Source organism: Pseudochaenichthys georgianus, chromosome 12, assembly GCF_902827115.2.
Source record: "Pseudochaenichthys georgianus chromosome 12, fPseGeo1.2, whole genome shotgun sequence".
Lineage (NCBI taxonomy): Eukaryota > Metazoa > Chordata > Actinopteri > Perciformes > Channichthyidae > Pseudochaenichthys > Pseudochaenichthys georgianus.
The window spans coordinates 18845631-18917443 of record NC_047514.1 but is presented as its reverse complement, the minus strand read 5'-3'; the positions used below and the strand labels follow the sequence as shown (position 1 = coordinate 18917443).

The window sequence follows — 71813 nt, the reverse complement described above, 5'->3', positions numbered from 1 at the left end:
ATTGGGCGGGGACCGAGGTCCGGAGACTCCACCTGCATATGAAGCCATCCTCATCAACTACTGCCGTATTGCGTCACCCCACCGGATACGAGTCACTAGTGTCCAAACTACTCACAGACTGGACCGGGCGCTGACATTGGCGCCCGGTGACGGCCCGGTGACGACGCTGATTGGCTGAAATTATGTTTCGGCATCATAGTTAGTTTACAGATAGCAACAGTCAGCTGCTAGTGGCTGCTGCTGCACTGGTTGAGGGCTCCTTTCTTACCGCCCAGACGAGAGAGGGTAATGACCATAGACTGTATATATAAAGGTAATGACACATGGGCAAGGCCAGGCAGGAAACATGTGACTTATCAGTAACTTTAGACATCGTCGTAACACAATTTTAAACGACATTTTATTGTAGATTATACATTTTACTGATACCAATTATATAATATTTACCTTGTTTATTAAAAATAAAATAAAAATATATATTTTTTAAATATATATTTTATTTGTTTTGTATGTGAGAAGAGGTGGGGCGGCGGCCCTAGCGCCCCTATGGGCCGTCCGCCACTGCCCACCACTGTATGGGTTAGCCCTACCATAGATTACCCAACACAAATGGTCAGAGAGCCTGTCAAGCCTGTCAAGTTTTGCTGTACTCAGCATTGAATCAAAACGCACCATAGCTTTAAATCTTAATCAGTTTGTGAGGCGTTTTGCTGATCAAGATGGTAATCGCCACATTCAGCTGTATTAGGCATGCCAACTTGATGCTCTGCTCACGGATTAGTCGATGAGAATAATAAATTATTAAGATGATGACCTTACGTGTGTATAATATTGTGCTTCTTTGTGGGGCTCTGCCCCCAAAAAACAGTTTCAAGTCCTGAGAAAGTCAAATAAGACGATGTGTAAAACTACACTGCCTAGCCAAAAAAAAGGTAACCACTTTGATTTAACTAGGCTAGTAGGTAAGGACATTCCACTGGATAATAACTGCAGTGATGTATATGTTTTAGCTGAATACACGTTTTTTAACCCTAACTGATGCAGTTAGTCACTTCTTTAATGTTTGTTCTTTCTGATGTAAAGTCAAGGTTGTAACTGTTTGCAATCAAGTTGTGGGGCGCTGAACTGTTCTTTTGATTCTTTTGATATATGATAGTAATTACTTGAGGGTGAGCAAGCATCTTGAGGAACATTCATCATTAACTCCTCCAAAAAATATAGTTTATTTAATAATAACACTGAATATGTGAATCATAACAGTGATTGACAGCTGATAGGAATAATATGATTGTTAATATTATCATATTCATACAGACACACATCGATGAGACAGTTAAGTAATCTACTTATTGCAGCAGTCTGCATAGATTTGGTACCCCTGGTATTGTTCAGTTAAAATTCATTAAACGATGTGTGCCACCTTATATTTATTTATATGTAAGGCTTTAATGATGTGCCATAATAATGTCACCTAATGTTATTGAGTTAAAATATTAATATTGTGGCTTTCCAAGTTAACATTGATTGATATGACTGCGATTAAATCAGCATATACTTCTGCCAGGGGATGCCACCCCTGAAATTCTCCTGCCACCCTCTTGCCACCCCATGAATATTTGTCTAGATCCGTCCCTGTGCAGCTCTGAATTTTTGTTCACTTTTCAACTGTCTTTGGGTCCATGTTGATACAGTGGGTGTTTCTTCTGAGGATGCAGGGACAGTGAGAGAACCCAACCAACACATTCTCACTCCCAACTCGACCTATGTTGACGTCAGGGTCCCTGTCGTCACTTTCCAACGCAAGGGGGGCCCTTTAGCGTCGAATTTCAACTTTCGGGGATGTCCATAGACTTCTATAGAGCTCCCTGAACGCATGTAGTAGACGAGTTGAGATCGTGGAGAAATGCTATCCGCAGATCCATTCTCACAGCGTTTATCAGCCTTTTACCTTACTCAATATCAAGCCACACTTATTGTTTTTACTTTTTTATTTTAATTATATAATGTCTGACTTTTGTTGCCGTCAGTTAGGGGGAGAGTAAGCGCTCAGAATACTGAAATCTGTATTGTTTCATCGTTTTTTTCTTCTAATTTTGTATTCTTTTCTAAACCACACTGTTATTTACTCAACAATAAGACACAATTATCGTGTTATTGTGTTTATTTATTTGTTTGATTGTATAATGTCAGACTTTTGGAGTCTGTCAGGACCGACAGTCGGAGCAGCTCATAGTAGTTGCTTTAGAGAATTTTACACCCGGAAGTAAGTATTCTCTCCGCTTTGCTTGGCAATCCCCGTGATTAGTCCTCAAGCTCTGTGATTGGATGTTTGAGTGGCAGTGCGCCGAGGGTTACGGCAAGCGTCAAACAGCACTTTGAAATGGGATGGAACCACGGCAGACTATCCAAAACTAGACTCGAACAGGTCATGCAGTGGTGTTTATTTTGTAAATCATTTAGTATAATCACACAAATTCTGTGTTTTATATAATTCTGCGTTCTTTATTTATTGAATGTTCAATACCTGACAAGGTCAGAGATGAAAAACTTGAGTCGCAGGTTCCTCAACAGTGCATTACAAGACATCTATCGATATGTGTGTACCTCCACCATTAAACTGTCATATTCTGCACATTTCTTATACTATCTACATACATCTTATAAGAGTATAATACATAAGTATAATATCAGTTCAAATAAGTGCTTCAACATAGTTCAGTCAGACAACTCACGTGTTTCTTTAACATGTTTATTAGAAGCAGCATATAGTTGAGTTTGGCGACTAGGCTCGGCCCTCATCACTCCACAGATATACATAGCACGATGAGTGATGATTAAATAACTAACCCCAGAGCCTACAGGTGGAAGCAGGGGTGGTGGTGGGGCAGGCAAGCAGCAGCGACGTAGAGGTAGCTGCAGCAATAGCAGCAGCAAGCAATGCATGGAGAGAGATCTGGCAGGTTAAATAGAGCGGTATATTAAGGAGACTCTGTTTGGTTGGTTGTAGAGTGGCAAGGGGCGTTATGTATGAATGCAGCATAAGTGCTCGAGTTGACTGCCTGAACTAGCTTGCAGGCTTCGCCCCATTTAACATTGCAGGAAAGTTGATTGTCCAGTCCCAAAACAAATTATGCAATATATTAGACGTTAAGTACTTTGTTAGGCTTAATATTTATCTGTAGATACCCCCAAAGCTTTTTTTCTTATTTAAAAGAAGACCTTAACCTAAAGTATTCTTTAATGTTTAAATAAAGCCTAATTAGTTTGTCTGTTTTGCACATCCTCCTATTAATATCTTTGGACGTCCTGCACTAAACTGTGTTATTGTAGAGATCACTACAGTATATTCTTGATATTTTCATCTATATTTCTATCATTGACCCCCTACTTTCCCCCTATTTTGTATGTATTCATAATATTTTTATGTTTTCATCAAATATAACATATCAACAAAAAAATGCAATAATGTGCTTTAACCACTAGGCGGGTTAAAAAAACTGTCAAGTTTACAGTGTTAACACAATAAAATATGCTGCTGTTTAGTTTAGTTTAGTTTATGATGGATGTATTTTGTTATCACACATATATTGTTTTTATATTTGTAACACCAAACCGACAGAAAAGATGGTCTTAACATGACCCAGTGGTCTAGTTAATAAAAAAATATATTATCAAACATAATAATAAAATGAACTCTTATTTTGAAAATACAGCTTCCTGTGTTCGAATGAGCTGCTCCGACTCTTCGGTCCTGACCTATGGTCCTGACCAAGAGGCAAACTCTGGGGCAGAGCCGGGACGCCAAATAAGGAAGTGCCACAAACTGCAGTTCATCTATTGGCAGATAGGTGATGGCTGCAGAAAGGATGAATTTCCATAGACCCCCATGTTAAAATGCCCAACTTTACAGCAGAAATAAACATGTTTCTGCCCCTGGATACAATAAAAGTATTCGGGAAATAGTTAGATTCCGCCTTAACGATTATTTATTGTTGAGTGAATTGTTTTATAACTGTTATGGAAATCTAGGACCCAACACGGCTGGGGAGTACAAGTCAAAGTGATCAAAACAAATAAATGGTGAATCGGACAGAGCTTGTCTTTTTGGTTATTTATTTGAAGCTTCAAATAACATAAGATACAATAATATATAGACACAGGTCTGACAGAGCATAGAATAGTCTGCCAGAGTGTGCGTAGTACAATGAAAAAGCAGAGGTTATATAGGAAATGAGTGGGAACGTGAGAAATCTGTCTTCACACGGTCACATTGTTATTAGACACCTGGCCTTGAGCGGTAGATAGCATAACGGTTCTCAGAGTAGGGAAGTTCTTGTGTGACTGTGTATGAGTCTCCCAGTAGCCAAAGCAGCTCTGTGGCCTTGAAGCGCCTGGGAATAAACCCAAAGTAGAGAAGAAGAAGAAGAAGAAGAAGAAGAAGAAGAAGAAGAAGAAGAAGAAGAAGAAGAAGAAGAAGAAGAAGAAGAAGAAGAAGAAGAAGAAAACAGCACATGACATTTACGAGAAGCATTTGGTTTAAGCATATAAGGAATAATAAAAATGTCCACTACATTCTCCCCTTTTGATCATACTTGATCAATACAAACAACAAATGACAGGATAGACTGATATAACACATCAATGAATACACTCCATCGCTGGTTTAAGTAAACACATCACAAATATATCATAGAAAACTGGCTGTTTTTGTGGAGGACAGACTCCAATATAATGTAAGCATAAGAGAGGAGATACACACATGATTATATTGTAGTGTCGGAATCAGACTCTTCTGATTCTAGCTGGTCTATCTCACTGTGGCGCAAAGGATTGTCGTGTAATGGAATAGCAGTATACTGAACGAAAGCTGAGGATACCATGCTGGAAACACACTTCTTCAGTATTGGGATAATCAAACAGGTACAACTGATTAATAGGCCAAAAATGATCACTTTCATGTCGGCTAACAGGTCGTTGAGATGCACCACGGTGTCAGTGATGTTCTTGGTGGCGTCGGGAATGTAAGTGCAAAAGGAGTCACCAATCACATGACACAGGCCACCCTTTGAGGCGAACAAAAGGTCAAGAGCAAATTGGTGCTGCATGAGCATGTTCCTAGAGGCTATTATGAATGGGGGCAATGCCTGGAAGCCTTGCGTCGTCTCGTAAGTGAGATTCTCTAGCCGGACGTGTAAGGTATCTATTTTATGGGCATTGTTTACTGTACCCCACCATGGGAACAGGCCACCCATGAATTTAGCTCCAGCGGACGTCAGATCTCTTTTTACCTTGTGGTGGTCGGGGTGTTGGAACTCTGGGTAATGATGTGTCGTGTACATTAAAGAGCTTACGAAATGCTTTTAGCACCTGTTAGTGGGCTTAGTATATGATAGAGATTGCATTTGTATTGTGGAATGTGCCATATGATTTTTTTTATTATTGATCTATTTTTAATAAATCACGATTATAACGGCATACAAAAGTTGTCAGTTAGTAACAATCGTTCGTTGCGCCGGAAACATCAACTTCGGCCATTTCCGGCGGTGACGTCATGAGTGGAACACAGCTGAGCTCAGTCCCGTTTGAATGCATTGAAGGGCCAAATATTACGACAAAGGATGCACAGCAATAAGACGCCAAGAATAATTGGCAAGCGATATGTTGTATGGGGATGTGGGGCCGTCTCAACATCTGGTTATGGGATGTTTTTGTGGCCAAAAAATGATCAAATGTTGCGTATATGGACAAAACAAGTGCGTCGTACGAGGCGGACGTTTGCTAGACCAGGTAACCCGGGGTCGATGAAACCGACGATGTGTGAGGCAGCACATCAAGAGATCGTGTTTCGAACAATCAACAATGCCCGCTAAGGAGAGAGAGTAAACGCTTTCTCGAAGGTTCGTTTTGCTTTCTTACAACGTTACGTTAACTCAACCTTACGTTTGCCATGAGGCTATGTTACTTCCCTTAAGAGCTAGCTGTCTTAGCTAACAACAGTTAGCAGCTAACGTTTTCTGCAGTTTGTGTTTCCACTGAAAAACGTGATGTAGTTATTTAAGGGTAAGTTAACTAAACGTTATCTTACAAGTAGAGAGAGTTAAGTTGTGTTTAAAATCGTCAATGTAATGCACGTTAAAGGTTTTGTGTTGAGCATGAAGTTAGCTTTACTGTAGCTCACCAAAGGTTAGCATGTTAAGCTGCACTTTCTGTGGCAGCTCGCTTAATACAAAGAGGGGTTTTGTGCTTCATTGTAAACTTTTCTTACAAATGTGTGTTAATCTACCTGAAATTTATTAGGAGATATAAATGATAACTTGGCCGCATTTCCAAATCTCCTCGCGTCCCTACACAAGCTGTTATCTTACATGAAAGGAATCCAGAGCATACACTTAACCGTTAAACAATAATCCACTTTAATGGTAATATACAATGCAATACAATCAAATACATTACCATACACAACCATATCGTATCATATGTGTAATGTCAGGAGTTTGGCCTACTCCTGGCTCCTGCCCACAGGCCGCCAGACCTCCAGTCCCAGCGGCACGAGAAGAGAGAGAGAGAACACAGCGGGGTTCCTGTCTAAATACCTCGCTGACCAAAGGAGGAGTTATCTGCGCCTCCCTTCCAGACCAGTGATTGGCTGCTTAAATTCCCCAATCCCAGTGGCTCAGCTTCATTATCACAGGGATCTGAGATGACTGTATGTTAACTCCACACCTTCCCCCTCTTCCTTTGTCCTCACAAAACCAAATGTTCACAGGCCCCAAAAACAGTTCACAGTTTTCTTACTCAAATCATTTTCAAGCTTCTTCACAGTTTGCATGAATACATACAAATATTTCCTTACAAATTGTAGGGACAGTTTTGTTCTACTCAACTATACAGACCATTGTCTGAGGGACTGATGAGCGTAGATCTCTGCCCGTCAGCATGCTGTTTGGTTCCGGATGCCACAGGTGGAGATAGTTCTGGCTGCAGTCTTGTTGTTGTTGTTTCAGCTCTGGTTCTCTGTCTGTTCGATGGAGAAGGAGGAGTCTCCTGTTGGGTTAGGTCTTTTGTCTGCTTGGAGGGTCGGGATCGTAGCCTTTTCTAACTCAGAGGGGGAGTCCAGGTCTCGGGACGCATTACCTATAAAAAAAATCTAGCACACTGAGGTTAAATAAATCCAACCCTTTCCACTCTGACTCTTTCTAATCATACTATCTGTCTTAATTGTTAAATGCCATCTAAACAACATAATTGATGTCTACTAATGATATTACAAAAACTCACTCTAAAAATTGTTTCATCCATTGCTACATATTTACCCAACATAACTCTTTCAGGAAACCATTTTCTCCTATACATTGAAAAACGTACATGTTTCCAGCATCACATATTCCACACACTACGAGAGAACATCTTCATATTTTCTCCAATATTTTAAGCTAGTTTCTATAGCAAGATTATCATGTGTGACATAATAATCAGATGTCTTGTTTGCTAACCAAGAATATTAAACTTTAAAATCTCTTTTGGCCAGTTGAAGTCCTGCTTACTTCATCTTTAAAATCTTCTTTAATTTGAAACCAAAAAAGGTCTTCCTTCTCCACCATGATCCTATCTCTATATCAAAGTCCAGACAAACTGATGATTTATCTTCAGAAACCATGAGGAATGACTCATAAAACACTATTCTCCCTTACTTCAGTTCTAAATCAAATGAGCCAGACAGGAAACCCCCTTTAACCACTTGCTTATCCTATTATTTTGATCAAAGTTGTGTTACAAGCAGGTTAGATCTGTAATGAATCAAAATCAATATTTAAAGACGCAATATAAGTTAAATATATTGTTAAGCTAATTACTGTTTTATTGTGAAGGCCTCTCTGGCGAACAGCGGCCTTTGGCTTTTATTTTGAAAGGCCGTTCCGGAACAGCGACAATCGTTCTAATGCATTAACTATAGTCGTGAAAGAGACAAGGAGGGGGAAGGCGTGTGGAAGCAAGCAATGAACTGAAAATGCCACCAATCCTGTTTTAACGTGATGGCGTACATTGAAAACCGAAGCGGGCATAAGCACCTCTGTCATAACTGACAAGCGTTCAAAAACCTTTCTGCTTATCCCTTATGCTACTACTTTTCGTTTTATTCATAACCTAAAAATCCAATTGTGATGAATAGCTTGCTTTTGTACCATTACATTTACCAACATAAAACAAGGTCTGTACTAATCAACAATGACAACCTACAGACAGCTCATTTATTTAAATATACGCAATATATTGACTTCGCTTTTATTGATCTGACTTAATTAACGTGCTTCCCCCCCTTTCAGCCACTAGATGGCAGCAGCAGAGCACAAATGAGCTTCACTCTTCTGAGCGAATGTCTGATTACCACAGACAATGCTCACACAGGTTATTCAGGTAAAAATCACACAGATTTATTCCCCGTACAGTTTGTCTAGCTTAGCTTGATAACGTGCTTCAACGTTATGTTTACGTCAGCCTTTCAAATTAATTTTTACAGACAAGGGAAACGAGAGCTGGTCTCGTCACAATGTATAGGTGACGTTAGCGCTCTCTCCCAAGGATTTAACATATAAAAGTCCGCTGACACTTTCGCTTATTTGGTCTTGGACTCTTATTTACCCCCAGTTTTAAACGGCGGCTCGATCTGAAAATATCGAGCGTCCAGGTTTCGTCGTGTAGGAATTACACCCACAGCCCACGAACTGCACCGCTTCCACGCCACTTCAGGAATAAACTACCTGAGATCCGCGCTAAACTGCTTTATTTCTCGTCACGCAGGACTCTCTGTACCTTGCGATCAACTTTCACGTGTTTTATATAACTTTCCTAACATGGCAAAAATATGCATTGTATATTCCATTCAAACTTCAAAAACACTCTGAAACGCCTACAGACAATCCTACAGTTTCGTTACCTCCTTTGTAGTGGCGCAGGGCCCTGCTGTTGTCCGAGGCGTCTAAAAGTGTTTGTTCCCGACCTAGTCTGGTCGCCTGAATCCTTCCACAGCTCATGTTTATTCGGCACGTCGAGATCACCATTTGTTAGGAGATATAAATGATAACTTGGCCGCATTTCCAAATCTCCTCGCGTCCCTACACAAGCTGTTATCTTACATGAAGGGAATCCAGAGCATACACTTAACCGTTAAACAATAATCCACTTTAATGGTAATATACAATGCAATACAATCAAATACATTACCATACACAACCATATCGTATCATATGTGTAATGTCAGGAGTTTGGCCTACTCCTGGCTCCTGCCCACAGACCGCCAGACCTCCAGTCCCAGCGGCACGAGAAGAGAGAGAGAGAACACAGCGGGGTTCCTGTCTAAATACCTCGCTGACCAAAGGAGGAGTTATCTGCGCCTCCCTTCCAGACCAGTGATTGGCTGCTTAAATTCCCCAATCCCAGTGGCTCAGCTTCATTATCACAGGGATCTGAGATGACTGTATGTTAACTCCACACCTTCCCCCTCTTCCTTTGTCCTCACAAAACCAAATGTTCACAGGCCCCAAAAACAGTTCACAGTTTTCTTACTCAAATCATTTTCAAGCTTCTTCACAGTTTGCATGAATACATACAAATATTTCCTTACAAATTGTAGGGACAGTTTTGTTCTACTCAACTATACAGACCATTGTTGAGGAGATGCAAAACATACTGTAAATGAGTTGGGTCTGACATATACTTTGATTAATGTTACTTTGCTGCTAAAAAATGAAACATTATCAGATGAGGACATCACCAAAGTGTGTGAGTCTGTCAGGGGATTTGATCTGTTCTTTGCATGTCGTACAGGGCCTGTACACACTGCTCTGGTATGAATTAAAAATATAATTGTAAAATGTATGTCTCTCGCTCTTGTCATCATTCAGGCTTTGCATTTGAACTCCTATGACTGGTTGCGGACTTGAAGGGAACGACTCCATGGCCTTCCTGACATCCAGGAAAAAGGTGAGATTCTAATCCATTTCAATGCCAACAGCCAGTCATTGTTTTTAACTTTTTTAATATGATTTTTTTGGGGAATTTCTGTTTTATTGGATAGTAGAGATCTACTGGAACCTAACACCAGAGAGAGAGAGAGGGAGGAGATGATATGCAGCAAAAGGCCGAGCCGGATGGTTGCTGCTCCGTGTGGAGCGTGTTCTATCAGGTAAAGCACTTTGGTACCCAGTTATTTATGGTATTGAGTTTGAATTTAGCCTTTGGAAGGTCATTTCCGACAGTGCATTGTAAAGACTGAAAAAACATTTATTTGTCTCAACATTCCTGTAATAATTTGTTTTTTTATTGTTGATATTGTTTTGTTCTTTATTTTTGTTGTGAGAATCACTTTGCAATTGTGTAAGTGCTATATACATAATTATACTAATATTATTGTTGTTACCATCATTACCATTATTTAAAAAAAAATCTTTATTTTCTTTATTTATCGCTGCAGAAAGGATCATGCCAGCCCACATCAAACACCTGATCAAGAACTTGTGAATCTTCAGGCAGAAAAGATGAAAACACCTGTTCAAAGTTCCAGTTTCCTGTACATCGAACCATGCCTGTCCTCTGTTCCACATGTCTTCAGTCAGTCCTGAGGCCTGTACTACGAAGCAGGATGTTCTCTTCGCGGCTAACTTCAGGGAAAACTCCGGCTTTCCGGTCCTACGAAGCTGGTTCTCTTTTTAGCGGGCTAGATCTCCATGGTAACTTATGCTGAACGGCTAAACTGCCCCGGAGCAGGTTAGGTTGCAGGCTAAGAGCTCAACTCAGGGAAAGCACTGCCTGCTGACCAATCAGAGCTCAGTGTGCGGAGTTTAAAGCGATCAAGTCATATTACAGGAGAAAGGAAATACCGAAAATCTGCCGTTGCAGGAAAGACGGCCGGCAAAAATCACCGACTGTGTGAACGTGAACATTAATAGAATATCACCTCCATCTTCAGAGCAATCTGACTATTATAACATTAGCGTTAAGAAAGCTTACTTAAATATCGGCCACAACATAAGTAACCGGATCAGAGTACATTAAGTACAGTCCGCGGCATATCACTTCATAATCATATATCTCCTTATCTGAGTCAGCTGAGCCGTATCTGGCCGTGCAACACTCACAGTGTCACATACTGTATGCAGAAGTATTATTTTAAGCAACACATAAGTTGAGGAAACACTCGAGACAAATGTAATTGAAGTCAGATCGTGTTTTAGACGGGGCAGTGATATCATAAACCTGTTAATGTACGCATTCAAACACTTTTTCTTTTGCCAGCTGTGTTCACCTTGCAGGTGCAGCTATGTGGCTTTTATCCTGGATAAAGTGTTTAAGTCATGGATGTTTAAACTTCTTCATTTTTGACTAGTATTAAAGTTCACTTTTCATTCAGGAAGTATGACGCTGCGCTGTCAGTACGCTTCTCCATGTTTGTGATTGGTCGAATGCTCCAGATACCACCGCTTTCATGTGAACGCGCACATAACTAGATAGGACACGGCTGGCTTGAGCGATCCACTTGATAACCCGCGTCGTAGGACCGTTTAGCGAGAGCGCGTATGTTTTGGATTAGGCCAACCGGCTAACTCAAACATATCCAGGTTAGGTTGAACCAGCTTCGTAGTACAGGCCTCTGGACCCTATGACTCGGACACTAGTTCTACCAAGGCTTATTAGAGGTAGGAGAGGAGTGGAGTTATCTTTGTATTTAGGCTGCAAGTCGACAAAGGTGATCAGATGCTAATAATGATCCGATTCATTTGATATTGATTGTCTGCCAATACCGAATCCTGATCCGATTCTTCTATTTCCCAGATAATACAGCTGCACCGTGTACACTAGCTCTATTTGTTTTTGCCATTGTAATTCACCATAAGCAATTGTTGACTGTAACGTCTACTCTATGCCAACCAACTGTAATTTGTAATGTATTATACTTTAACGGTTCTGGCAACCACAGCAGCCCAAATGTTAACGTAAATATTAAGTTTTCTTTTTACAGTGTACTTATATCTGTACATTTCTTTTCAGTTTGCTTCAAGAAGTGGCTTCAACAGACAGAAGTGCAGGCCAGATTGGGAAAGGCTGGACGCTACACAACGGGAAACATTATAGACATGAACAAGGAAAAACAACAAACACTTTCTTTGTTGCCTTGTTCTTATCATACATAGTGTTACGGTTTTTGTTACCATTTAAATATTGAATTCTATGTATTACTTTTATTTTAAATCAAATGCACCGGTTTTAGATAATATATTTATTTTGATGTGTAGGTTGATTTGCAGGTTGGTTGTTATTTGTATAATTATTGTATTGTTACTGTGTATTTTATTATATTAACTAGCTATTTATTAAATTAAAATACTATTATGAACACTATACAATGTCTTTATTTTGGTAGATACCAGAATACATGACACAATGAATCTTTGTAATATATTTATGTTCTCTTGTTTAAATAATCATACCAGTATTTAATGTATGCTGGTCACCTGGAATCCTGGTGAGCTCCCAGCAGGGTATATTTAATACTATTATTAAACATAAGCTGGTGATAGATGGATAAACCAGCCATCCTGGCCAGCTGAAGTGTCCAAAACCCCTCTCCAGCCAACCGTTCCAGCCTAATATATACTGGCTGGTCAATTTACAACAGCCTGACCAGCTATATGTATCTAAACTGGTTATTTCAGCAGAGTCATTATTATTTATTTACTATTTTTTGAGAATCTCTGAATTTTAGTCAAATGTATATACCAGTCTCTGTTCTGTTGCCTGAGCCAAGTTTGCCTGCTACATTACGATGTATTATTATTGATTTACTATTTATTGAGAATCTCTATGAATTAAAGTCAAATGTAAACCAGTCTGTGTTCTGTTGCCGCATCGGATCTCCGCCAAATGAGTCTTGTCTGTCACTCGATTCTGTCTCCAGAGTCCGACATCAGCCACAGAGGTAGTGTATTATTCAACAGGTGTTCTACTCGTGACGTGCGTGACGTCACTAACCGGCGAAAGCTGTTTTGTTCGGAGCGGTCGTGTAACATCGGAAGTGAGCATGGAAAGTTGTAATAAACCACGATTTATAAATACTGCGGACATATTGTCATGAATGACATGATTTCCCATTAATAATAGTATATATATTATCGTAATAAGAACAGTATTGTCCTTCATTTCGTAAGCTCTTTAAGGACGTGAGTACAGTGATTGCTGGATTCAAATCCACTAGAGTGCATGTACCTATCCAGAGGGGAGCCAGAACTTGATAGAGCTTGTCGCCGCACAACCAAACGTAATCTTGTGGCGCGCTAAACCCAGCATCACTGGGCTTTCAGGGGCAACAGATATGCGACAATATGAGATTTTGTAAGCACCGTAACTGCACGTGTTCCGTAGGATACGAGTACAACCAGTATTAGTTCCTAGGAAAAAATAAGGTGGTGTAAGAGACGTTTTGTGGTACACTCTCTGGATACAGAGGCTGTGTTTCATCCCTCTCAAATGACTAGGGTGCACATGGCTGACGGGTTGGTACTTTGCGTATGTGGTATCAAACGTGGATGCACGTAAAGAGGAGTTAGACCGATTACTGCATGGTGGGGCAAGCGGCCTAGCATAACGCCACTCGGTTACGCGGTCTTCACCCTTGATGGGCCTTGTCAGAGCCATAAACGCACAGAGGTGTTCAACCTGGGTCAGAGAGCGCGGACGAACTGGCACAGACATTGATGAGTCCTGGGGGAAAAGGGTGCATGCATAACATGACCCATTTTGTCCTGCGGCCTGCAAGAATGATCTCAGAGTGTGCCACCAGACGTTACCGGTGATCCCATTACTGGTCTGAACCACATCAATGTTGCTATGGTCGTTATCGCCTATGTATAGATTAAATGTAGATGTACCTATGGATGTCAACAGTGGCGTCAAAGGTTGCTTACGCTTTTCCGGGGTCTGAGTTTTGGGCGCGATGTCTATGTAAAATGTGCCACATGGGTCGGCGCCGGATACATACATACAGACAACAAAATAAAATAAATGTGGTTCGCCCTGCTTTCCCCATGTACCTCTTAGATACCTCGATTTTGGCTAACATGCTGTATGCTGAAATGGATACATAAAATATAGGACTAGTCCTAACACAACTATCATGGCAAGTATGCAGAGGAACCATTCTATGAGTGTCCAGGCTCTCAGTAGTATTCACATTGCTCATGGTTGCGTTGTCGTCTCTCCAGGCGAGCCCTCATCACGAGGGGGAAATGTTCCATGGTGTGTGTGAGTGTATTCTCTCGGTCGATTTCGTGACACGGACAGTCAGACTCCGCACACCGATAACACAAACGAGGAACCAGAGAGCATATGGAACCGCTCAGCTGGCACTCGCTCGTGACACCTTGTGTGTAGTGTGTTTTGGTGTATGTAGTGCAAGTGTGGTGCTGGTGGTGACTAGGACACGTCACTTGTTGTCATCTCTGTTGGTGACTTGGACACGTCACTTGTTGTCATCTGTTGGTGACTTGGACACGTCACTTGTTGTCATCTCTGTTGGTGACTTGGACACGTCACTTGTTGTCATCTCTGTTGGTGACTTGAACACGTCACTCGTTGTCGTCTGTTTCTATCATTTCTCCTTTCCTGTGACTATGACCTTGCAGTGGCTGGCGTGGACCCACGTAGCTCTCTCGGCGACCTTGACCGCTGTCTGGGTGACGAGAAGCACCTGGTAGGGACCTTGTCATCCTGAAATCCTTGATCAGCACGAAATCGCCGGGTTGAAGGCGGTGAAGCGGACCAGTGGCAGTCGCTAAAGTGGATGATAGGTTAACACAATATGACAACATAACATCCTCACACAAAGTTGTGGAGGGAAGAGGACATCCTGGAGCCTTGAGTCCAATCTGTGGAGGAGCCCCAAAAAGGATTTCAAATGGGCTGAGTTGACTCCGTGTTCTTTTCCGCATCCGCATGTACATCAGCACAATGGGCAGAGCTTGTGTCCATGACAGACCTGTGTCTGCACAGCATTTTGCTAGTTTGTTTTTTATTGTGCCGTTCTCTCTTTCCACCCCACCCCCACTCTGTGGGTGATAAGCACAATGCTTTCTGATGTCCATGCCCATGTATTCTCCTATCTGCGTAATGGCCTCATTAGCAAAATGTGAACCGTTGTCACTAGAAATGTTGTCTGGTAGTCCCCATCTAGGAATTATTTCCCTCAGTAGTGCCTTTGCCACAACATTTGCTGTCTGTGCTTTTACTGGGAAAGCTTCAACCCATTTGGACCACATGTCGACCACCACCAGACAGTGCTTCTTACCCTCTGATGGGCTAAGCTCAATGAAATCCAGCATTAGGTGCTCAAATGGCCTGGTGGGAGGTGGATGTGCTCCGGGTCCTGTAACCTTTACTGGTCTATCAGAATTTTGCATAATGCAGATTAGGCATGCTTCACAGTGCTTTTGAGCTGTTACTGTGAACCCTCTTGTGAACCACTCCTGATTAATAGACTCTAACATCCCTCCTTTTGACACCCATGTGTCAACTTAGCAAAATGAGGGAAAAATGTCTTGGAAGACAAGAATTTGGACCCACCCAGATGCTGGAGGTTGGGTCAAAAACAGCCCCAGCAGCCTTCCATTGAGCCTTCTCAACTGGCGTAGCTAGCTGCTGCATGGAAGTCAGTGATGACATTTTGTCAGTGAAGGAGGAGACAGGGATTTTAACAAATGAGTGTGCGTGAGGTGCGAGAGGAATCAGAGCAGCTGCCTTTGCGGCTGAGTCAGCAGACACATTTCCTAGGGAAACTGGGTCTGTACTGCTTGCGTGTGCGGCACATTTACAGACTGCAACCTCAGATGGGAGCAGAATGGCGTCTAGTAAGCCTGCAACCAGTACATGGTTAAGTAATGGTTTGCCATCAGATTTCAGAAATTGTCTACACTTCCAAATAGCCCCAAAATCGTGTACTACCCCGAAAGCATATCGTGAGTCAGTGTAAATAGTCACGGTTTTGCCTTCTGCAAACGTGCAGGCTTCAGTTAGTGCGATGAGCTCTGCTGCCTGTGCTGAGAGGTGACATGGAAGCGGTCCAGAACGGAGTACAGCAGAATCTGAAACAACAGAAAAACCCACCCGATTAGTGCCCCCTTGGTCGCGAGAGGCAGACCCATCAACATACAAAATGAGGTCAGCATTGGTCAGAGGAACGTCTTTTAAGTCCAAACAATAAAAACCTTGTCTGTCTTTTAAGTCCGGTCTAGGTGTGCACACATTGCCTGAAGTTCGTCAACCGTCTTCAGGCAATGTTCAAACTAAATGAAGTCTCTCCTTTTGAAACATCATGTGTTGAAATAAACACCTGCAGTTCAAAAATAAAAAGTGAATTGCCTAATATTTTTGTTGTGGAATCAATTAATTTCTTTCTTTAAAGGCAAAAACATGAAAAAGCTAAGAGAAAAACCCTATTGAATACAATATTATTTGGAGCAACTTAATTTATAAATGGTTGTCAACTTAAAAACATGTGTTCATGTTCAACATGTGGTAATTAAGTACATACAATTTAAGATTACATCTAAATTATACGGTAAAACAAGTTGGAACTTTTGGAGTAATCAACTTAAAAACTTGTAATGCTTTATGCTACCAATTATTAAGTAAGTGGTAATTGAAAACACCTCTGATTGTAGAGGAAAAGCCTTCTCCCCTTTCTCAAATAACTTTGTTGCTTTAACAACATTTCAATAGAAGTTGTCTTAACTCAATAACCATCGATGCAACCTATTGCCTTGATTTTCTTTGTTAAGCCAAGGCATTTGTTCTTAGAGTGTACGTAGACTGGGCCTCCCATATAACCTGGCTGAGCCGATATAAAAACCAATCAGCAAATAACTTTTCAATACATTATTGATTACTATTTTTGAGGTCCTTTTAGGTTGGCAGTGAACATAAGTCAGAGGTAAATGGTGTACTTTTCCTTCACTACATGTATGTAATACCTTTAGTTACTTCACAGATGTGGATGAATGATGTGAAATCTAATCAAGTGTTGAATCAGACTTTAGTTCCAGAGGAGTAAATCCACCAGCTACCCTGCAGTATACAACGTCATTCAGACTAGCTGCACCTTCACCAGCTTTGAGAACACTTTCATGATCAATCATTATAAAACACATCATATATATTATTCTGAAATGGACCAATCTGCACAACCACTACTTTTACTGTCTTTACTTTCACTATATTCTGATAATACTTTTCTACTTTTACTTGAGGAACATTTTGAATGCAGGACTGTTACTGTAACACTCTGGTACTTATTCCTTTACTCAAGTACAATATCTGAGTACTTATTCCACTTCTGGTAGTGTATTAGTCTGAATTGTAGCTACAAAATCACACAGAGCTGCATAAAAATAGACTCACAATGGTAACAAGTGGAAAATAATATGTACTAATGTGTACAATGATTTGTAGGTAATTTTGACTACTCAAAACACCTCACTTATACATCTTCAAAGTATTGGCTTTCAGAATATTAAACTTGTTTCGGCAAATTCAGATGATAAATACAACTTTGAAGCTTGTAACGGCATAATTACAAGCGGAGAACGGACTAATGTAACATCACAGCAAGCATAACAACAGCCGTGTGTTATGAACACATACGCAAGAATGACATCATCTGTCGCTTAGTGACAGGTTTTGGCAGAGCAGCCAATGATGCAATACGCTTATCTGAAAGCGCTTTCCCCTCTCCTGAAATGACATGACCCAAAAATGTAACTGTTCTTTGTACATATTGGACTTTTTTTTTTTTTTTACCATTTAGCCTTAACACAAACGTGTGAATGTGTAAGGTTTACCATTATATTCAAATGTGAAAAAAAATTGACTGTCTTTGTGTACCGGAACACTGAAAAAAATGCATTTGAGACATCTATGGCAGTAAATATGTTGCAGAGGCTGGAACTTGGAGTAATCAGATAAGGATTCCGGACGAGCGTGCATGCACAGCTGCATTTACATCGTAAATCCTGGACAAATCTCCACTCGTCAGGAGGTTTGTCTTTGATCTTTTTGACAGGAAACACTGGAATCGTTACACGGAATAATGACCCCTTGTTTAAGCAGAGAGGTAAACACTGGCCGAATGCCATCAACAGCTTCACGTTTCAATGGGTACGGGACGGAACGTGAACATTAACCCTACATCATATCTGTGAGCTGCCCAGAGTGAGTATGGCACATCTGAAAGCGCGGCAGGAAGCTCAGAGATATGAGAATTACCTCATCATCCAATGTTGCAGCAATGTTGTATTGAGCGCCGTATCATTTGATACACGTCACGTGACATAGAGTACATGACATATTCTGTGTGTGTAGGTGCCCAATCAGTGACTGACTCCCAATCTTTAACGATTGGACCCAAATCCCTCCATTTCTCAGTGGGCCCCCTGGCTAGTGAAATGTGTGGACCGCCCCTGGGATTTGACACAGCTGGTTGTGTCTTGTGTGTGTGTGTGAGTCTAACAGAGATAGCGCTACCCAGCGAATTCCAATACATTGTTTTAAACATGAGCTCATCATTCAAACATTGCAGAAAACTCTCATCATAGTATCTACATGCATCATCATCAACAACGTTAGCAGTACAATGCAAATGAGAAGCCTCCACACAGCAGGTGGAAAAACACGTTGATCAGTCAAACGCAACAACGCCTGAGAATCAGGATATGTCAGCAGCCCATTGATACACATTCACCAGTTATTTATCATCAAATGACAGTTTTTTGAACCATCGTAGGAGATGGCTGTCGGACTTTAAGACTCTCATTTGTGGAAAAATGAGGTCCAAGCCGAACCGGAGAATCAGATCTCTGCCCAGTAAATGTATTGGGCAAACAGATGATAAAATAACTGTTTTTTATTGATGTGGGAAATGGATGACTGTCATCACCGTTATCTTTACTCTGAAGTGGTACAGAAACTTCTCCTTTACAGTTACCCAGCACATGAATAAATCTATCACTAAATTTGCATTCAGGCAAATCTGCCCTTTTTTTTACCACAGAATGTGTAGCCCCAGAATCAACCAAAAATGTAACACCCATGATAGCTAAAGTCAGTGTGGGACATTTCTTAATGCAAACATTCACTGTCATATTTCAAATATGTACCCTTTTTAACCACAGACATGTTCTCAAATTCTTCTAATTTCTCAATAGCATGTATGATGCGTGTGTGTGTGTGTGTGTGTGTGTGTGTGTGTGTGTGTGTGTGTGTGTGTGTGTGTGTGTGTGTGTGTGTGTGTGTGTGTGTGTGTGTGTGTGTGTGTGTGTGTGTGTGTGTGTGTGTGTGTGTGTGTGTGTGTGTGTGTGTGTGTGTGTGTGTGTGTGTGTGTGTGTGTGTGTGTGTGTGTGTGTGTGTGTGTGTGTGTGTGTGTGTGTGCTTGTTAGCTTAGCTTGTTATATAGTTTATTAGCCAGCTAAGGACGTAACCAGTCTATGGACCAAGCCCGGTTCTATGGGGGTGCATAAGGGTGCATTGCACCCTCATTTGAAAAATGAAAAGTGAAAAAAAATAATAATAGTAGTAAATTACTACGTCAGGGCCCTCTAGGCCCTCTGTGAGGGCCTAAGATATTTAAAAAAATAATATTTGAAAACATAAAAAAAAAAATTTTAATTATTTTTTATATATTTTTTGTTACATTTTTAGTTTTACCAAAATAAGTTGATTTAATTGTATTTAAAATAGCATTTCCAAAGAAATAAATCCTTAAAATCTGCCTGTTCAGTTTCTGTTAGAATGTGAAGGGTTAAATGCCGTCTCTGCGAGTTACTGTGAAGACGGGAGAGCTTGGTCCCTCTTTACATTCACATAGGGCCAGCTATAGTAACTCAACGAGAGAGTAATGTAAAATGACAGTACAATTGACCAATCATATCTTCCCTCTAAATGGGCAGGCTTTATTTTCGCGGACTTTATGACAAGTTCCGCCCGCTGTGAGGTCTATGCAAGTGGTGCAGTGACGCGTCCTAAAACCCGGAAGTAAGCTGCGCTCGGATTCCCTCTACAGAAAGCAGTGGGATTTATCCATAGGATTTTGGAAAATAGCTTGAAATAAGGTCTGTGGAAAACGAACCTGTTAGATAAATGCACGTTTTGTTCAGCTGGATAATATCCACATGTCTACCCTACTTTTATTATTTTCGAATCATAAATCTAATCGATAGATTTATGATCGATAGATTTATGATTAGCATAAATTCGTTCATGATGCAGGGGGGGTCAGAGGGCCTAGCTATAAAAGTCACGGCTCGCCACTGGTAGTAAGAAGAAGAAGAAGAAGAAGAAGAAGAAGAAGAAGAAGAAGAAGAAGAAGAAGAAGAAGAAGAAGAAGAAAAAAAAAAAAAAATAGAGAAATAAATTGTAATTGTGGTTAAATAACATTGGCTGCATTTATTTGCTCAATTTAAACGGTAAGTAACGTTATTATGTCAGGTGCGCATGACCTCTGCCCCTGTGCGTTCGTCATCTGCAAGGTACGGTGTCCGGCAGGTGCAAACGCGGAACAATGGCCCAAAACGCAAACATTAGCAGGAAACACCTGCAAATAATGAAATGAAAAACAAACAAACCCTGAAAACAAATACAACAGAAAAACGCTGCATTTACAGAAATGATGCAAACTAAATACAACACACAAACCCCGAAAACAAACGCAACAAAAAAACGCTGCACGATATGCAAAATCCAAAGCACATACAAATCCCAAAACACATACAAAAAAAACATTCCGGAAGTGCTCCAGGCCTCTAGGGGGCGCGCTACGTGGAACAGATTGATGTATGACCAGACATAGAGAGAACGAACAAGAGTGATGGAAATTGAAGCCGGCCCGCCTCGCCCACAGAGGCGGAGCAGCCGTCTTCGTTACCCCAAACACCGCCACCCCTCGGCGGCCCGCAAGTGCCAGAGGAGCTCTGCAAAACAGAACCTGCCCAGGTATATTAAAAAAAGTACCCAACTCGCCTGTACAGTGGGGTAAGGCGCTCATTTTGCAGCTCATGGTTTCAAAACAGAGATTGGCTGGAATATTCATGTAAAAAAGATGCCATCTTCTGCTATGCATGTAGACATTTCGGTCTTAAAAGAGGAGTGATTTGTAAAATATCCATAAAGAAAAAGTAAATCTGTTTACAGTTGTGTTTCATATGGGTGTTGAGGTGTATCCATAGATCTCTTAATGTTGCTCTCAAAGTGCACCAGATTGATGCTTTTAACTTCAATATTTAAAAACAAATCTTCCCGGGGAGCATGCCCCCGGACCCCCCTAGAGGAGGTGAGGACCCCCCTAGAGGGTGTTGGGTCCACTCCCCACTTATAAAAAATAGCACTTTACCACTGCACCCTCTCTAATCTCAGATGCACCCTGAGTCATTTTGTTCTGGAACCGGGCCTGCTATGGACGTAACCCTTTATACATATATACGTATAGGCTAGCCTACTACAGTTTAGTTTATGATTCAGCCTTGGGTAAGACTTTTATAGTCTATGGCTACGCCCATAATGCTAAACGGGAGCAAATGTTAAAAGGGGACCCAATTATCCCAGTGGTGGCCACCGGAGCTAACGGAGCCGCAGGGGGCTAGCTCCAGCCGGCATCCCGGAGCTAGCCCCCTGCAGCTCCGTTAGCTCTGGGCGGCGGAGTCCGGCGTTATAGCGAGATCAAGGAATGCAGCGTAACGCGGACAACTCTGCAGAATCCTATGGGTGACGTCACGGACACTACGTCCATTTATATATACAGTCTATGGCCCTGACGGACTCCAAGAGTCCGACATTATCAGTGGTGACTGGTCATTAGGGGAAGGTGGGGCACAGACCCACCTAGTGTCAGCAGAAAGTATTACAAATAATGATTAAAACATTTTTTTTTTTTGATTTATCAAATATATTTTAAGATCATGTTTAATCATCTGATTCGTCTCTACATTGCTGTTTTAGTCTGTGTTCTACTAATTAGTGTTTAAAGTGTGTGCCTATTGAGCTGTTTAGAGCCATGTGGGACAGAACCCGATCCTGCCCCTCCCTCTCACTGTCTAAGTGAATGGTGACTGTAAAAACTACGCTGCGCATGCTCAGAGTATTTTCCTATTTAATGTGTGTGGCAAAAAAATAATGACCATAGGTGCACTGAGCTGCCATCCCCACCATACGTCATCTCACATAATTCAGAGCTGATTGGCTGTAAGTACGTGCACCGCGAAAAGTGTGGTGTGTGAAGAGGAGACGAGAGAGCTGCAGTGACGCGTCCTAAAACCTGGAAGTAAGCTGCGCATGGCTTCCCTCGACAAAAAAGCAATGAGATTTCTCTATAGGATTTTAGAAAATAGCTCGAAATAAGATCTGTGGGAAACCTACCTGTTAGATACACGTTTTGTTCAGCCGGATAATATCCACATGTCTACCCAACTTTTATGATGTTCGAATCATAAATCTATCGATTAGATTTATTATTCGACTTTTGAAACTACAAGAAGATAAGGAGGACTTTTACAAAAAAGTAATAGAGATTTTTGTCCAGAAGGATAAGCAACTGGACTTCATCTTCAAGTCAACCACCATTTTATTGAAAATGGGATCTTACTAAGAGAGAACAATTCAATATTTAAATGATAAAATTACATTTGTAAAATTAATCGAAGCATCAGACTAAAAAAGCTTTTGAAAATAATATTATATTTTGATTTAGGTCCAAATATTATTTGTAAACCTGAAGAGTCAGTGCCAGTGCCTCACCAGCCATGAACCTCACTGCACGTCACTGCAGAAGCTTATATATAGACATCTAAGTTTTTTGTGCCCCACCACTTTTGTACATATAAAAACGCCACTGGACATCATACAATCAAACAAATAAATAAACACAAGGATAATTGTGTCTTATTGTTGAGTAAATATCAGTGTGTGGTTTAGAAAAGAATACAAAATTATAAGGAAAAAACGATGAAACAATACAGATTTCAGTATTCTGAGCACCTGCTCTCCCCATAACTGACAGCAACAAAAGTCTGACATTATACAATTAAACTAAAGAAGTAATAAGTGTGGCTCGATATTGAGTAAGAAAAAGTTTGATAAACGCTGTGAGAATGGATCTGCGGAGCGCATTTCTCCGCGATCCCAACTCGTCTATTACCAACGTTCAGTGGTGTGAAAGCGCCTGGGACTCTCTGATAGTTGAATATTGACGCTAAAGGTCCCCCCACTGCGTTTGATAGTGACACCAAGGGATCCTGACATAGGGACCGAGTTGGGAGTGAGAATGTGTTGACCCAACAGGTTTCTCAGTGTCTGAAGATGTTGATGTAAAATAAATCATGGAATTTAGTTTAATTAAAAAAAGATATTCCATACATGGCTTTTCACTTTAAAGGTACCATGAACATAGCTAATACAGGGTCTTATCCGGGGTTAGTGACTTATCCGACCGGCCCACATCGTCCGACCGGCCCATCGGGATTCGTCCCGAATGTCCCGATGGCCAGTCCGCCACTGCATGATGATGATGATGATGATGATGATGATGATGATGATGATGATGATGATGATGATGATGATGATGATGATGATGATGATGATGATGATGATGGTGATAAAGAATGCGTCTAACGTTCCGCTGTTCATTAAAAAAACAGCGCATTGAACAAACCATCATGCTCTTACTTTGAAAACCATGCGGAAATGTCGTCATCAGCAGGCCATCACGTGGTTTCCGAAAATAACTCCGAAAATAACCGAGTGCCGAGAGTAGATTTTAACCGAGACCGACGGAAAGTTTGTCTCAAAACTCAGTGTGAGTAAAAAGACGATCCACAAGCAGAGATTTGAGATCCACAAGCAGAAATGTGAGATCCACAAGTGCATTTTTGGTCGACAAATACAAAATGGATTCACAAATGCCTGATCGAAAGTTGTAAATGTTAAAGAGATATTCAAAGATCTTTTCTTATTTGTAAAAATATTTTGCGTATTTGCGGATCCGTTTTACATTTGCAAATGTATTTATGAGTTTGCAAAACTTTTAAATACATTTTTGGATGGTGTTTTACATTTACAAATCATATATTTACACACAAATTATTTTTATGTTCACACAAATAATTATGAGACATATCTAAGCCCATAGCCACCTCACCACATCATAAGGAGTTTAACCGTGACACTTTTCGAAATCCCGTTTGTGTCCCCCCACTTTACAAATATGTTTATTATTTTACAGTCTCTGTGAGCGAGAGAGAGAGAGAGAGAGAGAGAGAGAGAGAGAGAGAAAAAACACACCTTTATCTATTTAATATAGCCTAGTTGTACAAAATAAAGTAAGAAATCATTCCAATGTTTACTATAGGACAGTAAAAAAAACAAAAAACAGTTTAAAAGGGGAGTGATTAGTAAAATATGCATACATAAAAAGAAAGACGGTACTGCAGTCACTTTACCGCACCGTTGTGACGAAAAGGGAGCTGAGCCAGAAGGCAAAGCTCTCTGTCTACCGGGCCATTTTCGTTCCTACCCTCACCTATGGTCATGAAGGATGGGTCATGACCGAAAGAATGAGATCGCGGATACAAGCGGTCGAGATGGGTTTTATCCGCAGGGTGGCTGGTGTCTCCCTTAGGGATAAGGTGAGAAGTTCGGTCATCCGGGAGGGACTCGGAGTTGAACCGCTCCTCCTTCGCGTCGAAAGGAGCCAGCTGTGGTGGTTCGGGCACCTAGTTAGGATGCCACCTGGGCGCCTCCCTGGGGAGGTGTTCCAGGCACGTCCAGCTGGGAAGAGACCAAGGGGTAGACCTAGGACCAGGTGGAGGGATTATATCTCTTCGCTGGCCTGGGTGCGTCTTGGGATCCCCCAGTCAGAGCTGGTTGATGTGGCCAGGGAAAGGAAAGTTTGGGGCTCTCTGCTGGAACTGCTACCCCCGCAACCCGACCACGGATAAGCGGGAGAAGATGGATGGATGGAAAAAGAAAGAATGCTAGGTAACATAAGATAAGAATAAACAAGTTTAAATGATGTGTTATTGGTTGTGATCATATTCTAAAGATGTTTGGATTATTGAAAAGTATACAGCTCCCTGTCATATGAGTGTTGTGAGCTGTATCCATAAATTCATTTTGTGCTCAAAGTGCACCAGAATGATGCATTTCACTTAAACATTTAAAAAGTTATTTTAGTAAACACTGAAAAGGGGTCCCACAGACCCAAACAGCACACAAAGGTTAAAGGTAAGCATATCATAATGTTAAAATATGCTAAATATATACACTGCAAAAACAAAAAAAAGAGGAGTACAAGTAGCTCACGACAGGTGGGGCTTGAAAAGGCTCACGACAGGTGGGGCTTGAAAAGGCCCACCTGTTCAAAGTGGGGAATGCCAGAAAAAGTTTGAGAACCACTGCACTACTGCCATCTTCTGGAGAAAATTCATTCTTACAGTGTCGAGTCCAGTTTTTATTATAAAGCTGTCCACCTTCACCATAATCTAGTATGTTTACTCCTGTTCAATAAACCATCCCTGTTTTATAGTTGGATATATTTAAAGGAGTTACAATTCTATAAACTGGACTTAATCTGGTTGTTTTAGATCAGGATCTCCAATGCAGATGTGAACCGAAAAAAGAGTAAAACAAATCTAATAGCATATTAATATATTTTGGCTACCTAAATAGAAGCAAAGAAAAAAGTTAAAGCAACAAAATGCCTGTTTATTTTCGGAATAATTAAAATTCTTAATAAGCTCAGACCTTTCTCCAAGTGCCAAATAAAAAATCTGTAATATTTAGCCTACTAATAGTTGTGTGCCTGTGCCTATAACAACGCAATTCATTGTGATGTTGAAAAGTATTAGACAGTGGCAATATCATCCAAGACCATAACTGCACAAAAGTCTTTCTTGTTTTCTTTCTCAAAATCTCTCACACTCTCTCACATCTGAATAACCAACACTGGTAGACCAAAACCACACTGAATGGAGGCCTGTTAATACTTGAGTTGGATGAAGTGTTTAGTCTGCAACCATCTGCAATTAATAATTACAGTTTATTCAGACAATTGAGATACAGCAGAGGTGGTCATGTTCCCAATGCCAAAATGTTACTCTTCCTGCCATTGTCACCGACACTATTCTTATAATAAAACAAATCTTAATTGTTCATAATCGTGGCGATGTCCCTTCACAGGTTGATTAAAACAAACTCTAGTAAATCAAACACATAATCATTATAACAACATTCACTGTGCTAATGGTGTTTACAAATTTAGCAAAGTCCCTGGAGGATATGTGATATTGTTTGATTTATGGATAATGGACTTGACATGAATAATCTGATATCACTCTCACATGTCTTTCTTTATTCCAAAGCCCCTGGATCAAAACACTAAATGCTGGCAAACAGTTATCAATAAACAATACTTTATTTACCCCCCTGTGGTATTTTAGTCATGAAAGTAGCTTAAAACTGTCTCAAGAATATTCACATGATGGACTGTATATGTTTATTTACGTCACATGTGAACAATCTTTGATGAACGTTTGAAATGTAATGATTCTTTTGACTTTTAATTATACGTTTTACCCATTTTGTTTTCATTGTTATGCGGTTTGTTATTGTGTCTGCAACATTGTTAATTATGATGCTGCCTTTTCTGGATATTATTAATCTCATTGAGAATTGCTCCTGGTAAAATTTTAATAATTTACTTTCTTTTTAATCATCTTTTTAGATTGCATGTACAGTATTATATCGTGTACGTTCTTTAATTAGCGTTTAATACAAAGAAAATACAAAATAAAGTGAGAAATGTACCGACAGGATATGGCGTTGGTGGTACTCCATAGTGGGCGTAGCTGTTGGAAGAACCAGCCAATAGACGACGAGCATTGCTTTCACAACATTCCTCCCGACTGATCCGCCTCCTCTCTCTGCCCTGACTTGCCCGTGTGTGTGGGGATATGACACGTAACTTGGTCCCTTTCAGAGACGTGACCACTGACCAGGCAGCAAACCTCCACCTGGGGCAGGGTGACTTTTCTGACCCCCTGTCCACATCCAAAATCCGTTTTATTCTGAAATTTTTTGCAGTATGGAGGCGAGAGACGCGACTGCAGGTGAGGTTGTTAGCAGACAGTCAGTGTGGCGGTCTGCAACCAATAATAACCAGTTAGATCGGCATTTAACCAACGAGAAGCTGTACTCTAAACCACAGTCGAGTTGGTCTGCAGATAAGAGATATACGTTTTGTGAATGCATGTTGGAATCTGGTCAATATTTTTGCACATCCTGTACAAAGCTACAAAGTTAAATTGCACACTACAGTTACATTTTAGACTACATATTATATTATTTTGCTCCTACTAAATATATATCACGGCCTACATATTAGTTATATTGTATACATGGGAGGCTGTGGACTCAGGTTCAAACCCCACTGCAGTCAGCATGTCGTTGTGTCCCTGGGCAAGACACTTCACCCCAAATTGCTCTTGTGGGGATTGCCCACAGTATTGAGTATGTAAGTCGCTTTGGATAAAAGCGTCTACCAAGTAACATCTAATGTAATGTATATGACTATTATATTGTAGCCTACATGTCACAGTTGTATTCAACATATTATTCATAGGATCTTTACAACATATTTGTACTGTAATCTATAATTTCCTTATCTATATATTCTTGACTTTTGCAGCATGTATTTCTATTCCTCTTAATATATTTGTTGTACCAAACACCAAGGCAAATTACTTGTAAATGAATAACCTACTGTTTAAAGCACGATGACTCAGTTGACATTGTGTTCAACACTCAATATCTTGCTCTTAGTCATACAAAGACCTCATCGTACCATGTTTGTGCTCCATTAAACCTCTAGGTTCGCTTGTAAGCAGTGATGGAGAGGAACAAACTGCAAAGGAGGATGCAGCTCCTACAAAAGATACACCGCAGACCAAAGGCAAGTTCGAGAAGATCTGTGGGTTCAGAAGAGAGGACCTGACGTCCTGGGACAGCCTGGTGACCCTCCTGAACCGCCCCTCTGACCCCGCATCCCTGGGCATCTTCCGCTGCTTGTTTGGTAAGTTAATGCTCAGACAAGACTGACTGCTACGTCATTTACACAGATATACAAAGTCAACATAATCCAAATATCTACCCATGAAATAAAACCAATGGATTTTACATAGCTGGTCAAAATGTGATTTTGTCAAACAAGAGAAATCTATACATCTCTAATAAATATTTTCACTTCACTTCACTAAAAGTTTAGAGGAAATTAAAACAAGAATTCTTCAGTCAAAATATCTTTAAAAAATATGGTTTTTCAACTACAAATCTAAACTTAGTAATATGTTGCACACTTTTTTAATGCAGGACAAACTTTTAACTAAACAAATACTACACATATCAAAATGTGGAAATGTTTGCCAGAGATACACATTTTTTAAAACTAATTTGATTGCTTAAAACATTCAGCACCATTTCTGGTTGGTATTGAATGACCCTTTTGCAACAGGGTTGAGATGGCTCCTGAATAAAGCTTGTTCCCTTCAACTTTATGTTTGTGTCATGCAGGTTTGCTGATGGTTATCGACATCACTCAGGAACGTGGCCTCAGTCACCTGGACTATAAGTTCATGGATGGAGCCCCCGTGTGCCGCTTCCCCCTCTTTAATTTCTTAAAGCCGCTGCCGCTGGATTGGATGTATCTGGTGTATGTGGTGATGTTCTTTGGTGTGTAACAATCCTTTTTATTATATTTATAAGCTTATGTCCAAAATGTTACAGGTTAAAAAGCTCACACATCAGTGTTTACTGGGGCTTAGTGAGGAAAACCCCCCTTCCTCCTCCTCATTCCAAGTGTAAGCGGATGCAATCATTTTACAGGAGGCGGGCTCTGTGGGGTGTCTGTCTGTGGGGAAGATGAAAGCACACATACAAGACCTGCAATTTTCCACTTTATTTTGCCACCAAGCCAACTAACTCATGCATTTTTTTAAACACAATACACAGACGCACATACTGACAATGGCGACCTATTGCACTCCCTCATGGCCAACATTTAAAAAGTACATTTCATTATATTTGACTACATTTAATTTCATGTGAATGTTAAGAAGCTTAATCGACATAGGTAGGAATGAGTGCTTATAGCGGTTCAGCCTGCTCTTGGGAAACCTGAATCTTCTACCAGAAGGTAGGAGCTGGAATTCTGGGTGGAGTATGTGGGTGGGATCAGACACAATTTTGTTTGCCTGTCTGATAATGGACTGCCGAATTTGGCCTCGGCATTGGTTTGCGCTGTCAGACAGATAACCTGAAGAGTCCCTAGTTAACGACAAATGCCTATATTTCCCATAATGCAACACTACAGCATCTTTTGGTTAGACCCCAATTGTCTGAAGAGTACCCACGTCTCTCTAACTCTAAATGCATGCTTCTGTTTGAACATTTCTGTTTCTGTGTCTCACCGAAGGCGCTTTGGGCATCATGCTCGGCTGTTTCTACCGTCTCTCCGGCCTCATGTTCATCTCGTCTTACTGGTACATCTTCTTTTTGGATAAAACGGCCTGGAACAATCACTCGTACCTCTACGGCCTCATCGGGTTTCAGCTCACACTCATGGAGGGCAACAGATACTGGTAAAATGATGTTTATGCGTCTGTCTCTTTGTTTGCTCCTGGAAATTCTGCTCCGTCTGTATGATTGAGCTCAACAGAACACCTTTGTCTGTTTCTGTCTGTAGGTCAATCGATGGATTGCGGAGGCCTTCTATAAGAAATGCTCAGGTGCCTCTGTGGAATTACACCATTTTGAGGACACAGGTTTGTGCACAAGTGACATACTTTTTGAATTATTCAACATGAGCATGGCCTTTGGTACAGGTGATCTAATGAAGTCAATGTTTTTTTGTTTATCAAAGATATTCATTGTATACTTCCTCGCTGGAATCAAAAAGTTGGATGCTGATTGGGTGGAGGGATACTCGATGTCATACCTGGCTCACCATTGGCTCTTTGATCCTTTCAAGTAGGTGGCAGCTCAGTCCTAAGATATGCAACCTATTTTGTTGATTTCCAATTAGTGTTGATGGGAAATGTAGTCAATTGATTAAATTAAGTCCTCAGTGTGCACTTTATTTATTTTCTGCCTTTCTTTGGCCTTATGCGCTGGCTCTCACAAATACGCCCTTATATCAGAATCAGCCAAAACACTGCCAAATGTATTCTCGTCCATAACATCCTCTGCCTTCATGTTTTGGGATGCCGATTTTGCTGTGGGAAATGTAGCTGCTTTGTAAGACAAGCAAAGGGAACACAGCTAACTAAAAAGCACTAAATACAGAAAGTAAAACAAATTTAGCAGCAGGAGAAATCAACAATTCAGCAGTAACTGAGAAATTGCTTTAACGATTACACTAAGCATCAACACTGAATGGACAACAACATTAAAAGGTGGCAAATGTTCCGTTTAAACCTTCAATGAGATGCTGCTGTATCTCAGTACTACTACTAACACTCTGAATTTGCTGTACGACACATTACTTTTCAGAGTAATTCTCCCCGTGGAGTTAATAAACCTGCTGGTGGTGCATGGAGGTGGTCTTATTCTGGATCTGTCCGCTGGTTACCTGCTGTTTTTTGATGCCACACGACCTTATGGAATTTTCTTCGTCTCCTACTTCCACTGTATGAATTCGCAGCTTTTCAGCATTGGTGAGTCTTCATTCAAACACCTGTTCTGTTGTAATGCATACTTTACATTTGTATGTTATAATTTAACTTCATTTTATGGAGTGTGTTAATCTTCCACAGGGATGTTTTCCTACACTATGCTCGCCACCAGTCCCATCTTCTGCTACCCTGACTGGCCGAGGAGATTCTTCGCACGTTTCCCAGCATTCCTCAGTGCAGTCCTGCCAATCACCTCCATGGACCCTCAGCCCAGCACCTCCTGTGTTTACAATGAGATCCAAAGCACTAGCACCGAGCGCCAGGAGACCCCGACTGTCCCAAAAGCTTCCAAAATGAGACTAAAGCACAAGCTTGGAGCCATTTTCACTATTCTCTACATTATGGAACAGTTCTTCCTGCCTTACTCCCACTTCATCACGCAGGTATCCAATCTTTTAAAACATTTGATATCCTAATATAGTTTTAAAGCTGACTTAATCCAACAAACCAATTAGTTAATGGTTGGATTATGTTCTCCAGGGCTTTTTCTACAGAGAGACATTCTTTCAAATAAGATTGTACTTTGCTGACAACAAAAGCCTTTTTAACTCACTCTCTGTCAGCGGACTGATAGTTGCTCAATCTGAGTCACCAATCATTGATCCACAGCAAACAACAGATGGTGTTATCAGCACAAAAAGTCAATACTTACAATCTAGTCTATATGAACGCATTAGTTTTTGTTGTTGTACAGCTTTATTAAAAACTGGTGAAAAGGGTGAGAAACCTTTTACAATGTTACCTTAGAGCGTGGAATTATCCTAATATTTTGTTGTGTTTTTTTTCTCTAGGGTTACAACAACTGGACCAATGGCCTGTACGGCTACTCATGGGACATGATGGTTCACTCCCGCAGCCATCAGCATGTTAAGATCACCTACAAAGATGGAAAAACTGGAGAAATTGGTTATCTTAACCCAGGGGTAAGTTACAAGAAAAAAATACCGTCAGACACAGTATGTAGGGAGTACACGCTGTCTTAATGGTATAAGAAAATCTCTCATTGTGTAGTATAGTACGCGTTAGTTTCGCTTGTCGTTTAAAAGTCATAGTACAGATTGTCAATTCAAATGTCATTACTACAATTATGTTTCACTGTAGTATATTGATGTAAATCACAGTGTTACGTCCCCAGCTCGTTTAGGGTAAAAGGGAAGCAACACGAAATCAGATATTCTTGGTAAGAGGTTGATTTTAATAATAAACTCAAATAAAAATGATGTAAACAAAAAGTACAGGCTCTTTAAACAAGAAGCTGTCTATTTATAATATAAGTACATAAACGAAGGCCACAGAGTATCACAGTCACAGAACAATGTGGGCACTTAAGGCGAAAATAGTGTGGCGTCTAGCACAAATTCAAGCCGTCACAAGTCACAGAACATACACAAACATTTGGGAGAGTAGAGTAGCGAGGCGTCCTGGCACAAATCCAGCGCCTCGAATGATAGCAGCGTCTCAGCTTAAGTAGTCATCAAGCGTCGTCTAGACCTCTTCCGGTGGGAGGAGCTAAACAACGTCACGCCAACGCGGTAACCATAGTACCTAAAGGCAGTCATATATACACACACACACATATATATATATACACACACAGAATGCTCCCAGGTCGGTTAATGCAGAAGGCAAGGTGACAGCCGTCACAACAGTATTGTAAAAGGAGATGAAAAAGAAGAGTTTGGTGCATCATAAAAAGATGCAACAATTAGCCTGCCCCCACAGACTGGATCAGAAACAATCTTGACTTGATGTTCGATGAATAATACAGAAAACAGAGCTCCACTGTTATATCTCTCGTATATGGTATGCTCTATTGTTCTCCAATTGTTTACGAGTTTGAATTGCACCTTTTTTATGACAGTTGTCATGTTGGTTGGCATGTCTAATTCTGGTGTTTGGCTCTATGCTCTATGCATTTCAGTGCAGCTAGTTTTGATAATATGTGATGATAGTTCCTGATTTCTAGCCTCGTTATATACATTTCCTTGGAGACTATTAATTATTTTTCAAATGCAATTTTGCAGATGTGGTTTGTCTACTCCCCTTATTGACTGTCAATGCCACAGCAGTCACCGCAGGCCTGCCGATTTACAACTGTGCATATTGTTGTATTTGGCCCTTTAGTGATCCATAAATATCTAATACCAAAATGTACTGCAATTTACCAATGCATTAGAAGTCGCTCACAATGAGGTGTCACTAAGGAGATTTACTCAAGTGCTGAACTTAATTGTATGCTACTTTGTACTTCTACTACACTACAATTCAGAGGTAAATCGGGTACTTTTACTCCACTTAATTTATTTAGTACTTTTAGTTACTTTACAGATATGGATTAATGATGTGAAATATAATTCAGCACCTGAAGTATTAATACAGAGTCATTAAAACTAGCTGCACCTTTACCAGCTTTGATAAACACTTAAATGCATCAATAATTATAATCAACACGGAATATATTATTCTGAAATGGTTCAATTTGCATAATAAGTTATTTAACTTTTTGTACTTTAAGCATATTTTGATGTCAATACTTTTGTACTTTTACTTGAGCAACATTATGATTGCAGGACTTTTACTTGTAACAGAGTATTCCTACACTCTGGTACTTTTACTTTAGTACAACAAGATCTGAGTATTTCTCCCACGTATTCTCGCAATGAGGTGTGCACGATACACGATTTCAATGGGCTCTTATTGAAGTAGGTAACGCAACAAATACCTCAGAAAGCCGCTGCACGCCGTCAGTTGGACCGGTCTGCAGATGAGCGTCAGCCAGTGACACAAAAATGCAAAGAAATCCCACGACAAATCTGCCGCAGTGCAAATATCACATCCTTGCTAGTTCTTTGACTTATGTTTTGACTGGACTTGGCCCACAAACCAGAAACGGCTCAGGTTGTACCGGTACTAGTTTTATACAACGCGTTGCCTTTTGCGGCAGCTCGGTTGAATAATTAGCATTTTAAGACTTTACATTCTATATAGTGATTTTTTTTCTTTATTTCTGTTTAGCCGGCTTCTTATAAAAACTATGTTCTGCAGGTTTTCACACAAAGCCGTCGCTGGAAAGATCACGGAGACATGCTGAAGCAGTATGGGACGTGCCTCAATGAGTTCCTGCCCCGCTATAACATCTCTGAACCAGAAATCTACTTTGACATCTGGGTGTCCATCAATGAACGCTTCCAGCAAAGGTAGGAGAGCCTCCTGCTTGAGAGAAGATGCTATAAATGTGATAACTTTAGGTGTTTAAAATAAATCATGTTATAATAAAAGTTAAGGTGTGGGTTTTCAAATCTGATCCGGACATTTCTCTTAGGATTTTTGATCCTCGTGTGGACGTGGTGAAAGCCGATTGGTCTCCTTTCCGACCGAACGCGTGGCTGATGCCTCTCCTGGTGGACCTCTCACCTTGGAGGACTAAGTTTCAGGAGATCGAGGGAAGTTTGGACAATCAGACTGACATTGTTTTTATTGCTGATTTCCCAGGTGAAAAATCTCTCCTTTTCCTCTCTTTTATTTAAAGATAATGTATAATTTTGCTTTTGGTTTGTTGTTTCTTTTACACCTAATAATTGTTTGTGCTTCACAGGTTGTCTTTGTTGTAACCAGTGGTGAAAAGTTCATTTACTCAAATACGTACTTTTATGCTACTTTATTCTTCTATTCCAATACATGCAAAGGGGAAATTTCTTTTTCATTTAATCCACTAAATGTTTTTTACAGCTTTAATGACTTTTTTAGATTAAGATTTTGCATCAAAAACATATACTAAACCTTTAACATAATGCATCTCCAAGGATTAAACCAGTTTATTAATTGTTTGAGGTACAAAAAGAGAAAAATGCTACTTGATGCAACAATATAAACCATCTAATAATGAATATTTAATTATACACCACACATGGAGGCCATTTGTCTGAATAATTAATAATTGTACTTTTGATACTTTCATTCATTTAGCTGAAAATACTTCTGTTCTTTTATTCAGGTGAGGTTATAAGTGTAGGACTTTTACGTGTAAAGGAGTATTTTGAAAAAATGTATTGGTACTTTTATTTAAGTAATGGTTCTGAAAACTTCCTTTACCCCTGGTGCTAAATTACAGTATTTTACTTCTGTAGGTCTCAACTTAGAAAACTTTGTAAGTGAGGATCTGGGCAACACCAGCATTCATGTGCTGCAGGGCAAAGTGAACGTGGAGGTAGTAGAGGAGAAGAAGAACTACACCCTCACACCTGGAGAGCAGATAAAGGTAAAGCAACACACTATCATCACCTTCATAATTATACTGTTAACACACTCAATACTTAACATTGTGTGTGTGTGTGTGTGTGTGTGTGTGTGTGTGTGTGTGTGTGTGTGTGTGTGTGTGTGTGTGTGTGTGTGTGTGTGTGTGTGTGTGTGTGTGTGTGTGTGTGTGTGTGTGTGTGTGTGTGTGTGTGTGTGTGTGTGTGTGTGTGTGTGTGTGTGTGTGTGTGTGTGTGTGTGTGTGTGTGTGTGTGTGTAGGTACCTGCTGGGGCTTACCATAAGGTGTACACAGTGTCTGAGGGCCCGTCCTGCTACATGTACATCTACGTCAACACCACAGAGGCAGCACTACAGAAGAACTTCACCAAACTGTTCGAGCTTCAGGAGCGAGTCCGCAACGGGACAGGTACACATGGCCAGTGGCGGCGCCAGAGATTTTCTTTTGGGGGTGCTGTGGGGTAGCTTGACGTTTCATAGAGGGTGCTCAAACATTTAGGGTTTCCAATGTATGTACCTGTCGCTACAGTGGAATTGTCTACTGCAACATTCCCCACACGCACATACACAGTGTACCCGTGACTCTTACAATGAAGGCTCGATAATCAGTTCAGGGCATATAGGTGTAAGCAGGGGTATAGTGCTATTTTCGGTGATGTGTGGACCTAACATCCTCTAGGGGGGTCCGGGGGCATGCTCCCCCGGAAAGATTGTTTTTTAAATATTGAAGTTCAATGCATCAATCTGGTGCACTTTGAGAGCAAAATTAAGAGATCTCATGTCTCAACACCCATGTGAAACAGAACTGTAAACATATGTTCTATTTCTTTATGGATATTTTACAAATTACTCCCCTTTTAAACAGTATACTTGTTTTACTGTCATATTGTATTTCTTAGCCTACCTGTTTTTCATGTATTCTCTTATTTTTCTATACCTATAATGATCATATACACGTGTGCCTCGGAAATACTTGTTTACATTAATCGTGACCAAACCGTTTGAGACCCACTGAAATAACTTAGACTAAAGTTAGCTATCTAAACACTCAGAGAGTCCTTTACCTCCTTTAGGGCGACTGTGGCTGCGAGGGAGTGCGGTCGTCTTTCAACCAGAAGGTTGTGGGTTCGATCCCAGCCCATGCAGTCAACATGTCGATGTATCCTTGAGCAAGATACTTAACCCTGAGTTGCTCCCGATGGCATGGCCAACAGTGTGTGAATGTGTATGCATGTTAGTGCATGTCCTAACATACACTGCTCAGTATGAATGGGTGAACGACATGTAGTATGTAAAGCACTTTGAGGGGTCTTAAAGACTGGATAAAGCGCTATATAAGTACAGTCCATTTACCATTTACCTCACGGAGTCTCTCAGTCCGACAGGAGAGGACTTTCCCTTGACCTTGTTGTGGAAACAGCTCCTTATATCCATTAAGGCCCTGACACACCTACCCGATTTTGGGAGTCAGAGGCAGTCGGGAATTTGCGGCGCCCTACTCAGGTTGGTGTGTCCCGCTCCGTTGTTGCTTTAAGGCACATTTTCACACCTCCCGCGGCCGATTCGGCCGAAGAAATCACTCTGATTGTCTGTTGCCTCTTTTGAATGACGAATACACACTACCGCTGCCTGCTGGTAAGGACAGTTATTGCCACTCGTCGACTGAAGTCTTTGCGGTGTGTTCGTAGGCGGGCGGCGTAGGCGTCAGACCCGTGCAGGACTCTGCTTTAGAGTAGCTAGCTAGCACCAGATGTTAACAACAACGATCTCCGGTACCGGTGCGCTCTCTCTCTCGCTCGCGCACGCACACAAAATGGCTCGTGCCACACACACAGAGCCAAGCTTGAATGAAACACAGAGACCCAGAAGTAGGCTACTTGTACTGTGCTGTAGCATATTATTTTCAAATCAACAATTTTTCTAATTATGAATTTCACACATAAAAAAAAAAGCACATACATTTCTTGGGGGTGCTATGGCTATCCTAGGGGGAGCTGCAGCACCCCCTAGCGCCCCCCTGGCACCGCCTATGCAAATGGAAGCAATACAAGATAGCACTGTATAGTGAAGTATATAAATATATTGATACAATAATACGCATTGCTGGATTAAAACAAAAATAAATTTGGTGGAGGTTAAACCACCATCTCTTCACCAGAAATGGATACAATAAATGAAAAGGATCACCAATAAGTTGAGAAAGGAAGATTTGGAATATAAAAGGAACTTTTTAAAAGAAGTATTTCACGGCCCCCTTACCTCCCCCTTTACATTATTAGTACAGCTTTTTTAATCTAAACTATATTCAAAATAGACTCAAAGGTACACCATCTGAACATGTGATAACATCTCCATCTACATCCAAATGTAAAGGAACATGTCCTGAAGAGCGAATTACAATCATGCAATGCTGACTTTATATCTTCCCACAGAAACCGAGCCCCTCCCTCCTGAGCTGCAGCCTCTCATCACTGCAGATGATGAGGGGTCAGAGGTCAACGCCACGGACCCCATCGTGCAGCTGTTCCTGAAGAGGCAGCGCCGCATGAAGGAGGTGAAGAAGCGCAGGGAGGCCGGAGCAGTGGAGCGGCTGCAGCGCTTTGCAGTGAAGAAGTACTACACCATCCGGAGGGGGTGAGTGTCCTCCTCTGACTGGACAGAAACATTCTGCCACAATCACTCACTCAACACATGTAGCATGATAGAAATATTGACATTTTTGTATGATCATGTATCAGAATAAAGTGCTTAATTTATCTGATGATAGAAAAGTCTAACCAGGGACAGCGGTCGCAAATAAGCCCTAGCAAAAAAAAAGTACATCTGTTGGAACTATTACATTTTTAGTTAAACATTTACTTAGATGCTTTTTTGTATATACACATTTTATCATTGTGTAGTGTAATTACTAAGTGAATTTTGGAATGTGTTCATGCATTTGTTTTGAAGGCAGCATCAGGCACAGGCATTTGGGTATTTTTTAGAGACAGGTGGAGGAGTGATTAGGCACCAAAAAAAAGATTATTTATTTTACCAGGGAAAGCAAGGATGTAAAGACATTATTTGTTGTATATTTGATTGGCGAAACCTAAAGAAAACAAACAGGAAAAACAAGATTCCTGCCGCAAAATGGACTTAATCCTGTGTAAGATTTGGCAGCAGTTTCATTTTGAGTTGGTTAATTGTTAGAGTTGCTGCTACAAAATCTGTGTCAAGTGATTGTGGCCTGTTACAATGTGTTTGCGTATGAAAAATAAACGAATAAATAAATTCTTGTCTTTTCACATAAAATTAGACGACCACAAACTACATTTCTCTGTAATGGTGTCTCATTATCTCCGTCCCCCACTTAAGCCTCCTGATGACAGCCATCGCTCTGAGGAACCTGGCGGTGGGCCTCCCTCCTCTGGAGCAGCTGACCAGAGAAGTGGCCTTCGCCAACATGAAGGCGCCCCAGGCCGAGGGGAACCAGGACGACCCGCTGAAAGATGAAGTCGGTCATGGAGAACTTTAAAGGCTGGGATGGACGAACTGTTTTGAATGGCTGGATCACACAACAGAGTGTGTGATTACTACCGGACGGTTACTGGGACGTCGCTGCCCGGAAATCAAAGTGAATTTGATATGCTTCTGAAATATTTCGCATTTCCGATCATTTCGTATTGTAAAGGCAGTATTTTATTATAGCATTTGTTTACACAGTGGACGTTTCTTTTTTCGCTGCAGCAAAACCAAAACGCTGATTATTAACAGATAACGTGCAAGATTACATTTCCTGTTTAATTTTGTTTAAGAATTTTTATAATTGCAATTATGGCTGGGTGACATGACCAACAATAACAATTGACAATTCATTTAAAATGCTTTAGTGCAATATATGAGCTGCTGGAGGATCACAATGTAAATAAGATGAGCTATTAAGCATGTTACTGAACGTGGGACAGATTTACGAACGATAACAGGATCAGTTTAGTCTATAACTCCTCCCGTTATTTCTGAGATCTTATTTAAATAACTCTGGCAGATTCATAATTAAAGTATGCAGTAGGATACGCAGAGGTTTACTCTGTTTTGAGGGAATATATTTGTTTGCTAACCCTGTAATGTGAAAATACAATTGTTGCTTATCAATCAGCAGCCTTTTCTAGTCATTTTTCTAATAAAGACTTTGTGGCAATACATTGAATGTTTCTTTCTTAATGAGTCAGTCTGATACACAGGTTTTGTGGAAATAATTATTTTTTATTGGTGTCAGTATTTTACATGTCGAGCATCTTAAAGTGCTACAGTAATTCCAGTGTTCACTGTAGGTTGACATTATGGCATAAATGACACTTTTCACAGAGCACAAATAATACAATGTTACACAATATAAATACATATATAAATCCACAGGATGGATCTCTAGGAAATTATTTGTTAAAACATAAAATCATGTTCTGTTTAGTTGAGGTTAATGCTCATTCCATTCAGTATAAATATGTAGTCATTACTGTGCTGTAGTGGAGGTCCAGTCACATCACAAAGTGTCATCGATAACTACACAAAAAGCGACGTGCAACATATTGTTTCACAAAAGCAAGACTCGTTTCAAGTGTCCAGATGGTTTGTACATCACAAGAAAGTATATCAAGACAATCTGTATTTATTTTAATATTGCACAGTGTTTTACTGGTTTAAGTCCTTTAAATCACCACCTCATTTTAAAAATGCTTTCCCTTTGCATGATGGGTAACTCTAATCACCACAAGTGTTAAACTGGCCATATATATATATATATATATATATATATATAGTGTAAGTTCAACATTAAACTGAACATGACTGTTTTAGTGTCACATACTGGCCTTTTGCAAATGTGTCTGCAGCTAGTTTATGTTTGGGAACAATACAACTAATGAAAAACAGGCTCTACAAGAAGCATTTAGATTGAAAATAGTTTTGTTTATATTATTTGCACACACTGGAACCAATGTAAATGTTGTATTTAGGTTTGGCATGTGCTGTAGGACATCAACAAACTGCTTACACCCTGTTATTTGTTCAAAGAGGCTCAGGTCAAATGTTTTTATTTTCTAAAACATATAAGCGCAGAAGGATGCACACATTTGAAATGAAGAACCACCCTTAAGTCTCTCCTTATCTTCTCCTAGAGGGGGGGAGCTCCACCAATTGAACACACCGAGGTCTGTTCACAGGTCTAGCGGAGTAATACTGCAGAAGTGAAAAACGTTGTTTACGGCAATTAGTTGCTCCAGAGCTGTGGCCAATCTGAAAAATCAGATTGTCAGAGCTCACAGATCTCTGATTATCTAGAGGAAACATAAGCTGAAGCTACCTGAATCTACGATCAAAGAGCCAATGGTTGCTTTGCATTGTGGGTAATGTAGGTGCCAGGAAGGGAAGAAGAAATCGTGAAATAAAGAAGATATTTCTCTGGTTCTGCTGCTTTGATTATTTCTCATTATTCTGACAATGCATAGGAGTGAAGTGCTAACAGGCTGTGCCACATATTTCTGTCTGTTGTGGTTACATCACCTCACTGAGCTGCTCCTCTACTATTACCACCGTCACACTACAGTTCTGATGTTTACTAAACGAGGTCCACATCACAACTCCAAGTATTTCCACCCTAACATGTGGCACATAGCTGTCAGCTCCCACACAAACACACTCAGGCTGCTGCCCTGCTCTCACTCATTTGGCGGCTCAGAACGAAGTCAGAAACCACAGCCATGGTTCTCTGAAGGGAGTGGCACCTCTCTGCTGGCAGGCCGTGATCCAGCTCCACACTCCAGCCTGTGTTTGTGCTCACAGCCTCCTCTCTGTCTGGAAAACTAACCTTTAGTCCAGCTGGCATCTCCGTTCCCAGAGTTTCAACTTCTATTTATGTGCTGAAAACACTCTTTGATCCGCCTCTTATCTCTATGTTCAGTTTATCCTATTTTTTCTCAATACTTTGTGAAGAAATAATTCAAATATGAGGTACATTTTATGCTATAATCGGATGCCTAATTCCCCTTTTAATTAGTTTCACTTATAGTTACAATTATATCTGACTAAAAGTGTTTGCTTGTATTATTTTCTCAGGATTCCAAATCCATTCAAGTATTGGTCAGTATTGCTTTTCTTTATTTCATGGTGACCGGTGTTAGTGTTTTATCTATAAAAGAAATGCATGGATTTTTAGTTTATGTTTTGAAAATGCGGCTCAGTTTATGTTGTAACATGTAACGTCCCTCCTGATGAGCTCCTGCTGTTCTCAGATCAGCTCTGCAGCTCTACCTGGGTTGAAGATCTGGATAGAAAACTCCATGCACCACACCTTCAATCACCACATTCGAAAATGCATCTGAAAGGAAAGAATAGGAGAAAAGTAAAACGTGTAAAAAAGGTAAGAGCATGCAAGTAAGAAGCTCATGTCCACTTGTTACTAAAAAGATTAGTTTGACAGTAAATTAATCCACCACAAACTGTCTATTGCAAAATGTCCTGAAAAAACTAAATGCATTCCCTAAATATCTAAATTCAATTATATAATTATTGTATAGTTCCAAACATTATTTACTGTGCAGAGGTTTTAAAAAACATATATAAAAGTATCGAAAAACTGATTTCTATGCCAGAGAAGAGAATTATAACAATTGTAAACAGAACTGGCGATCTTTAAACAACCAACATGTTATATATAAACTCACAAACTTATAGATTTGGTGAATACAATTATAATGAATAATTAATGTATAAAGTAATTAACAAGATGTTTCCAGACTGCATTAAGAAAGTGTTTCAAAGCAGGGTGAGACAGTAAAAGGAATTTGCATATTTAAGCGTTATTCATGTAAACACTTTTATTTTAATAAGATGATCAAATCTGTATACGGATCTTAGTTTGGCTTTTTTTTATATGCTTCTATTTTATTGAGTTTATTTCATTGCATTGTAAACATTCAAAGTGCATTGTATTAATACAATTATCTAAAAAGGGCAGGTCTATGAATATTTGGTTTGTAACTATTTCAAAATTATTAATATTTGTTATAATTTGTATTTATTTGAGTTCTATAACTTGATGACAACCTAGATTAACAATGTTATAAGAATGATAAAGCAGAGGTATATAAGGATAGCAGCCTGAACTCACCGTGAGCAGACGGCAGCAGGTAGGGGTCTCTCAGAAACAGCAGGACTGGCTGATGTGAAAGTTTACTGAAAAACAAAGAAAAGAGAAGTCAGAGGGTTTGTGGGCCGCTACAAGCAGCAGACAAACACGATGACAGGCAGGTGGTTTCAGTGTCATGCTGGGTGAAGTTCAACAGCAGAGCAAATAGTGACTCTGATCTGCGGCTACAAACAATATATTAGATACGGCTCACCTTGATTCCTCTGATTCTGTATCAAATGACCTGAGAGAAGAAAAATAAAAGCTAAGCCAAACAGCCTTCCAGTGGTATGGTAACAAACTCTTACACAGTTTTAAAAAAGGAATACAAATGGTCTTTCATTCCACAGCTTCAACTCACCCACAGCTTTCTGTTTTTGGCACTGAAGGAAAATGTCGGATATTCAGGAAATCCAGGAATACCTTTGGAAGGACTCCATTTTCCATAATTATAGACTGAGAAAAGAGAAAAAACAAAAGCACATGAACAGCTGTAAACAACCAAAGCAACCTGAATGACCTTTTGAAGAAAACAATTTGAATTTATTTTAACCTCCCTACATCTATAATGTTTTTTACTTTTAAATTCAGATAGACTACATCTGTATTAGGATTTTGACTTTACAGAGACACCAAGTGAAATGTTACTTATACAAAATATAAATCCTCCACACTAGACTCTCCGACACCTACAGTACACAAACATAATACCACAGTATACTTAATTAAATAACAAGGATTTTAAAAATAATCAGCTTTATTTGTATACAAAATATGTATTACAGCTGGAATCTGCTGCATTACATCCATGCTTTAACAGCACACATATTTTCAGGAAAAAAAACACCTTAATGGGAATCATTTGAAGAAGTTACCTTTTACATCAATCTTATTATTCCCTAACAGGCTCCGTTGTGGTGTCGTATTTCTATAACCATGCTGATTAGACCTCAATCATGTCACATGTGTCATCATCATGTGTCCTGTACAGTAGAGCAGGTACTTTCATTTCTTAAACTCTTGTTAAAATGTCTTGTTTCTTTATTTTCAGTAGAGCCATAGGGGTGGAGGTGTTTACCTGCAGGTAGAGCTCCAGACCGAGCCTCCGCTGCTCCAGGACTTTAGGAACCCAGTTTCTGACATGTTTGGAGGGCATCTCAGGCGGCTTTATGCTCTTCTTTAGCTGGAGGGTCACAAAAAGAAAGAGAATTATAATTGACATATTTTGGCGTTTCCTGAGATGTGTGGGGAAAAAATGCATGGTTTATGTTTTCCCTTCATTAATGTCCCTCTCCACGTCCTTTAGCTTTTGTCACACTGACTTATAATAACAAATTGTCGATTAGTCTCCCTCTCATAACTATTGAATGAAATCAATAGTAATCAAATTCAGACTTCCATAAAGTGGCTGCTTATCACATTTGCAGTAGATATGGGTCCATTGATCCAATTTGTTAGGAGAATATTTCTAATTATAGCAACGTTTGCAGTTTGGAAGGGTATTAATATTCAGGTTTTTTCAGTCTGTTGAAAGGTAAGAGCATGTAAGTAAGAAGGGCATTTCCTTACAGCATGCCCAATATCAGGAAGCAGCTAAATGGAAACCAGCCATAATTCATTTGACTATTTACCACTATGCTTTTGAACGTTTCACATGTTAACAGTGGGCTGCACTGAAATCGAACAACATGTCGACTAATGGCCAGACAGGAAGAGGAACTTGTCTGTAAAGCTATAACCTCAATCAAAGTGCTATGGTGAATGGTTAACCACCAGAAAGCATTCATCATGTATTCATTTGCTGCTGTGATTTACTGATCCTGCGTAGTGTACAGAATTTAACACCAGTAAATAAGCATGTTCTCTGCAGACTAATGTATTACATCTTTTAGTTTTAATGGGTTATGTATATCAGGTTGTGTGTATTTCATTTATTGGTTTTTCAAAAAACTATCCCAGCAATTAAAGATGGAAGATCATAAAGCCAGAATTGTCATATTAAAATTGCAGATAAAAGAAAAAAAAATCACAATTCATGAACTGACTAGTCCTTTTGACAAGTTAAGTTATGCTATACATATATTATTTATTTATTTAATCGTTTATTTGGCTGGGACAATGCACAGTAATGAACACTTAAAACATTCAAGTGTGTCAAGCGTAACAGTGCCAGATTTAGCTTTGAGCTCATTTCCATCCGCAGTCCCTCACATAAATCATTTAAGAAAATTACATTTTACAAACATAGCAATTATTAAAACAATATGTATTCAATTATATATTAAATGTGTTATTGCAAAAAAAAAAGCATCAAATGTGGTGGTTAGTATGTCAATCATAAATATGTATTCGCCCATTAAAGACTAAGGTTAAAGACTTGAACATTTCATTTGAATTTGATAAGAAAGGAGGACTTTGTTGACACTTCAAACCAATACATATTCAGTAACTTTGGGGATGCACTGAACTCACCATTTTATGCAACGTGTGGAATTCACTGTAGCGTTTCTCGACAGCATGTTGTCTGCCGTTCATCAGCACGTCAATTCTGAAGACCTGAAAGAAAGAAAAAAGTTACTACTCTCTGCAAAAGTCTGAGTTGTGTTGGTGAGTCAGTTGAGAGAATCCTGAATAATCAACAGAGCTCATCAGACCAAAATGGCCCCACCCTGCGCTGCCAGTGTGTGTGCGCGCGTGTGTGAGTGTAGAGCTGTCAGTAACTGTGGTGTCAGTGTGTTACCAAGAGGAAACATCTGTCTGTTTTAAAAAATGTGATCTGACAGAATAGCTGAAACATCCATAACAGTCTTCTACTTCCTCCCTGGCTCTTCTTGTCAGCATTATATAAATGAGGAAATCCAGTCTGAAATGACGGCAGACAATGGTGTTACCTTAATTCTGTATTTGACCGACACAAACTGCATCTCCTACGACTGAGAGCCAATGAATCCGAATAATGAACCAATCAGAGACTTTTCAATAACATGATGTCTTCACTTGGGAAAAACAGCAATAATAAGGTTAAAGAAGTCCCAAAAGCTCAAATTATTCAGTGTGTGCTTCTTATAACTCTTGTTTTCTCATTGAAAAAGACATTCAGTCATTTTGTTCACACTGTTAACACAGGAAGCGGCCTTTAAACTGCTGACACTGTATTTTAACTGCACTGCCAAAAGCACTGGTTCGCAACTGGTCAGGCCTCGGGACCCACTTTTTTCCTTTGTCAATAAATCGCGGCCCAACATTTTGAACCACTCAAATCTATTCAACAAAAAATCGTGCTATAATATATACGCTTTTCAGCATACAATATTAATTAAAGTGAAGTAGAGTGCATATATCCTTTATATCCCTTCACAGAACAAAATATGCTTTAAAACCCAACCCCAGAAGGATGGTCTGGGGGACCCACTTTTCGGTCGCGACCCACCAGTTGAGAACCACTGGTCTAAAGCAATGTCTCTCACACCTTGGGACAAACTACACAAATAAAAATGTATGTAAATTAAGATGGACCTTTATTAATCCCTGTGGGGAAATTCAGGAGTTTGAGCAGCAACAGAGTAAGTGCGAAATTACAGATTCACAAAATATTAATAAAATGTAAGATAAAATAAAATTATATACAGGTAAGTAGCTGTTAAAACAATAAATGAATTAAATGAACATATATATTTGAATCAATAATATTATTTTAAAGAGTGCCTTTACACTATATTTTGAGGGTTTGCTGTGCAATGAATTGAGGTCTGCTGCTTTACTTATCAGTCTGTATTTATGTCAGACAGCTGGAGATCCTGGGTGTGTTTGGATAAACTAAGACACACATTCCTGCCAAAACGTCTCTAAAATCAGCAGGTTAAGTGTTCTCTGTGTAATAATCCCAATTTGAATTGATTTGTACTCTGACATGTTTACAGTGTAACAAGGCGAGTTCAATGCGTTGCAGCAAAACAGACAGGAAAGCTAAAGCGACATTTACTTTTTAGGTTGATTATAAAACAGACGATTAATAATTATTTCGAGGGAAGAGAAATAACATGCGAGTACAAATGAAAAGTGATGACAGCAGCAGGGCAGACACACACACACACACACACACACACACACACACACACAGAGAGAGAGAGAGAGAGAGAGAGAGAGAGAGAGAGAGAGAGAGAGAGAGAGAGAGAGAGAGAGAGAGAGAGAGAGAGAGGGAGGTTATTTGTTAAGCAGCTTACCGTGTATCCTTTCTCGATCGAGTTGTTTTCGGAACGAAACGAAGGGATCGACACTCTCACTGGATGCATTTTAACTTGAGAAATTAACAGTTTTCCACGTAATTTTTTTTGATCGTATGGCACACACACACATGCACACGCTCACGCTCCCGCTGGTGGTGGACTCCAGTTTTTTCAGCAGCCAGAGGAAAATCCAAGGATTCAAACGACATGGTGCCTCAGAGGCGCCCCCTGTTGGCCCGGAGGACACTGATTCTGATTTTATTTTTTATTATTTCTTGTTTTTAATCATACAGTCTATGTTTTTAATTTAATATTGTTCAATACACATTATGTGAGCGAATGAGGGCCACATTTTGTTTTTGTATCTTACCAAAAGTGTTTTTTTTAGGTTTTTTTTCAAATACTTCTTAGCTAAAACCACTGTATGATAAAACTCAGAACCAAAAAAAAAACATACAAGGAATTTGCTTTGGTGTATTTTGCTGCAATGATAAACACAACATAAGGACGTTTTAAGAGATCAAAAATAGAGCAGTTATCAAAAGAAAATATATTTAAAAAGACTTAAGACAAATACTTACAGAGAATATAAATATATATATATATATATATATTAAAACGTAATTTGGAGTGGTTTTCTTTTTAATACTGGTAATAGTTTTTAAATATTTTACAATAGCTATGTTCCTCTAACTGTTTTTATGTATGCAGTATGCACCATTATACACCAAAATAACTCCTTGTGTGTATAAATACTTGTTATTTAATTAAAATGCTGATATGTTTATCACTTTAATGTTGCAGCTTTTAAAGGTAGAGCTAAATCTAACTGCATGTTACAATGTTTCATGGGCTTTGTGAACTTGTAATGATTTATTGGATTTATTCAAATGTAATCTGAAACTTTTGTAGTTTCCAGCTTTTTTAGGCTATTTTGGGTGTCAAAATGTGTGATTAAGAAAATAAGAAACAAAGATAAGACAGGGAAATAACTTCAGACTGTTGAGTCCACAACAACTATATAGTGTCACAAAGTTGTATTCAACTCAGTTTCAACAAAAGCTTTGGAGTAAAGAGTTTCATCCATTGCATATAAATATACAAATACATTTTCCTTTACAGTTCATTTCAAAATAGTGATATATAATTCATGTTGAATTATCAACAAGGCTAAACTGGTTAACATTTTTAACTTGCTAAGCTTCTAAATATCATGGATTTAATTCCTTAACGATTTTACAAGTGGTATAAAATGCAGAGAATACAGTACAATGCAAAAGAAGTAAGACATTTAAACATGTTTAGAGAAATAGGAGATAAGAATAGACATATCAGTGTGGAGAGAAAAAACGTTTTACTGGCACCATGACGTAGGATAGTCCTTATTTCAAAAATGTTGAGTATTTAAAAAATATAAAATGTATTATTAAGATGTGTTTTGTGTTGTTTTATATGCAGTCCTCTGCATTGTCAATTACAGTACATCTCGCTGAGTTGCTATGAAGGACTCTTAATACCTGAGAAAAAAAGAATAAAATCATGATGAGGATTGATGGAGGAGGATACAATGCTTTTATACTTTCACCTGGCTGCTATATCGATAAACTGTTACTGCTACTGGATGGGTATTTTGTAAATCGTGTAATTTCTAGCTTTATCTTTTAATATGTTTATGCAGGCATCTTCGGTGATATTAAGCTATCTTTGGCTCTCAAATGTACATTTCCCCTCTGTTGGACAAATAAAGGTATTCTCATTCTGCTGAAGAAATATCAAAACCATAAATGTTACTTAGGGTTTGCTACTCACGATGACAGGCGACATCCTGAGACGTGGGCGTAGTTGCCGGTGTACTGGACAGCACAGCGCACAACGTTGTTGCTGTAGTCTGACTCTGGGACATGATAGTTGGGATTTACATTGATCTGTTGCAAGAAGTAACACAGCAACAAAGGTAAATAAACAACAAAGACTCCAATCAAATATTCAAGGGTTCAGGTGATTCCACACAAGTGTAACTGCTCAAATGGGTCAGATGTCTCGCGAGGCAGATAAATGTCATCTGGTATTTCTGACAAACCTTCAGGATATAGTCTCCAGCCTTCACATCTGTGATGTCGATCCACTGGCAGTCGATGTCTGCGTTGTAGGTATCATAACATCCTGGGCTCAGACCCTGCATGTTGGACAGCATCCACGTAAAACACGTTTGAACAAACTTTTTAAACAATGTGAGGGCTGTGTGTATATAGAACGGTAACTGTAACAAAGATTCTATTGTTTTAAAAGAGTACAACATCTACGTTTTATGATAAAAATAAATAATAAATTAATAGTGAAGTCAGCTTGGCAAAACGTTAAAAGAGAATGGAAGAATAAGTAATGTGCCAGTAACAGGAAATCATTGAAATATTACTGGCTCATGCAAAAAGGAAATATTAAAATGGTTCTTTACAGGACAGCTGCCTCAAGGTCATTTGTTTTTCTAAGTTCAAGTCTGCTTTACAGAGATTTGTGAACCAAAACCATCAATGAGAAGGCATCATCCTCTAATTTGGAATGAACCGACACTAAATGGAAATGTGAATGTGCAACATGGCATCAAAATAATTTAAAGTTATTTCCTATAGCTATACATCTTGTGAAGTGGATTTTGTTTTGCAACTTTCATAATTCAAGTAATAGGCCTTTTTCCAGAAGATATTTTGATATGTCAGAGAAGGTACCGTAGTAAATAATCAAATAAATGTAATCTGAAGTCCTGCAGCTGCTTCAGTTCCACCGTCCTGTTATTGTGAGGGCTGGCTCACTGTCCTGGCTTACTGCGACACATGTTTCATTCATGTGGTGTCGGAACAATCGTAAATATCAGTTCCCAACTGGGACAATGTATGTGAACGTGACATCAAGTCAGAACAACAACTCCAAAAGTTGGTCCTGCCAAGTTTGCGTCACCAGACAAAAGCAAATGTTGGGTTGATAGTAAGAAATGTTTTGTTAATTCCCATGATGTTGCATATCTATTTTGCTCACATGTTTTTTAGTATGGTATTAGCAGGGTCGGCGTCATGGGGGGTCATTCACGGGCCATGCCCCCCCCAAATGAGTCACTGTGCCCCCCCAACGCAGGGTGGGCAAGCCTTGCCACTTTGCCGTTTTTTTTTTTTTGTAATCATATAGGCCTAAGTGAAAACGTTTCCACTAAAGGTTTTTTGTGTGAAATACATCAGAAATAAAGAATACAAATATAAAACACAGCCTGAGGTGTGCTCACTGCTGCTCTCTGATTGGTGTGTTGCTTGACCAATGACCCCCGACCTTTGTTTTGTTATCATTACGTGGCTGTGTGTTTAGATGAAAGCTGGTGGCAATCTGTTCATCTGTTACACTGATTATACAGTAAAGCCATCGAAAATAATATGATATACAGTACAAGTAGCCTACTTCTGGGTCTCTGTGTTTCATTCAAGCTCTGCTCTCTGTGTGTGGCACGATCGCATTTTGTGAGTGCGCGAGAGGTAACGTGGAATGTTGTTGTTAGCATCTGGTTAGCTAGCTATGCTAACGGATATAAAGGGCTGTTTCTACACCAAGGTGGAGGAGAGTCCTCTCCTGTCAGACTGAGAGGATCTTATAACGTCAGCTCAGTGAGGTAAGGACTCTCTCAGTGTTTAGATAGTTCACTTTAGTGTAAGTTATCTCAGTGGGTCTCAAATGGTTTGGTCACCATTTATGTCAACAAGTATTTGCGAGGAACACATTTATATGATCATTAGCTTATAGTTATTAAAAAAAATAAGAGAATAAATGAAAAACGGGTATGAAATCCTATAGGACAGTAACACAAGAATACAGTTTAAAAGGGGAGTGATTAGTAAAATATCCATAAAGTTCTGTTTCATATGGATGCTGAGAGATGTAGGCTATCCATAGATCTCTTCATTTTGCTCTCAAAGTGCACCAGATTGATGCATTTAAGTTCAATATTTTAAAAATAATCTTCCCGGGGGAGCATGCCCCCAGACCCTCCTAGAGGAGGTTAGGTCCACCCCCACCTAAAACATGTTCACATGGATAGGATACTATACATTTGCACACTTTTTATATGGTGGCCTATGTCCATATGTTTCTGTTTTGGTGGTTGTGCCACAACCGTGCATGTATGCACAAGTCATAGGTGCACTAGAAAATAGCACGACACCCCTGCAATGTGTGTGAAAGACAATAGACTTTACAGCATGTTTTTTGAAATTGAAGTTGCGTTGGTGTTTGTGTGTTGGTTGTTGGCGGCAGTGTGTGCCCCCCCTTGGTAAATGATTTCCCCCCCCATTCGATTTGTTCTAGAGTCGACCCTGGGTATTAGGTTGTTACTGTAGGTTCCTTTCCACATAGAGATCGTTTTGTATTAGCCTTAACACTGATAAGAAGTAAGGTAATGCAATATTTTTTGTGGTTAAAAAAAATTCTACAATACAACATAAAAGAGCACACCGAAGTCGGTAGAATGTCTTCCCAACTTTTGCTGGACCATGTAGGTTACTATTGTTTGTATCATTAGAAATGTATATAATCGCTTTTCGTACGATGAAAAGTCAAAATATATGCTAATCTGATGTACAACAGTTTTTTGGTCATTGGGGTCCTTTCAATCCTGTTGTAATAATAATCAAACAACGCAGTGAAAGGTATACATGTGTAGCCATTAAAATAAATGCTTCTCCAGGGGTGTTTATAAAGACTTCAACCATGGCAATAACTCTTGGTTAGTTACATGTTAGATTGTCTATGTGTGCACGATGACTGTAATTCATGATTATATTGTTCTTGCTCGACAGGAGCTAACTGGCTCCATACATGCCATATCATGTTCCATGGGAAAGGAACCCACTGACCCTGTTCATAAAAAAGTCAAGTAATACTTTGCTAATAAAGAAACATTTCAGTTTAAAAGTCTGCAACATTTAAAAAAAAATGTTGCAGGAATGTTTTTGACCTGGCTATGTGAGGTGCAGGCAAATCTCCTGTAGTAGCCGTAGTCACAGGAAGTGTCCTCCAGGCAGAAGCTAGCCTTGTGGCCCTCAGCCACCGATTGTTGGGTGGAGGCGTCCAGCAGTTCGTAGTGGCTGAACTCGTCCATGCTGTGGAAGTGCCTGTGGATCAGCAGGGTTCATTTTTAATGTAAAGCGAAGGAGGTCCACATCAATCTGGGACTTGTTAGTCGAGACCCACCAGAGAATGTTCATGAGCGCAGTTACACCACAGTGAATCTGAGTTTACTTCCACTTCATTATGTTAAAGACAGTTTGTTTTATGATAACATAACAGTCTGAATCTTAGCACAAGTTTACTTTCAAAACACTGACAAGTAATATATACAGTCCACATCAGCAGTGTGTTGGATCTCTGCCAAATGCACTCCTTTTCGGGAATCAGCGCAGTGGACCGATTGTTGCACAACATAACTATGGGCTGAGGTAGTTTCTGAGGAATCAAGGAAAACTAGGCAGCTTTCCATAAGCTCAATAAGAAAAGCAGCGGTTCCCCTTTCTGGCTCATTATCCTCATCGCACTACTTTATTTTACAACATCTGGCTTTGCAGCTGTAAATTAAGTGAATTGAAGGTCATATGAAGTGCATCTTTTAAAAGGTGTGTTTTACTGCCTTCATGCTGAGATTGCATTAATACAAAATGACACCTATAATAAAATCTCTGATATAAAAAGTGATAAGCCTATAAAAAAAGCTTACAAAAACTATAAGACAGCCAAAAGTAACAACTGTGGTTCAGCAGGGGGTGCCATACCTCAACTACAGACTGGAAGAATACAGTGGAGAGAAAAAATAAATAAATTAGAAAAAACAAAGATTTAAAAAGAGTGATGTGTTCAATGTGATTCAATCTTGTGAGAAAAACATATGAGCAATGCAATAAGTCTATATCTGAGTCAGACACATCTCTTGATTTCAGCATGTTGGCAAAGGATGTAAAAGTCTCTGTGATTGATGGTGAGGTGGACATGACGTTATACCCACTGGTGACAGCTGTGCCACTCCCAGGAGTAACGTGGCCTGCTGGGGAGGAAGTCTGCTGTCCCCTGGTTCTTCACTCTCTGGGGAAACCTCAGCAGCATGCGGGTGTCATAATCTCTCACACTACCTGAATAGGCCGAGCTGCAGGCACACAGAAGAAGAAAACACAAATCATACGTTGATACAAGTCCGTCAGGCGCGTTCAAACCGCAGTACTTTTCCCACTTTAGTTCCGATATAGTTCCGAACTGTTGCGTTCACGTCAAAAAGAGCCGGAACTAAAATTAGTTAATGAGAACCTTTTCACCCCCTTTTCCGTCCCTGCTAGAGAGCAGGGACTTTCGTGGGAGAAAAAGGTTCTTATGTCTGATTGGCTGGGCGGATTGCAAACCACGCCCCGTAAAACTCCCAAAAAGTTTTGTGAAGCCGCCATTTTATTATCCTCGCATTAGCATTATTAGCATTATTAGCATTAGCCCAGCGCAGAAACGCAGAAAGACTAACTTATGGCAACACAAAATAAAACATGGGAGCGGTGGAGATGAGGAGGTGTCGGCGTTCTGGCGATTTACTCGGAAGGCTTCAGTAGAAGCTATATGGCGCTGCTTCTACTGAAGCCAGTCCCCAACTCCGGGGACTTCCGGCCGGGGACTTTGGGCGGCAGTATTCGCCGTGAAGTGGTTTGCGGCCTGCCAGTAAACCCAAAGCAGAAGAAGAAGTGACGTCAGCGGCTTCATTTGCCTAATCCTCCAAATCCCAGGGATTTATTCCGGTGTGAACGCGATCTGTACTTAGTTCATGAGAACTAAAGAGTTCTCATGAACCCTTGTGGGAAAAGTACTGCGGTGTGAATTGTTTTTCCTGCTGGATCCCTTCTGGGTGAAAGCCGTCTATGGTGGGTGGAAAAACAGTCTGTAGACAGTGAGGCGGATTTAGGATTGTAGGAGATCCGGGGTTTGGGTTGGGGGGGGGGGGGGGCAGGGGTACAGTGCTATTTTTTATAAGTGGGGGGTGGACCGAACATCCTTTAGGGGGGTCGTCGCCTCCTCTTGGGGGGTCCGAGGGCATGCTCCCCCGGGAAGATTTTTTTTTTAAATATTGAAATTGAAAGCATCAATCTGGTGCACTTTAAGAGCAACATTAACCCTACCTTAATAAATAACACCTTAAAGCGGACAAAAGGCACTGGAGAACACTCATTAACACCCTTTAATGAAGCAAACTAATGCCTTAACTCACTAATAGTCGTTTACTTATTAAGGTGAAACGAATGTGCGTAGAGTTTTAAAGGATGCGGATAGTCTCACCTTGATTCTGGCACATTGCTTATCGTTTTATAGATCTATTGTCATCCACCATCTTTGTTTGTGACGTAAAGAGTGTAAGAGTCACGTTTCTGAATCGGACACTCTGAGTGGATGCAGTCACAGCCAATCGGAGTCTGATTCAGAGGGTTGCCTGTCAGTTCTGTTGTTATGTGTACTGAAACGAGAGCCGGTTTAATTCCACGCGCGAAAATAAAAAATGGAATACGTTATTTTAGTGTCTTAAAAGTAGACTGAGGTATGAAGTGTTAACGTTACATCTTAGGATAATTTTGAGTCATGTTCTGTATACATACTAACATATAAGGGTATACTTAGTGTGGTTACTCCATGTTTACTAGCTATAACATTAACGTTACATCACTCTTTTTCACTTCTTACTCAGTGCAGATATCACCATTAGATTAACAAACCTGAAACATCATCCATTTCTTGACTGCTGGTGATGACATTGTTGTCAGCTGCTGATACTGCTGCTGCTGCAGCTTGTGGCGCCTGCTTCAATGACAATAATTTTCTAATATCCATAACTGTATAGGCTATTAGTTTAAAACTCGTCAGGCACTAGGAAGGATCGCTTCTTCTTCAGGGCAGGCTACGCAGTACGCAGGCTAATGCCCCACAGTGGATGCCTCTCTGGTGGACTCCGATACTGCACATTACTCCCGAGACGTTTTAAAAAATATATATATTAAAATTTAAACAAATATATTTATTTTTTTAAGTGAAACATCCGGGGCTTTTCAGAAAACATCCGGGGCTTGAGCCCAAGTAGCCACCCCCTAGCGCCGCCACTGGTAGACACGTGGTTGTTTGATAAGCTTTCGATAATGTGTTTACCGTTTGGGCTTTCTCCTCAGGGAAAACTATGATTAAACAGAAATCCTCCACCACCCACCATGTATGCGCCATCAGGGTTAATTTTACCTCATTTTATGGCTCCACTGGGCACTGCATGCCTCACCCAAAAACACTTAAAGCAGTCGTTATGGCGCATATGTCTCTGAATCACTCAGACTTGGATGCAAACCCTGTATTTTCTCTCTGTCTCTGTGGATTAGTCCTGACAGAAGTGTACCTTGACAAACAGTTCTCCTCAGATGCACATCTCAGGTTGTACATTGGGACTCTCTGGACATAAGAAGAGGATTCAATGTAGTACGGGTCAGGTACCAGATCAGGCAGACCTGAATACAGTAAAAAAAAACAAAAGGGGTACATCAAGCATAAATCAAAATCTGAATGAATGTTTCATACAGCAAACATGTTAACAGATGCACATAGAGCTAAAGTGAGACAAGATAGACAAACAAACACACAGAAAGACATACAGGTTATAGGTTATATATCTATCAAATATTTTGTTTGTTTTGGGAACTCTTACCGTACTGGTGATTCCTTGTGCCATATCCGGGTCTCGATCTCCGCCTCGGTCTCTCATACACGTCATAGTGATTACGATCGGTGGACTTGTAAGGGTCGTATGGATCATCCCCCACCATCATGTCTTCTCTCCGGGGCAGAGGTGGACTGACACTGGGCTTTTCCTGAGTCTCATTGCTGCTCCTCTGCGTCCCCGTGCGCTCACCGGCCCCGTCGCCGTGATGCTGGCGGTGCTCGTGCCCCCTTGCGAGCCTTTGGAGCGGCAGCGGGAGCCCGCGGGGGCTTTGTGGGCTGGACGCCGGCCCGGAGGACTGCGGGGCCGCCGGCTGTCTCCGGGGTTCCTGATGTGTCACGTCCGCATCTCGGATGATGGTGAGAGGTTGCGCCTGCACTTGTTGCTGCGCTGCGCCCCTGCGCCTCCCGGGCTGGTACTGCGACCCCTGGCTTAAAATGCTAAACACCTTACCGTTGTGGGCCCACTTTAGTGTCTGCCGGAGAGCCGCTCTTTGGTTGTTCCCTTGTTGAGTCCCCGGATTCGTCTGAGACTGTGCAGTTTGCAGGATGGAAACCAAAATGTAGACGCACGCATATGCGTAAAGTGGCGTGCCAAGTGTGCGTAATCCCATTGTGACCTGTATTAAAGGAGATTTAATGGGACAACGCAAATACTTAATAATAAACCAGGGTTGAAACTTGCTTTTAAATATCCTTCCTTTCCATTTGAAGGATATTCAATGAGCAGAGAGGCAGTTTAAATGTATCCGTGTAAAGTCATATCGCTCTGCTCCTGCGGGAGGATGATTATGAGGAGGAGAAGGAGGAGTTCAGCATTTTTGAATTTGTTACACAAGTCTGATGATGCTGCTGCTCATAACCACTAAACGGATACTCTGTGTGATCATGTCCAGTCAAAAGTGTTTGATAACGGCTCTTACTCCGAGAGGTGTGTCAGTGAAAGACAGTCAAACTTTTCCTCCCTCACAAAAGAACAGATGCATATTTTGAATCAAAACAGCGAGAGAAAAACAGACACAAAGATGATGATGTTCCCACTTTGTTATGATGCATGGGTTTTATATAATTATGCTCGGAATAAATGTCTGTATTGTCCTCATCTATTCTTTGTCTGCTCAACAAAAAGTCATGATAGATAGCTTTTCCCTTGACTGTTGGATGAACTCCTAACCAAATTGCAGCACCCTCTGCCAGAAGTCTGTGCACTGCACTTTCTCATAGCAGGATCTGAGAAACCTAAACAGGAATGGTCCTGCATCATTTTCAGTTTTCTTCTGGGAAAACGTCTCCCACAAACTCCCTCCGCCCAGCTGTCTGTGCTGCAGCCCTGCTGACGATGTAAAAGATTCATCACATGCGTCTCACAGTAATCTTCTATAAGGTCATAATCATTTTTGTTCTGAGCAATAAACAAAATGTGGCTGTGGTGATATTTGATCTGCACTTGTGCGTTGGGTGGCAGGCTGGTGACGTTTTTTTCTACAATTTTCTCCCACGTTACGTTTGTTATGAACGTATTAAATGCGTTTATTTTCTACATATCTTTGCCATTTATTTAACCCTAACCATAACCCAATAAGCTGCTGTGTCGTTTATTGCACCGCAAACTGTCATTGGAACGGCGATCAAGCCTGAAGCCACAGAGCTCTTTGTTTTAATGTTTGAGGTGCAATATCAGCGTATCATATGCACGCAAAATCGGACTTCTCCGTATCTATTGCACGCCTTTGCAAAGTCGTGTCATTTGTACGCAGAATGTGAGACCGGGTTGGGTGACCCCTCTCGAGGGCAGCTCATTTGCTGCAGCCCAGTCAAATCACCGCCCTATGTTAACATCAGAGCTGTAATGCATGGACTGGGAAACCTAATCTAAGGTTTTAATTTCCCTCTGTCTAGCAAGCTAGGAACATCGTTCTTCCATAATTGACCACAGGAAGGTTGCTGCTGGACCATTAGTTTAGGACTTCAATGCAAAAACAATTGGATTACAATGTTACAACCATGATTAACTGTGCTGTTATGTATATTTACCAAAAACAAATAATAGAAGTCCATAAGCAACAAGTAATGAAATCTATGACAGACAGATTAATTAAAGGTTCCTGTATCCTGGTAGACACTGTAGGCAGTGTAGGGGGAAGATAAAATGACAATAATATTAAGTGCTGCATACCATTTTCTTATCAGAGATGTTATGAAAGTGGGAGATTATGGGCGTGGCTTAAGCACACTTAACTTTCTCATCATATTTCTTCCGATTTCTTGTATCTTTCATATGAAACAACTAATTCTAGAATTTCAAACATGCAGAACAAATGACCATAACTACATTTCTAAAAGGGGAAAATTAATAATCTTTGTTCTCAAAGTAATGATAAACCTGTGAGTTGGATATAGAAAAGTCAGAATCAATATGTTTTTTATTTTAAAGAAAATTCAGATCGAACATAGTAAAAAACTGTAAATTATAGTGTCCGTCCAACAATTATTTTTTAGATTAACTGATTCGTGAATTCCATTACCTGCAGATTACTGCCACTTGTAGATCAGGTATTGTTAACAATCTATATCATGTCTTGCTCATGTGAGAACAAAGTAAACAGAGACCCATTCATAAAAACGTTGCCCCAAAGCACTACTAGTGGCCAAAGATTCCACAAGGTACCTTTAACTTTAAATCTGGCACATTTCTAGAAGGAGAAATACAGAATAAAACAAGCTTTCAGGGGCTCTAAGCACAATGTGATTTATACATGAACTTTTATGATTCTCTATTCTGCCCAAACAGTAGCTGTGAAAGAGATTAAGATCCAAAGTTGGACTAAAAATACTTTACAGTCTGAGAATGGCTTTAATGGCAGGGTACACAAATTAAATCAGGGGCCGTTTCTCAATCTCGAGGATACTGGCTTCCAAGGCAATACTTAAAAAATGCTACGTCATCGAGTGCCGCCGAAGCCTACTGTTCCAATGTCCAGCATACTTGGAATTCCACCGAGGCTGCGTCCTTGGTTTGGGGGAAATTTCGAGGCTGCACATAGGTAGACTTCGCATCCTTAAAATCCCCACAATGCTTTGCGCACGGACCAATTTCAAAAACCCTTGCGGAGAATGGCTGAACCGACGCAGCACACATTGAAATGTAAGTATGTAGTGGCGTAGAACATGTGTGGGTAAATATGTTACTTTGTTACATTTGATATCACCAAAAATGTGTTCCGTGAAAGTAAAGCAAGTTCATAATTAGATAGACATCGTGAGGTATTTATTTTCGGTACAGTTTATGTTGAAATCGTTAGAGAGAGTGGCACACTTGTTAGCCTGTTCCATTGTTCTTCGTTTTCCGAAGCCGTGGCTTGGAAGCATACTTGCTTCGTTTCTGATGGAAGTGACTTGGAAGTACGCGACTACCAAGCCAGCATCCTCGAGATTGAGAAACGGCCAGGCTGTAAATGACAGTTTAAGCATGTGTATTGTTCTTGGATCACGGAGGGTGCACATCAGTTTTACATTTCAGGTTGTGTAAGCTCTAAGGTCCAATCAGAGCCTATCAGAGCCAAGCTGAGTTATCTGTACCCCTGAAAAAGAATCCTCCCTGCAGATGTGTATGAGTTGTTAAAGAGTTTAAGATAAGAGGGAAATGTGTGATACTGTAACAAGACTCCAGAAGCTCACTTATTCACAATTGTCAGTTCCCGAGGACTAAAAAATGGCCATACGAAAATCTTTCCAAAAAAAGTCACAGCTATATTGAGAATAAAATTGGGGCTGTTCTTTTATAAATGGTTACTTTTTGGCCCTCCGGTCATTTTATTTTCATTCTACTAATTAAGATTGGTTTGCCTATAAATCACCTACAGATTAAGTTTGTTTTCTATTGCAATTGTGTTTTCCTTTGAGGATGACTAATTTACGCTGGTTTAATTCTGCCCACACAAAGTGAAAACTATGTGCATGTGGTGCCGTGTTTCCTCCTCAGACAGAACCAGCTGGTTGATGATATTTTTTTGCTCGTAAGTCATTGGACTTTTTTTCTATGTGCAGAGCCCTTATTCTCTCCAGCGAGGGCAGCATAGTGTTCCCCTTTAAAGCTCAAGAGACACATCTGCAACACATTAGCCAAGTTCTTTTGTCCACGTTGCTGGAATTCACCCTCCATTTCTGATACTTCTGAGCAGGCTATAAGAATTGAACGTCTGGGTTGCAAACTAGGAGGGAAAATAGTGACAAGGCCTCCTGCATGAGACACGTCGGGTACAGAGGGAGAGAGGATGCTAAACTTACCATAAAACAAACACCAACTATTCCCTGCCATCACTGACTCAACATCTGGCAGACATTTGTCTCGTTGCTTGAGATGTGACGTTTGAGCTGTTAAGCATGCAGCCAACGCTTAGATTTAACACAGATATAGTTATCATATGATATAAAATATATTTGCAACTTCAGTGCTTAAATGTCAAATGAGGGTTGCCTACAATTCAGCTGCAAGAGTATCACTAAGTATTATTTTCTTCTCCAGTTCTGATTTGTTTTTCTCTCTATTTGCATTTAATTATTCATTTTCATGCCATCATTATGATCTCATCACAGTGAAACAGGACCAAACACATCTCAGAAAACATCCAGAGCAAGACCTACATCCTCTGCTGATCTCCTTACAGCTTTTTCCACTCTTCCATCCATTTGCAAAACTCAGCAACAACCTCAGGTTCATCTCAGCTCAAAACTCTATGACAGAAACAGACAATTCAAATATGTTCTCCTCTTTCATAAATACTAGGTTTCCATTACTGTTAGCGCACCACAAACACACACACACACACACACACACACACACACACACACACACACACACACACACACACACACACACGCACACACACACACACACACAGAGTCTGGTGGACTACGTGGCATTCTGCACATACACTACACTCTAAAAGCAGGAGGAGGAGCGCTTTGTCAGGTCACAGCCCAGAAAACTTTACATTGTGCAATAATTCATGCATATACTATTTTTTTCAACTTGTTTTTGCCCCAATATGTCTGCCGATCCCAAAACCACAGAGCTGAAGGGAAAACTTGCTGTTAAACCAGTGATAAAAAGAAATTGTTCTGTGTCTTTCTATTTGGAAAGATAATACCAGACTAAACAGTGAAGGGCTTAAGACATTATTCACACTAGAAGTCATTGTTGTTTTTGTGGAAGCCTTAAAACTCCACTTTTCAATGAATAGGATGTTGATGTCTTTGGTAGTGGTTAAAATGTCAGCGGTACAATGTGAAACAATGAGATTTAAACCTTTAAACTGAAATGCTCCGCTCCCTTCACTGGCTTCCGGTAACTGCTAGAATCCAATTCAAGACAATGGTACTTGCGTACGATGCTGCGAATGGATCTGGCCCTTCCTACATCCAGGACATGGTTAAACTGTACACCCCAGCACGTGCACTCCGCTCTGCATCAACCAAACAGGACCCAAGTTCCCATCAGCAAAAACACGTGGGTTTGCTATCCTGGCTCCAAAATGGTGGAATGAGCTCCCATTGACATCAGGACAGCAGAAAGCTTACACACCTTCCGGCGCAGACTGAAAACTCATCTCTTTCGACTCCACTTCGAGCGATAGAACTATTAACAAAGCACTTATATACTAATAAAGGACTGGCTTATCTAAAGCCAGTTGAGTAGCACTTGAAATGTTTTTGCTCTATGAAACCTGATGTACTTATATGATTCTGTTTTCTTCAAGTTTGTATTTTGTTGGTCGAACGCACTTATTGTAAGTCGCTTTGGATAAAAGCGTCAGCTAAATGCAATGTAATGTAAAAATATTGGACACTTGGTGGCAGGCTGTGAACACACTGAAAGCATAGCTTAGCTTAGCACAAGATTGAAAGCAGCGGAAAGAGCTAGCTCCATCAGAAGCTTCAACAGTTAAGAAAGATTGAGCATTTCTATTTCTTAATTGTAACTTAGAAATAGAGACATCCCTATAAAAAGGCTTACTTGTGGTCTGTTCAGTAGTGAGCAATAGAGTTGCTTCCAAGCACATTATTGCAAAAAACAGGGAGTCTGTAAATCCACAGTGTTGGTGAAAGGAAAGACAACTGAATCAACTAGTTTTTCCCTGCTCTACAAAGCAAAAAAGGCAACACCATTACAAGAATGTCTGTAATGTTTTACTCTGACAATAAGTAATGCTTATTTGACATGAATCTAGAGTACACATTCCACGTATCGTCGTGCAATAGCGTTGCTTCTGCACGTCATTATTGCACTCTTGGAGAGACCCTGGCTAGCTGTAGCAGGTTTTTTGCTAAGCTAATTGGCTGCTAGCTGTAGCATCATATTTAAAAGAACGACAATAGAGCAGCATCAATCATCTTATCTAACTGTTTGGCAGAAAGCAAATCATACTACTTCCCCACATTGTACTACATTTGCTTCAAATACAGAAGCTCACTGGTTAAGGCTGCGGCCCCACGAGGACGAATTTGGTCGTTTGCGTTACTGTTTAGTGTCATATAGACCGTTCGGCCACACGAGGACGACCGAATACAGCACTAAACGACTGAGGAAACGACAACGGGTCCCAAGGTGGATAGAAATGCATACGCCACTCTCTGGGGGGTCAAACGGCTCCGTGTGTGCGCCCTATACGGACATTTTCAGATCACTGATAGTGATTGCGCAATAGCCCCGCCTCTCCCCACCTCTTCTGCTCACCTCCGTTTACCCGCGCCAGTGCTGAAGTGTTTCGCCACCAACAACAACAACAATGGCGGATCGCAGAGTTGCTATCATGCTCCGGACGCTATTGACCATGCTACAGTTGTTTGTGCAACATCTACAGCAATAATGATGAGGCAATAGCCCCGCCTCTCCCCACCTCTGCTGCTCACCCCCGCGTCAAAGTAAACTGCACCCTGAATTCAGATTATTTATCTTTCTCTCGTGAGTGAAGTCTAATCTGACAGGACGGAGACACGCAGCTCTGCTCACCTGCAGCTCCTCCCTCTGCAGCAAAACTCACACTTCAAGTCAGATCATCACCCTTAGCTATTTTAATTACCTCTCAAACTCCCTAAACTAGTTATAAATATGTTTATTTTTACAGTCGGCCGGGTCACTGATTACTGGATGAGCTGCTGCATGAGACAGACACTGACGCTGTCTGAAGAGAAGGAGGAAAAAGAGAGGCTCTGTGTATTTTATTATTATATTATATAGAGTCGTTATTCATTTGTTTTAAAGCTCAATAAATAACAAAGAAGACCTTTGACCGGCACTTTTATCATTTTGTCCGGAAGATTTAAACTTTAATACACGCTGACTGGCGGAAAAACTCTGCCCGGTTCCCTCGGCCCCCACCGCGGAGAATAAACAGAAGGGCAACCATGACAACCATGCTTCTTCGCTGCTTTTGTGGAGGAAGTTACAGCGCCACGTAGAGGCTCCTGCATATGTACTGCAGCTTCTCCAGCGGTTGGAGCTAAACGGAGCGGTCTCGTGTGGGCAGACACTATCCGGATAATTATTGCATGTGGACAGAAGCCGTTTGCGATTGCGTTTGCGTTAATCCTATGCGTTTAGCCGTTTTCGTCCTCGTGGGGCCGCAGCCTAAAACGGTCACCTCTCAGTAAGAGCTGTATTGTAATTGTGCAAGTTCACCTCCAGTTTCCTCACCATGCTCCAGTGCCGCTCAGGCGGGCTGGAGTAAACTAACCTCAGCTTTAAATGTTAGTTTGTCCTTCTTCCTCCATATGCAGTTCAAAATGGGTGAGGTCCGGCCACAAGTGACCTTTAATTACTTTAACACGGGTATAAAAGTGAAAACAATAATTAGCGAGTAAAGTGAGGTAACAAAGGGGAAAGAATGTGACATTAGGGTTTCACAATACAAAAGAGACTGAGCGAAAACTATATTTCTTTGTGCCAAATTGTCTCTTGACTTACAACTTTGTGACTGTGCTTGAGAATGAACTATGAGACAGAAATAGAAACAACTGTGACTTTGATGGATCGCCTATACTATTGTTCAGATGCACTGCTCTTAAATCCTGGCTGTCAGAATGAAGTGGTTATGTCACCACATGAATCAGACATTTATTTTGCGATGGCTCCCTCTGGAGGACGCACACAGAACATTACAAATAATCACTGCACTCTGGCCTTTGTTCTTACAGTAAGTCTAGATTTATTAAATTGAATATTAAAGCTAGCCTGAGCTGTTTTGTTAAGTTTAATCTTACTGCTATAAATAAAATGTTATTGGTGCAAAGTGTCCTAGCTTCAGCTTTAGCTAGTTTTACCCAGTTTAACAATCCCTCTGTGACGTTAATTAGCAGTCATCAACACAGGTAGTATTATCTTTTTTTGCAATTTACATAACGTCTATTAAATAATTACTGATGTCTCAGAAATAAGACAAATAAGACCACATGGACACAACGATTTCGGCTAGTCTCTTTAGTTTATTTATAGAAAATGAAACGAAACAGGAACATTTACAGTAAGTACATGTAAGCCTCAAAGACTAAGCACAACACTGTCTTACATTTTATCATAAATGTCATAAATATTAATAAAAACACATTTAAATCACATCATAAAAGTTGGCTACTGATTTATTTTTGGTCCAATAGACTGCATGCTGTAACAGATCTGAACAGATTGAGATTTGAAACTATCTAATATTTGTTCATATTAAAAAAAAGTAAATAATAAATCATAGATATGTTTTAAGATGTGATTAATGGAAAGTGAAGCTCAGTGCAGAGAGGAATGCAGATCTTGACAGACAGACCATGGGTTTAATAAGGCGGCGGTAATGAGAAGCGTTTGAGTCACGCAGCGTAAAGCCAGTGACCGGAGAAGTAGCTCTCTGTGCTCAGGCCGACCGTCCCGCCACTCGCCTCCAGCCACACTTTGTCCCCCGCCCCGAGCCAGAGCAGCATGTCCCCTGCTGACATGTGCAGACCTCCCAGAAAAACCTTGAAGCTGCGCAGCGCCACCTTGTTGTTACGAATCAGGTCTACATTTCCTGAACTGAGGAAGGATTTGCAGAGAAAGCTGAATTGATAAACACCCGGGATGACGCAGGTGAACTGGCCCGTCTCTGTGCTGTATTGGCCCTGTTTGTTGTAGATGACCTCTTGGAAACGGATGGTTCTCTCTGAGGAGGGGCTGTACTCGCCCAGGCGGACGGAGAAGGCAGAGTTTGACAGTGAAGCATTGCTGGGAAGAGCTGGTAGTTGGTCTTTTTTGATGTTTGATGCTAATGGATCTGCAGAGGAACAAAAGTATAGATTACTCTGCTTACTTGGTGAAATACATGTATGACCTGCTGCTATGTTATGAACTATCCAGAGGTGAATTGAAACATAGCCCATGCATTCAAAATCTGTACTTAATTACCCTTTCGAGATACTTGAGTATTGCATTTGTCTACTACTTAATACTTTTTAAAATGTTTGAATAAATTACCTGTTTATAATTTGTTGTAGTAATTAGTAGTTTTTTTGAAGATCATCTTACAAAACATGACACAAAGTTCGATTAAAGAAATCTCTCTGTTTCTTCGTTGTCTTTTAGAATAGCTAAAAAACAATTACACCTGGTACCAGATGATGTATTAAACAAGCATGTCCTGTAATTGGCCGTCTTTTTTAAATAAAAAGGACAAAAAAATAGGTAATTCACAGTGAGTCGTTTCTTTGCTGTGGCACTGTTGTTTCACAGGTAGCACATGCTGCGGGATTTCCTTCCTTTCAAGCCGTCTTTTATCAGTAAATAAAAATGTTCCGACTTCCAAACATTGGCTGATCTGGGGCTGATAATTCAGTTCCGCCGTCAGAACTAAATTGAAAACGGCTGAGGATTTGTCTGTGCACAAGAATGTTTAACTCGACCACTGCCAGGGAAATGGTTTTAAATTGATCAGTCACGGATTGAATTGATGAAATTTCAATGAAGATACTGAGGTTAAGTATTTTTTTTTTTTCTAAATGTGTTGGGTAAATATGTGTTATTTTCATTTATTTTGACTTGATGAGTATTACAAAGTAAAAATAAACAAAATAGACTACCTCGTTGTCCTGGAGACCCCTCACATCCTGAGGTTCCTGATGTACCTGGGCAGACTGGGGTACTTGAGGTTCCTGGGAAACCTGGGACTCTTGAGGTTCCTGATGTGTCTGGGGATACTGGGGTACTTGAAGTTCCTGGGAAACCTGGGACTCTTGAGGTTCCTGATGTGTCTGGGGATACTGGGGTACTTGAAGTTCCTGGGAAACCTGGGACTCTTGAGGTTCCTGATGTGTCTGGGGATACTGGGGTACTTGAAGTTCCTGGGAAACCTGGGACTCTTGAGGTTCCTGATGTGTCTGGGGATACTGGGGTACTTGAAGTTCCTGGGAAACCTGGGACTCTTGAGGTTCCTGATGTGTCTGGGGATACTGGGGTACTTGAAGTTCCTGGGAAACCTGGGACTCTTGAGGTTCCTGATGTGTCTGGGGATACTGGGGTACTTGAGGTTCCTGGGAAACCTGGGACTCTTGAGGTTCCTGATGTGTCTGGGGAGACTGGGGTACTTGAGGTTCCTGGGGTTCCTGGGTTTCCTCTAGGTCGTTTACAGCCTGAACATCAAGACAATTTAGAAGTTAAACAAATATAACAGTATTAACATTTAAGGATTAACATTTTTATTTATTTGCAAATGTCAGTAAACCCTGAATGTTTTTTGTTTTTGGAGTAACACCTTCACCAAGATGTCAAAAAGTTAAGAACTACAGGTGTTGCTTGATCTGAATGTGAACTTTCATTTGACTTCATTCTGCTCTTAAAATATGACTGCAACATGTTAGTGCTTAAAACCAACCTCTTCTTCCCCGACACCTATACAGTTATCACCCGAACCTGCAGGACCAAACACCACATATGAAGAAGGGTTAAGACAGAGTCAAGAAGAATAAATAAAAACACCTGGTTAAAAGCGGAATGAAAAAATACAGTTAGGAGAAATGTCTTAATTCAGATTAGTAATTTGGACCCCGTGGTAACTTGTTTCACCTTTGCCCCTGTCCCTCCAGGCGGACAGGTTCAGGCGTCCGATTCTGGAGCAGCGGACAAATCTGTTGCGATTTGAGATGACGCTGAAGGCGTCGGTAGGGATAAACGAGATGCCGGTGTTGTCGCAGATGATCCTGGATATGGTGGACGTGGACAGAGCCGCTCTCTGAGCCGGGGAGAACACGCCCTGGTTCTCGTACCACAGCCTGATGATATCAAACAACAGACTACGGTCAGCAGATCATGTGTTTGTAAAGCATTTATTTTCATGATTGTGCATCTGACATTTAACATAAATATATAATACAATTTATTATGTCAGACACATTTTTTTTATATGTATACATTTCGAAACAATCTAATGCTCAACATAGCCATGAATGTAAAATGTACAATTTAACAGTTCATCAACAAACAAAAATACTGTAACCTGTGACACTATACATGTAGATTGTTAGAAATCAGAACTAAATGTGATTCACATGTTATTATCTACATGGACACTGACCTGTCCCCCTGGCGGATCCTCTGGAACTGTGATGCGATGAGGCAGGCGAACAGAGGCCCCACGCGGCCGCCACGGACAAACGGCTCCGCCACGCCTCCCATCCAGACGTCGATGTTGGCGGGGGTCCCGTATAGCTGCAGCAGCTTACGGGCCAGGTCGCTGTTGTTCAAAACCTGAGCGAGCTCTGCCTGGTTCCCTGGCTGAGACAGGCCACAGAGCTTGCGCCAGGCGTTGTAGCCTAGAGGAGAAAACATCGGGTAAGCAAATAGTGGATGAGGATAATAAGAAAGAAAGAAACATCAGAGAAGGATGATATTCAAAGTGAGGGATGTACCAGGCAAGCCGTGGTCACGCCCCCTCTGCATGTTGAGAGAACCGAGATCCAAAGCCAGATGCATCACAAACTGGAACAAGCGCTCCCTCAGAGCGTCCACCATCATGTGATCCTGAGTGTTCAGCTTAGCAGGACGTCCAACCAGGCCACGGAACACGGGGTCAATGCCCCCTGGAGATATTTAAATAGAAGTTAGGGTGACAGATTGATAGGTTTGAGAAGCTGAAAACAAAATTCTCTGCCATTATTGCATGAAAAAGTACTTTAGCAGTAAATTGAATGTTATTTTTCTGTTCTTAGACACTTTCTTTGGTTGACTTATAGTTGCATTTCTATTTGATAAGTTACTCCACTGCTCTCTGTAAAACTCACCCTCAAAGACGATCCTCCAGGGGGTGAAGAAGGCCTCGAACAAAGGCACGCTGGGTAAGCGGGAGTTCTCCCTGTAGTTGTCATCCAGACGGAATACGACTGGCTGGATGGCCAAGTGGGCGAAGCGGTAAGCTGCTGTAGCGAAGACGTTGGCAATGCTGGGGTCCACGTTAGCATTGTAGCCGGGGTAACGGCCAAGCTGTCTACGCATTGCATCAGGACCCACAATGTGAGGCAGATAGTCCCTGAACACAAACAACTGGGAGAGACAGAGGTCGATCCTGAGTAAAACATGTTGTTGTAAGGATAGGAATATATAATCATGAGTGACCCTCAGGTTTTGCTACCTGTGTGTAAGCCCCCATGATTTTGCGGGCCTCCTGGTAGAGCGTCTCGCTGTCCCACTGCGGGTTTATTCTCTTCAGCTGCCGGGCCAGGCGGTTGTGCTCACGCATGAACAGAGTGTGAATAGATGTGAGAGCGATGTTCTCGTCAACGCGGACGTCACCTTACAGACAGAAATGTACCCATTAGATAGTTGATCAGAGGAGTGTATGTCCTTTGAAAATATTGGCTTTATAAATGATTCATCATGTCCTAATAGTTTCACATGGGCATGAAGAGGTACAAAAAATGAACATTTGCTTATTTACCTCTACTATAAATTACTTTCTATTTTTCTTAGCTCAGTTATTATATCTTTAATGTAGTGAAAACAATCTATGTTATTTTTCTTTGAAACTAGAAATTATTTAAATGCACACATGATGCATTGTTGTCGTGAATATTTAATTTTATTAAGTCTTCAAGATACTTATAAGTTATACAGTATATTTATACTTATATGGACACATATATAATTACAAGATAAGACACACCTCTGCATTACATTATAAGTATTGAAAAAATTATTTATAAGACATTTATATCACCTTAATGTGGTTGTATATGGAAAAGTGTCAACTAAGCTATTATAGTGTAGCTATTAAGCCATTAAAATGTCGCCTTTAGAGCCATTAGTGACAGGAAGACACTTACCTGCGAGGAAACAGGGCACCTCTCTGGCGTTGGTGTCGTTGGTGACCCTCCTGCGAGTGGCGCACATATTCGCCTGCATAGGGTGGAAGGGCAGCAGCTCACGTCTGATGTCTCTGAACTCGGTGTTAACGCGCAGCAAACCACCGTCACTGTCGGGATCTCGGAGATACTTGGCGAGCAGCTCCTCAGAGCCGTATACCTGGCCCAGATCCAGGAAGGCCGTCACCCCGTTGATCTGCTCTCTCTTTTTAGGTTCCCCGCCAAAATTGTAGGCGGAGTATCCTGAACCGCAAACAGGGGCCGATCTGAATGCAGGGATGCAGCTGTTTCGGCCGGTGGGCAAGCGGGGGTCGCCGGGAGGAATCTGATTGTAGGAAAGAGTCCAAGAGTTATGGTGGGAAGATTTTAAGTGAAAACAACATGTATATATTTATTTTTGAGCATTCACACCAACCGGGATGGGTATGCATGGCTCGATTTTCTCACAGCTCTCGTCACAGTTGATGCCATTGCTGAAGGAGCGGATGCTGGGGGAAAATGGCGTGAAGGTGAGATCGTGGTCGTTCCATTGACCAAACATGGTCACCATGTGAGTGTATTCTCGGTCGTTGACCACGCCCGCGTCTGTTGTGCTCAGGATGTTGTTGGACACCTGTCGCACCTGAAGGTGGAGGACAACTTGGTTTTAATTTAAATCTGCATTTACGTATATTAATCAAGATGAGTGTTTGCGATTTGAGGTCATACCAGTGGGAGCAAGAAGTTGTTGAATCTTCGAGTTCTGTCTGAGCCCTTCGGTTGGGAGATGGCGTCGTCATACTCAGCAGGAAGCAAACGGGCGAAAGGGGTGTTGGAGGATCCGAGGCGCGGGTTTTTTCTAAAAGCAAATAGAAAATGGTCATGTTTGGAAACGCTGCTTGAGAAATCCTAGGTTTACACATCTCCTGTGGCTCAAGATGTTTAGGTGTATTGTTTAGGTGTATTTCAAAAGAATTTCCTCTTAAAATGTAAGCCACAATTGCTCTCATAGACCTTGTAAATGCACTAAATCAACACAGATTGCTTTTTGGAATGAAAAATACAATTTATTTTTACAAACATTGACAATGTATTTTTGTCCAATATGGTGTCAAAATAAATGAAAATGCTTCTTAGATTAAAAAGTGAATTTTTTCCAAAAACATTTATGTTTCTCTTACATGTTGTTGCAGACGCTGTTGGCTGTGCGATACGTGTTGAGGTTTGGTGTTGTGCGGCATGAAGGAAAAGTGACTTGACTTGCACATCCAGTTATTTTTGACAGCTTATTCAGGTCCTCTTCAGAGAGCAAATCTGTACAAAATATATATTTAATAGAGTCACATGTCTGGTTCATAATTGCAGCCTTGAAATGCTCCGTGCCTATATTACAAAATGGTAAACCTCAGAAACCAGGAAAAGTTGTGAGAAAACAATGTGAACTCTGTATCTTCTGAAGCAATTGGAAACAGGACTCAGAGACACGAGGAGAGCTGGAGCTTTGATGGCAAACACTGATGGTTTATTTGGAGTTACGGCCGGAGAATTTACAAGACAGGTGGTGTGTTGCCAAACCAATTCTGAAGAACTCTTTCTGTAGCACAAGGTTTTAACTCGTTCGGAGTGTAAAAATCAACATTCTTTATCAGTGAGACAAAACAATTATGCACCCTGAATCTAAGCTCCCGTCCATAGAAAAGAATGTGCGCCAGGCAACCTACGTCCCTGAACAGTAATCTACCTCTTGGCGGCTTGTGCTCTGCATAGACTGGCAACAACAATGCGCCTAAGCTGCCCCTCCTAGAGATAGCAGCAAAACCCAAGGCCGTAGAACTATGCCATGGAAAGGAGACAGTAAAGAGAGAAATCGATGAACTGGGTCGAAGGTTGAATACCTAAGCAAATTATTCCCTGACACAGGAGTTCTTTTTGTTTCATGCCACATGTCTGACCTGTCACGTTGAGTGAGCGTTTGTGCACATGATGCACCCTCTCCTGTAGCAGGCGGAGGGTTTGTGCCATGTAGTCTGCAGATCTCACAGCTGAGCGCGTTCCACCGCGAGGCTGCTTCAGCAGGCGGAGAGCATCGTGAGGACGCACCACCTCTTTACGGACCCGTCTCAGACTCCTGGAGGAGAAAAAGTCACAAAATCAAACAATGAATTTAAATTGTGTTATTTTTTGGGAGAATCGTAACTTTTTCCATACATTTTTCTGAAATAATGCAATAAATGGCTTGCATGTAAATTAAAAACTCTTTAGTGTACATGATCGCAGAATTATATTAAAATATAAATTACTATTTTAAAATGAACTCACTCTTCTCTTGAGTACTTGTAAGCATCATCAACAATTTTCTTTGCCTCCTCAAAACAGGTTTGAAGAAGAGGACTGCCGAGTTGTTCCCCTGCGAAGAACACATTTGTCAAATATCGCAATAATTTGGAATTAACCAGTAATGTTACGCAAATGGAGAAATTAAACAGTGATTACGATGTAGCTTACCTGCTGGTTTGGAGTGAGCAGGAATCAGGCAGACGCCCAGCACAAGAAGGGCAGAGAGAAGCATCTCTAATAATAAATAAGAAAAAGTCAATACAAAAACTAAATCTAAAGTTGCTATGTTTCAGCATAATGTTACACCAAAATATCAAAACATCCCAATAAAACACAAATGTTCTTGCCTGTGTCTGTGAAGACTCCTGTGAAGATTTGAGTTGCTCTTGAAAATGTGGAGTGTGTGATGCTGTCTCCTTCTTATACTCATCGTGGGGCCTCCATGCCTCGCCCCCGAGCTGATTAAGTGAAGATAATGCCCGTAAAATGCACTTCCTTCTTCCTTCTCTTCGTGTTGCAGCAAACCCTTTACCCTTATCAGTTATTGTTTCTGGTCAACGCAAGGCAATATATTTGTATAAACCAATTAAAAGTGCTTTACAGGATCAAACAGATAAAAACATAATATATTTGAATATGGTCAAAGTGAGAAGAAACACATAAACACACAATTAAAAGAAAGAAAACCATGTTTAACAGTTCAAAAAATAGAAAATTAAAAAGCCATGTTAAGAAGAAATGTTTTTAGACCTGATTTCAATTATTCTAAAGTGCTAGCCATTCTCAGATGTTCTGGGAGTTTGTTCCATGCATTAGGAGCATAGATGCAGAAGGCTTCTTTCCCACGCTTTGATCTCACAAACGGAACAGTGAGCCGGCCTGCGCCTGAAGACCTGAGGGGTTCGTACTCCTGAAAGAGGTCC

General features: G+C 40.6%; 4 protein-coding genes across 4 annotated transcripts; 1 reads left to right on the top strand and 3 right to left on the bottom strand.

The window, feature by feature from the left end:
* The first annotated feature begins 26991 nt into the window (after window positions 1-26991).
* Window positions 26992-39245, top strand: ggcx (gamma-glutamyl carboxylase). Its single transcript, XM_034096053.2, has 15 exons — window positions 26992-27194; window positions 27956-28156; window positions 28654-28812; window positions 29555-29720; window positions 29825-29903; window positions 30002-30108; window positions 30631-30794; window positions 30894-31195; window positions 31604-31735; window positions 33858-34009; window positions 34135-34304; window positions 34940-35070; window positions 35326-35473; window positions 37497-37698; window positions 38419-39245. The coding sequence occupies exons 1-15, from the start codon at window positions 27170-27172 to the stop codon at window positions 38576-38578; spliced, it is 2298 nt and encodes a 765-aa protein (XP_033951944.1). The 5' UTR covers window positions 26992-27169; the 3' UTR covers window positions 38579-39245.
* Window positions 39246-39293: 48 nt separating this feature from the next.
* snx24 (sorting nexin 24) lies at window positions 39294-46636 on the bottom strand. The gene is made up of 7 exons (XM_034096118.1): window positions 46450-46636; window positions 44699-44782; window positions 43305-43409; window positions 42588-42682; window positions 42441-42470; window positions 42209-42273; window positions 39294-41416 (listed from the first exon to the last, which is right to left on the bottom strand). Exons 1-7 carry the CDS (start codon window positions 46516-46518, stop codon window positions 41346-41348), a joined length of 519 nt encoding a protein of 172 aa, XP_033952009.1. The 5' UTR covers window positions 46519-46636; the 3' UTR covers window positions 39294-41345.
* An 836-nt stretch (window positions 46637-47472) lies between these two features.
* loxa (lysyl oxidase a) lies at window positions 47473-56004 on the bottom strand. The gene is made up of 7 exons (XM_034096048.1): window positions 55193-56004; window positions 54887-54995; window positions 52487-52624; window positions 51446-51602; window positions 48533-48628; window positions 48262-48377; window positions 47473-47969 (listed from the first exon to the last, which is right to left on the bottom strand). Exons 1-7 carry the CDS (start codon window positions 55815-55817, stop codon window positions 47963-47965), a joined length of 1248 nt encoding a protein of 415 aa, XP_033951939.1. The 5' UTR covers window positions 55818-56004; the 3' UTR covers window positions 47473-47962.
* Window positions 56005-64405: 8401 nt separating this feature from the next.
* On the bottom strand, window positions 64406-71319 carry mpx (myeloid-specific peroxidase). The gene is made up of 16 exons (XM_034095257.2): window positions 71238-71319; window positions 71059-71124; window positions 70873-70960; window positions 70506-70681; window positions 69735-69867; window positions 69283-69412; window positions 68990-69196; window positions 68536-68899; window positions 67845-68005; window positions 67498-67756; window positions 67126-67296; window positions 66792-67029; window positions 66284-66489; window positions 66093-66130; window positions 65302-65850; window positions 64406-64499 (listed from the first exon to the last, which is right to left on the bottom strand). Exons 2-16 carry the CDS (start codon window positions 71120-71122, stop codon window positions 64491-64493), a joined length of 2793 nt encoding a protein of 930 aa, XP_033951148.1. The 5' UTR covers window positions 71123-71124; window positions 71238-71319; the 3' UTR covers window positions 64406-64490.
* Between the last annotated feature and the right edge of the window lie 494 nt (window positions 71320-71813).

Excerpts from the sequence above, each read along its gene's own strand:
- ggcx (XM_034096053.2), top strand. The coding sequence starts at position 27,170 with ATGGAGGCGAGAGACGCGACTGCAG. Across the intron at positions 28,813-29,554 it reads GTATGTGGTGATGTTCTTTG|GCGCTTTGGGCATCATGCTC; the intron begins GTGTGTAACAAT and ends GTCTCACCGAAG. Across the intron at positions 30,795-30,893 it reads TTCGCAGCTTTTCAGCATTG|GGATGTTTTCCTACACTATG; the intron begins GTGAGTCTTCAT and ends AATCTTCCACAG.
- snx24 (XM_034096118.1), bottom strand. The coding sequence starts at position 46,518 with ATGCATCCAGTGAGAGTGTCGATCCCTTCGTTTCGTTCCGAAAACAAC. Across the intron at positions 44,783-46,449 it reads CGATCGAGAAAGGATACACG|GTCTTCAGAATTGACGTGCT; the intron begins GTAAGCTGCTTA and ends TCTTTCTTTCAG. Across the intron at positions 42,471-42,587 it reads CCAAAAACAGAAAGCTGTGG|GTCATTTGATACAGAATCAG; the intron begins GTGAGTTGAAGC and ends TTCTTCTCTCAG.
- loxa (XM_034096048.1), bottom strand. The coding sequence starts at position 55,817 with ATGGGATTACGCACACTTGGCACGCCACTTTACGCATATGCGTGCGTC. Across the intron at positions 52,625-54,886 it reads GAGGAGAACTGTTTGTCAAG|CTCGGCCTATTCAGGTAGTG; the intron begins GTACACTTCTGT and ends GTGTGCCTGCAG. Across the intron at positions 51,603-52,486 it reads GAGTGGCACAGCTGTCACCA|GCACTTCCACAGCATGGACG; the intron begins GTGGGTATAACG and ends GCTGATCCACAG.
- mpx (XM_034095257.2), bottom strand. The coding sequence starts at position 71,122 with ATGCTTCTCTCTGCCCTTCTTGTGCTGGGCGTCTGCCTGATTCCTGCT. Across the intron at positions 68,900-68,989 it reads AGCCATGCATACCCATCCCG|ATTCCTCCCGGCGACCCCCG; the intron begins GTTGGTGTGAAT and ends TCCTACAATCAG. Across the intron at positions 67,030-67,125 it reads GCGTGACCACGGCTTGCCTG|GCTACAACGCCTGGCGCAAG; the intron begins GTACATCCCTCA and ends TTTCTCCTCTAG.